The sequence below is a fragment of the Semicossyphus pulcher genome, unplaced genomic scaffold, assembly GCF_022749685.1.
Source record: "Semicossyphus pulcher isolate SPU_LCO1_2020_fin unplaced genomic scaffold, fSemPul1.0.p SCAF_19, whole genome shotgun sequence".
Taxonomy (NCBI): Eukaryota; Metazoa; Chordata; class Actinopteri; order Labriformes; family Labridae; genus Semicossyphus; species Semicossyphus pulcher.
Window position 1 is genome coordinate 6,178,945 of NW_027211692.1, and position 54,041 is coordinate 6,232,985.

General features: G+C 44.0%; 1 protein-coding gene across 1 annotated transcript; it reads right to left on the reverse strand.

The window, feature by feature from the left end:
* Positions 1-10,303: 10,303 nt before the first annotated feature.
* Positions 10,304-52,519, reverse strand: LOC138597235 (LHFPL tetraspan subfamily member 6 protein). Its single transcript, XM_069668809.1, has 4 exons — positions 52,255-52,519; positions 50,874-51,390; positions 15,048-15,146; positions 10,304-11,087 (listed from the first exon to the last, which is right to left on the reverse strand). The coding sequence occupies exons 2-4, from the start codon at positions 51,256-51,258 to the stop codon at positions 10,969-10,971; spliced, it is 603 nt and encodes a 200-aa protein (XP_069524910.1). The 5' UTR covers positions 51,259-51,390; positions 52,255-52,519; the 3' UTR covers positions 10,304-10,968.
* Between the last annotated feature and the right edge of the window lie 1,522 nt (positions 52,520-54,041).

Here is a 54,041-nt window from a genome sequence, read left to right on the forward strand (position 1 = left end):
ACCAGGAGTCAAACAAGGTTTTGCTTTTTGCCCCACCATGCAGATGATAACACAATACAGTACCATAATATTGTGACTATAAAATTACTTAGATGGAAAAGAGACAATAAAAGCTAATATTTTCAATTCATTAGTTCGGAATAATGTCTTATAACTTATACAGTTCTTTGAATTAATGTCAATAAAACTATAAAACAATAAAACTAAAAACTGAGGTGAAATGAAAATCACACTATCACTTTCCTGCACATCATGAATGCATAATAAAATACAGAATGACAAATAGTATTGATTTCACTAAATCTGAATACTAATAAGTGTTTTCTTATGTCATATAACTCATATAACTCATTTAACTTATTTCACTTTTTTAATCTAAACAATCCAAAGCACTTTGGGTGAAATTTGTGTTGATCCAGGCAGGGATTGAACCTGCGACCTTTGGATCCATAATTCCTATTTACAGAAACCACAAATATTCAACATTTGGGTGATTTCTGGAATTATTATAAAAAATTATGAGCTGGAGGGGCTTTTCACATGCAGAAGAGCCATTAAGAGTCCTCATTTTCTCTCCTTTTCTCTCTTTTTCTCTCTTTTTCCTCTCTTTTCCCTCTTTTTCTTCCTTCCCCCTTCTTCCCCTTCTTTCCTCTTTCTTCCCCCCGCCATACAGACTATTGTTCCCCAGCTTTAGCGGAGTCGGTAGAGCATCAGACTTTTAATCTGAGGGTCCAGGGTTCAAGTCCCTGTTCGGGCGGACAAAGTTTTAAAACCCTGAAAGGACATGATTAGAATTCGTAGACATGCACTACAGGTAAACCATCCCTTCACTGTGAAAGGTAAAGGTGGCGTAGTGAAAATGTCTGATCTGACAAAAGATCCTGGGTGTTCACTGTAACGCTGGTGAAGCAGGTTAGTCCCAACCAGTTTACCTCCGTCTTAGCATGCTTCATCCCAGCTCAAAGTTTTGCAGCCATACTGCTTTGTGCTTCCTATTTAGTTTCCAGAGAAAGTTAACTCAAGACATTTTACAACCAATACAAAAAATGTTATGTTTTGTTCGCACATATTCTCATTTTTAAGTAGTCAGCACAAATGTAAAGTGTACTGATAGGAGCTTAAAGTTGAAAACACACTGGTACGGTCCATTTATTTCCAGCAGCATCCCTCTAACATCTTGTGCGGCTTTAACAAAATGCTTTATAGCCAAACGACTGCAAAGTGGGTCCAAATGTCCAATATTTGCCTCATTACCTCCTGTTTTTTGCTCTCTGGCAGCGCTCTGGTTGCCCCTCTCAGCAAATAGTCTCCACAGGAGGAAAATAAAGGCGATAATGAGGTAAATATTGGGCATGGTGAAACAGTTTGTCTACAGCTCCTGGATGTGCTGCACACGCTGTTGGAGGAAATTTGATGGACATTTTATGCTTGTTTTGGAGCTGATTCGGTTAACTTAGTTATGGAAGAAGCCCTTTACAAATCCCAGATAACCTTTTACCGACACATGGATGATGACTGTATTTTCATTGGCTGACCTTTTCATTTGGACAAGACAGTAATGAGACTTTCGCTTTGCAATGTAGAATTTTATACCAGGTAAATAAGAAGGGTAATCAGGAGTTAATCTAAAAGTAGGACAAATAAAACCTCCAGCTCCAATTGCATGAGATTAAATCTTCTTATTTGAAAAAATAATGATTATTAGTTTTTAAATATAGCGACCAATAGGACCAGGCTGTGCAAGTGTGTGATTGTGTGAAAGCTCTGACATATTGGATTGTTTTTCCTTTTTCGAGCTGATATGTAGAAGATGAAGATCGTGTTTGTTGGCCGTCTCTGTGTGTGGTGCTGAGAGATCATTTAAATGCAGGATCATAACATATGGCATCAGTCAGACGCTGTGACACGTCTCCTCTGGTTTGTGCTGCTTCAAAACTGACAGACGACTGACATGAAGCATCTGTGGGGCGATAAATATTCAAGCAGAATGACATTAAGAGCCTCCTGTGTAGAGGGTTCTCAATCCTGGGGCGGGGACCCCATGTGGGCCTAACTGATAAAAAATCTGGGTCGTTAGAGATTTTTCTGACTTGTTTATTGATGTTCATTTGAATTACACCAGTTTAAGAGATACCATCGCTTCTGTATAAAACATTTATGACTTCATTTATTTGAAAGAGATTAAAAGAGTATGCCTCCTTCCCATGGAAGCTTGATAACTGCAGCAATGAGAGGTGTGAGTTTGGGATGTTTTGGCTTCCTGTGGTGGTAAATTATTTTGCCCATGGCCAAAAAATTAGCACCATTTAAATATATGTTGAGGTAAACAAAAGAAATACATATGTATATATGTTCTTCATACACTTATTAATAACAAAAATAATATTAAAGTTGTATCCTCGAAGATCTTAGTTTCGTTCTCTTTGGCGGCACCTATGGCGATAAACTAATTTGGTAATTGCGGGAGCACACTTCCCAGATATCCAGACAGTGTGTGACGTCCACGGTTGGCTCCGCTTGTAACTTTTGATTTTCCTCTTTGATGGTCGCTTTCCTTTTTAGTCTGTTTGTTATTTTTGAAGTTATATCTGTAGTCAATGATCTTTTCTTTGTTTGGTTAGCCATAGTAGATTACTGTTTACTTGCAACAGCCACTTAGCTCCGCCTACCCTCTCTGGCAGACCGACCACTGCTGGCTGATGGAAAACGTGTCACTAACTGGGCTCCACTTGTGATTTTTTCCGTGAAAGTCGCCACAGACACCCAGTCTGTAATACTGCAAATGCAAAGGCTTTCATCAGTGGGCCATAGGCTCAATCACCATTGTGTTACCTCATTCAGAGATAGACAGTGACTGAACAGACATTTATTTAAATGAAAATCTTCGAGATGATCATACATAGTATTTAAATACAAAATAAAGAAAATAAAGTGTAAATCTCTCAGATACTGTTCTAATAAACTTTAACTTCAATATCTTGCAGCTAAGATGACTCATATTAAGTGTATCAAACAAATTAAGATAGCGGTGGTAAAATGTATGCCCTGTGAGAAATTAGATACAAAAAATGATGAGAGAGTTGTGAATACTGAGTTATGAAATTGGTAAAAATGAATCTGCCTTAGGAGGAAACATTCAGGATGAAGCGTGACTGGATCACTGCCAATATCCTGAAAGAGATTAAAATAGAATGAACAAATTGAGTGTAAAGAAACAGTTATTAAAGACGAAGATCAAAGACACAAATCTGTGATGTTTTGTGAAGCCGCTCTGTGTTTGGTGAAGGTCACTTTGTCGATCAAAACTAAACTTTAAAGTCCATCTGAGCATCACAACAGGTTTTATCAGCGTTCTTAACCTCAGATTATTGTTGATCCCCTGATAATTACCTGGGATTCTGTCACCTTGTCCCTCTGTTTCACCTCACTGTCTTCAGTGTGTTTATCTGTTTATCCTTCACAGGCTTTGGGAAAGATCGGGCTGCCCTTTCTTCTTTTTAATGCAGAAAAAAAACGTCAGATTTATCTGTTTCTAACCAAACTATTAACATTGTGTTAGCAAGTGAGAGCCTCTGCGGCAGTTTCACAGAGCTTAACAGAAAACATCAGACCTATAAGAAGTGGGAAAGACCAAACAATATCAGCTACCTAATGATGTTCTAGTCAAACAGCTTCAGTCCCTCCTGGAGTCAAAGTGTTTACCTGCGTGTGGCTGGGTATTAAAGAAAAGCACCTAATTAATTAAAGGAGCTGAAATCTAATGTCAACATTAATTAACTTCTAAAAATAAGACATTCATTTTCAGTGTTTAAAAGAGTTACAACAGCAAAATGACATGCATATACATTAATATTATACTCACACACAGAGGTTGAAGTCAAAAGTACTTTAAAGCTGCAATAACTGATTTCAACCAGTAGAAGGCAGAAGAGTACAAAAACAACTGTACAGACACAAACTTACCATCTGATAAAGATGTGAGGCCTATTATCCTGTTGCGTTAATGTTTCTGGTCACATGATAACAGCACAACATTCACCATTAATTTAGCTCATCCTCTATGAAGTTCCCTTAAAATACCACATGCTTGTTCCCCATGCACCACCATACATATTGTACTATCTGCGTCCATTTGCTATTTTCCTCTGGTATTTCCGTGGTGCTCAGAAACTTGTGGTATTTTGGGACATTCACCACAGGATGGTACCACATTGAGAACATGTGGTAACTTACTGCTGACCCTGTGGTGGATGTCCTGAATTCCATGCGCGTCTGTCTCTCAGTACCAAACGCATACCAGAGGAAATTGTCACAGGAATAGCAAAAGTACCAGCAGAAGTTACCTCGAATCTCAGGGTGGCAGTACCACAGGACATATGGTATTTTACCGTTGGGAACTTATAAGGCTGTTTGCTCTCCACTCTTATACACTGCCCTTTAATCAGCAATTTGCTGGACAGGTAGCAGGCACTGATGTGTGTTATTATGAAACGTGAGGCAGCTTTAAACTCTTCTGAATCGCTGTCTTAGTCTCTAGAATATAGAACCGTTCTGTGTCATTGTTAGTAGTCTCAAACTAATTTGACCAAAACAACAGTTTAAAGCGAGGTCAGTGGTTAGTGCGGATTAAAGGATCAAGGCTACATTCTTTAATAGGAGCTAAACTACTGTTTGCTTGAATCCGGATAAATAGCAGTGGCCTGAGAGCTGTTTGTGACTGATAACATGCTGGGATTAACTTTATCAAAGCCCTCCTGCAAGAGCTCAGCTGGGACAACCTTTCGGGGACAGGTGATGCACTTTGTAACAGTTCTATCTCTTTGAAAACACGACAGGAGCATATTTTAAACAGCATTAAAACAGCAGCAGGTTTGGACTCCTATGCTCACAGGCCTTTGGTGAGGGATAAAAGGACCAGCATGTTTCTCCTCTGAGGTTTCCTGTGCTGCAGAGGGTGGATAGCAGAGTTGATTACACTGAGCAGAAGCTCCCAACTTTCAGATATGGAGCTCAGAGAGTGCTTCTCTTGCATCTTCTCTGCATATATCTCACATTACAGTCAGGCTTGCAGAGGCTCGTGAAATATTTGCATTCTGTTGTGCGCGATCTCTATAGGGGTTTGTGTTCCCTCAGTGAAGAGGAGGCAGCGAAGTTTGATTTCTTTTACTTTAAATAGTGCAACAGAACTCCATTCAGGGGCTTCAGTCAGAGTTGAATGGAAACTGTGTCAACTCTGCGAGCTTTGAGGAGCTCACAGAGTTTTTATTCTTTGAAAATGTGCCCAGAGGTTTGATTTTCAGCTCAGGAAAATTTGAGGTGGTACTTTTGGTCTTTAAACACAATAACGTCGCTGTAGCCAGGTCTCTTTGAAAAAGCTCCTGCCTGAGTTTGAACTTTGCTGAAGTAGTTTGAAAGGTGATGCCAGCCTGCATCTTATAGTCTTCATTGAAGCAAACTGCACGGAGGAAGACATCTGTGGGAGGATACCTAAGCTTTTCCCTCCTGTTTCTTTCATCCGATCCCTCAGTGCCACTTTTCACCAACCAGGAAATAACTTGGAGCAGATGATGGAAATAAGTGGCGAAAAAAAGGAGAGCGGGAATGAAGAGAGCATGTGGGATTTTGATGTTTAATACTTCTCTCTCATGAAAAATTGCCATCCGTTATTGCAGAAGTGGTGCAGACATATTGCCCACAGGTTTATTTCATCACTGATGTCAGAGGAGGCAGGTAGGCAGGAATTTGCATTTCAAAGCATAAAGGAAACACTTGTGAGATCTGATTGGGTGTGGCCTGAGATGCAACATATTTAAAACGTTATAAAACTAGAAGGCAACACAGAAGTTTTCTTCCTGTGTGATTTTATGACCTATTTAGATAAATAAGTTGGAGTTCAGTGAGGAGCTATCATCCTGCATGCACATCACTGATGACCCTGGGTTACATCCTAAATGTGTCTGATGTTTGGTAACAACACAACCATGTTCAAACACACACAGGTGATTTTAATTACTTGTCAGGATGTCTGAGCTGTCCCTTCGTCTCTCTCTGTCTCTCTCTGTCTCTCTCTGGCTGTCTCGTAAGCTTTGCTTCTTGTTTTGTTTTGTTGCACACCTTAGATTGGGAAACCTTTCTTATAGACCATTTCAGCAGAAGACTTGTCGAAGTGGGAAAAGCACAGGTTCGGCTTATTAAAGGAGTAATAGCAGCATTCCATTTAGTTTCAAGGCTCTGGTATTGTGCATCCTGTCTGGCTGTCACACTGTCATGGCTAACTGGGACACCTGAATCAAATTAAGCCATTGTTAATATAATTGCTATCACTTGCTTTACTCAGTAGTCGTCCACTTTCATACTGCCCTCCCTGTTTTGATTAGCACTTCCTACTGTGCTGCAATTGGCTAATTCATACACCACTTTCACCTGAATCACTGCTGTTTCTGTCCTGCGTGAACCCAAATGTTAGTGTTGACTTAGTATTTCCACCAAAACCGTAATCTTTGCCTAAATCTAACCAAGCAGTTTTGTGTGCCTAAACCAATTCTGTGGATAACGTTGTGAAACAGTCGCAGTTTGGTTAGTTTTAAACCCGAACACTCCTTGGCTAGGAACAATGACTGTATATATAGATGGACGACGCGTCTCCATCTGCTCTCGTTGTACGAAATTGATGCCAAAATATGCGCTGTGATAGGCGCTGCTATCTTGCGATCATGACATCATTTGGAGCAAGAATTGCCCAGTAGAGATCGGTGGGAGCAGCCGTAGTCACTCCTTACCAAAACACACACACACTTAAATTATCGGGAAAAACCCAGCAAGGATCCCGCACGTCTGCGTGTTTAACAGCAGAACAGCTTCTTGTGTTGGTCGAGAACAGACGTTCACAGATATGTAAACTTCAGTGACTGTAGTGATTGTTTTAGTTACGTCTCCTCTCGACGTTCCTCCTCCCCTCTGCTCATCCAGAACAGATCGGCTGCAGGAGCCGAATTTGTCAACAGAGCTGTGAATCATCCTTTTTACAGCATCAAATAACTGATTAAAACTAAGCTTGGAAATGAACACTTGGACATAAATCAGCATGATAAGAACTAACTATAATGACAGAAACTATGTTTGAGAAAAATTTATTTGACGTGTATTTTGATTTTTTAGTTTGACTCATGTCCCATCTGTTAACATGGAGGAGGCGGGCATTATGACCTATACTGCAGCCAGTCAGCAGGGGGCGATAGAGAGGGTTTGGCTTCACTTTTAAGGAGCTGTCATGTCGTCCATCTTTTTTATATAGTCTCTGTTTAGGAAAGATCAGTTTGGGCTAAAATAATAAGCCAACATGGACTGACGTATGGGGCGCAAACAGCAGGCTCCTGTTAGTGGCACGAATACTTGGCACGGCGGTGAAAGAGCTACCAAGCTGAAAGCAATTAGGATAAACTTTGAGAGAACTAGAACAAGCCAATCACAGCAGGGGAGGGCGGGATTAGGCAGAGCTCATTTGAAGAAAAAATCAACCCTAAGCAGAGATGTAATCAGCATGAATATCAAACACCTGTGTGGGCGTGCATTGTCATTGAAAAGATAGGTTTTCAGTATCAGAAATACTTTATTAATCCCGGGGGGAAATTCGGGCGTTACAGTTGCTTAGAGCATAGAGGCTTTTAGAGGCATTATTAATATTGAGGCATTGTTGTTCTCAAAAATGCTCTTCCAGTGAGGGGATTCAAACTGCTAATTTAGTCGCTCTGCTAACTGCAGCCTCTGTGTTTCCCTGCAGGTGAATCAGTGAACCTTTGGTAGTAATCCACATAGCCCTGTCTGAGCTTTGAGTAACAGCCTCTGATCCTCTTGGCTGATGCAGTTTGTCTGGTCTGTGTTATCATTAACTCCCTTTGTTTCCCTGTCAACATAAACCCTATGAATGCCAGACCTCTAAAAGCAGACATTCACGGTTAATTTGAAGTTCCTTTAGTGGGAAGCACAGCAGGAAAGAAAGAACAGAAATAGGACTGAGCCTTAACTACTCCGCTTTCCGGGCATGAAGCTCTTTTTCACATATCCTCCACTGCCAGTACATCACCTGTAATAATCCACCACAAATAACCTCTGCTGAGGGGTGATTGGGGTGACGGACCTCTATTTTGGTAAACAGGCTCTACATGATTGCAGTCATGGCTCTCTATCTTGCTATCCTGCGGCCATATCAATTATGCAATATCTTTATGGAGATTGGTATTATGGTAGCACAAAACCCTTTTTTAAGCAGAGTTCTTCTTAAGGGCAGTAATTATCTGGCTAGGGTACTGTCGGGGAAAGAAAATTAATTAGAAGGAATTAATTGATGTGGAAGTATCCAACTAGCAGCCAAGGTTGAACTCTCTGAAGGTGATTCAGTGCTCTGCTCTAAATAATCCCACTCCAATGATATTAAAAAAGACCGGCACGATTTAGCTGTTTTTGAGTTAAGTCATTAGATGGTTAGTTGCTGCCTTAAACTTAAGTAACATTCATTAAGAGGTGTGATTGTTTGTTGATATATATTTACTTCCTCTCATGGCATATCCTCCAAGGATAATGAAAATAACTGAAGGCCATTCTTTGGATGCAACCTAAGCGCTCTTGTTCACTTGTATGAGCCTGATTGGAGCAGACCTCCAGATCAGCTAATCAGAGCTAATTCAGATGATCCTGCTGGTTTTACCAAAACAGAAATGGTATGGCAATGAATGTGATAACAAGGTTGTCCTTTTAATTTTCATATAGAAATGAACTTTGTTGTTAAGAATTAGGATTTTAAGTTTTGGCTATTTTGTATGGGTTTGTTGGCTCCGCCTTTTAAAGCGATACTCCACCTGAAAACATCTTTGTTTTATGCTCAAACCCTGTATTTGTGACTTCATCTGTTAAAGCTGCTGTGAGGTGATTTTGGCGCCCCCTGTGGACAAAGCTGTACCTCTTATCTTTTTGCTGATTTTGTCCTGTACATGCTTAAGTGTTTTTTGTTTTTTTTTAAATCTCATCCTGCTTTCTTTGTCACATGTATCACTCACTTTAAGTTTTTCACCTGGAAAATGTAAACAAAGGCAGCGTGCAGTTAATCGCTTTGTCTGACAACCCCACCCCCCAGCACTTTCAGTCATTAAAAATAACTATATACCATGTTGATAGATTTATCTTTCCAGGAGAGTCTTGCCCCCATACGTGTGTAGCGAGCGTTAAACACTGTGTGCCTCCCATAGTGTTAAAAAGTGCTGACTCAAACAGCAGCTCTGGTCAGCTTGAATCCACATCAGCTACAACAGTTGTATCACCCCCTTTATTCTAATGAGAGCAGCTGTACTTCCTGGTTACCACACATTTTGCATGTTTTGAGACAATCAGCCTCCTACGAGTAACAAGACCTCAGATCACATCGTGCACCCTGTCAGCACGAGGTACGACTGCTGGTATAAAGGAGGGAGCGCTCCGACTTGACCCCAATGTGTCAGCGTGTGCTGATGAGGCATCTGGTTGACACTCTGTAACAATCACTGGTGATATCAATCTGCACACAGATCAGAGAGGGTGCAGCATGCAGAGGAGCTATGCTAACGTATTAAACAGAGCGAGCAGGGAGAGAGATTTCACAACTGAGGATTGAAAGGGGGTTGGGGGGGTTACTATTATCTGGGGGCTGCCGCGCATTGTGAGAAAATGGGCATGCTAATGAGGGCAATACATGAAGAACAGCTGCATTGTAAATGAGCTGACTTTGAACACTTGGGCTTGGATGAACCTCTGAAGTGTTGTTTGTAAATCAAAGGAGGAAAACAGAGAAACCAATGACTAAAAATAGTAACAGAGCTCAGAGCAGCCCGAGCCTCTGTTGACACACATACAGCTGTGCTAATTGCTATGAAGGGTTACCGTTAGTGTAATGTGCACTATGAAGGCAGGTTAAGGAACCATGAGACGCCTCTGGACATTCAGCTGAGGGAAGCACCACTTCTTCACGTCCCAGCGAATGGTTTTGTCTCGGGCTTTGTCTACAACACTCGGACACTTTGAAGTTTAGTCACCTGGTCAAAGGAAATTAATCCGGCTGGAGGTCACAGGATTTATTCCATCAATAAAAGGGAAAAGTTAAATTCACAGCACTGCCCGGCCCTATCCTCTTTATCGATCGGGGGAGAAAGGACTCCCACATGCAGCGAGCACCACCAAGATCAAGAGGTCATGGGAAAAGCTTTTTAGGAATGTGAGCAGAGGCCGGTTGGCTTTACCTCGGGGTGCTTCTGTGACTGAAATAACAAACCAAAGCCAGAATTCAATAAACATTTATTTACAAAATAAAATGACAAAGAATAAAGAGTGAATACAAAACATGTGCTAATATGATAAAATAGCTTATCATACACAACGTATATGTTATGAATGTGTTAAATAAACTCTGCTTAGACTTTTGGAAAGGCTGAGTGGAGGAAGCAGGCAGCCAGTGTGGGATTGCTTTACGTTAGAGGGATTATTGCATTTCAGTTTGTGTTTAAGGCAAAGATGAGACATGAAGAGGAGACAGAAACACTTCACGTTACAATGAAGCAAGATTACTTTTCTCTTCATCACAGGGCACACCATCACAGAAACATCAATGACCGAAGAGGAGGAGACACAAAGAAAAGAGAATATTCGTTTTGTTTAAAGAAATAGTCATGTAACAATTTTTACAAATAGAATTGGTCCATACATTTTTCATTTAAGAACAGCTTTTAAGAGAAGACCCAGTTTTCAAAGCCATGTGTGTGTGCTGCATAATGAAACAGTCCCTGCAGTTGTCTGATGAGAAGAGTCCGTGATGTGCAGAGCACCAGAGTGACTTGCTGTCTTTGGTGCCTGATGTGCTGTACTGGTTCGAGTCCACACAGAGTCCTCTCCCATTTCCTCGTACCGCCGGGGGTCTCCGTCGGTCCCCGTCTCCCTGATGCTCCTTCAGTACGGGTACTGCTTCTGCTTCTTCCCCGCAAAACAGGACAGCCAGGTGCACAGCAGCATGGCCGCCGCCGCCCCGGCCCCTGTGCAGTAATACGCCCAGCCGATCTGACAGGAGCCTGCGGAGGAAAGCAGAGGAAAGATAACTTTTCACTCTTTATTTTTATCTTTATTTTGTTTGTCAGCTGGATATCTCCAAAAGCCACTGAATGGATTTCTATGAAATATGAAGAGATAAGCGTCTGGCTCGGGAACAACTGATCTGATTTAACCGGAATGTCTGAATGTTTGACGAGACCTGAACAGTTTACTCCACATTCAGAGCTTTTTTTAGGAAACAGCTTATAAATCTAACATGGCCTCTGCAATAAAAGGAAAAAACACTTTGACAGAGGGGAGCTGAAGCTTAAAACTATTATGAGATTAAATAAATTAAGTGCAGAAGGATCAGCACTGTTAATATTTACAGGATTAGAGGCGTTTTAGTTTTAATGAGGCTTTTACCCTGTACGGTATCGTAGTGTACACATCCTGTCTGTCCGAAAGAGTTAACTGAACCTTGGTGCATGAATGAATACTGAATTATGCACTAAGTGTGCAGCTTCTACCTCTGTTATACATGTATACATGTGGTCATAGGAAGTGTGTAGAACTAGTCAGTGTTCATGGATGTTTCTGTGAGAATGCATGCACAAGTCAGGGTTAGGATCTATTCATGCTCACTGCATCATAAGAACGCTCCTGCCCCTTTGCTTAGATCCAACATTAACATGTCAGTGTTAGGAGCAGGAAATGTTGTGCTTAACATTCTTACTCAAGACACAACATTTCCCTTCCTCCTGTGAAAAACAGTTAGCATTGTTGAAGCGAATGCTCTGAACATAGTTTCACAGTCTGGTATGTAACAAACACACTCTCACAACAGGCTACAGGCTTTAGGGAGAAGACACCAGAAGCTTAAAAGTGCTGAAACTGAGCAACAGCAGCAAGAAAACACAAATGAAAACATCAAACTCCACCTAAAGAAGCATCTCCTGTAATCCTCAGAGGGGATGGTGTGCATTATTAAACAAGGACGTGACCTAAATCCGATTCTAAATTTGGAAAATGTTCCGATGACCATCAAAGCATCTCTGTCACAGTTTGGGAGACTGTCTGATTAATAAAGTTATTATCTAATTAGCAGCAGGGTGGGGGGAGGAGGAGGAAGAGGAGGAGGCGTCCCATTAACAATTCATATCAAATTGTCTCACTGTGGAAACCGGATTCATTTCTCTTATGCTCATTATCTGCTGCTAATTTCTCTCTGTGTCAAGAGTCGCCCTAATGAAAATGAGCTTAACCCTTCTTGTTTAATGTTGCTGTAGTTCGTATTTATGCGTGTGTGAATATTCAGTCGTCAGGCCAAAGCAATGAGAAGCTTTTTCATGCATTCATCGTGTGGACTGTCGTGTGATCATTTCCCAGCTTCTTAAACACACATGCAACGAAATGCGTCCTGCAGCCGCATTAAAAGTTTTCTTTGAACGACTTCTCTTGACTGCTCTCTTCATGATTAATAAATGATCGTATGAGGGAGACATTCAAAGCTCCCGATGTTGGAGAACATCATTTGTGTGAAACTGGCTCTTCTCCCGGGAGGACATCACAGTCTTGTCAAGGGCGAAAGCAACAAGGAGGTGAATCTGAGAAAGCGATTCAGCTGTCGTCTTCAGCGGGCGAACTTAATATGCCAGAGGCAGAGAACAGCAGCGCGATGCAAACAAACTTGTTAACAACAATTTATATATACTGAGCGCCTGTTCTTTCAGAGGAAACCACAAATATAATTACTTCTGCTGACATTTTCGTAATTAAGAGGATGTTCAGGAATTTAAATCAGTCAGAATTATGTTGGTCTGAATTATTTGGATTGAAACGTTGCTAGAACGGTCACATCTATCTGCTGAGATCGTGGCAGCTGCAGTCTACATGAACCCATAACTCGCATGAAAAGGAATCAATCAAGCGTTAGTGCTGGCTGTTTGTCGGAGATCATTTTGTTCTTTAATGTGAAATAGATTAACAAAGTTCTAACCACACATGGCTGTTAAAGATTTATCAACCCGTGTTTCTAGACTTAATAACAGAATGAATATAATTGTCTCTTTCTGTTTGCTGGTGATGTATTAAAGGCAGTTGGTTATTCTGTCGGTGAGTTTGTTCTTCCAGCTGCCCAGAGTAACTACTGACCAGATTGTCATGAAATATGTCATGAATATTCATTTCATAGACTTTCTCCTGTTACACTGTCGGATCAAAACTCTCCCTGGAGGAACACTGAATTGATTATTGGCAAAAGCTAATGTTTGGATGTGCTGGAAACCTGCCTCTGGATATTCACGGCCTGCATTGAATGATCCGACCTTTCTTATCGTGCCAGGACCAGGCCGAAACGTACAAAACGTACAAAACATAGATCAGTAATATGGTTCATGCACGCCCTCGCCTGAAACCCCTCCATTGCTCTTTGTTCAATATTTTTTCTCAACATGTTTTTTTTTTTTATAGATTTGAGGATCTCTGATACATGAAGGCTCAAGCCTGATCCTTTTCTAAAGCCCCATTTACTGTGTGATGAAATTGTGATGGGTTCAGTGATTGTATGTTGTTCTATATTCTCTGTGTTCAACCCCTTCTTGCCTTTGTTTGTCTGGTTCCCAGTATTCTAAATCTGTACTCAAAACTACAATTAGTTTTTCAGTTCATCAAAACTACAAATCCCAAGAGCTGGAGCTTCAACAGCTACAGTGTGCACAGGTGAATGAAATACTGCCTGTGAATATAATTGGTTACTTTAGCTTTCTGGATCTCTTCTACCAGTTTAGACCATAGCCTGTATAGAAAGATGGACGACATGACCGCTCCCTAAAAGTGAAGCCAAACCCTCTCTATCGCCCCCTGCTGACTGGCTGCAGTATAGCTCATAAAGCCCGCCTCCTCCATGTTAACAGATGGGACATGAGTCAAACTATAAAATCAAAATACACGTCAAATACATTTTTATTATGGTTAGTTCTTATCATGCTGATTTACGTCCACATTTTTCTGACAAGTTTAGTTTTAATTAGTTACTTGATGCTGTAAAAAGGATGATTGACAGCTCTGTTGACATCAACTTTTCATATGAACACTGTGTGGGCTTTCTGCTCGTGCCTGATTCAGGTCAGAGTCTCAACATCTACTCTCAGAAGGATGAACCAGGTGAATCTTAATATGCAGCATCTCCCTTGTGATTTTATCTTCACAGTATTTTAGACCAAGCTCTGGTGAGGCTGCGAGAACTAAAATTAAATACTTTTTATTTTACTCAATACTTTAGTTTCATGGGAGAATCTCCCCCTACAGGGGAATTAAAGTGATTGTTTTGTAAGAAGCCTTTACGCTGAGCAGTTATTCGACTTTAAAGTAACCCAGTTTAATGAACACAGAAGCTTTCTTAATCTGAGAAAATATATCTTATTTTCTAAATAATTACAGGTGGCAGAAGCTTTAGCAGTGAACAGAGTCACGATGATTATATCACTTTCAGTCTCATCTAAACTTTAGCTTTGATATTTAATTCAAATATTACGATCACAGCCCATGAATAGAATGCATTAAGTAAGAAAAATCAAACACTATACGATTAGCGTCAAATAAAAGAGCAGCTGCAGGATGAATAACACCTCCACCTGTCTGATACAGTAACATATTACTGTCTGTGAGATACTCCTGAGCGTGCCGGCTGAATACAGAGCATGAATCAGCTCCTGCTTATTCTCAGCACATATTTAGAGCGATAAAACACTTCAGAAATCCACTGCAGGTTCTGTTTACTGTTGTGTGTGTCTCTAAAGAAGGCAGAATGCCACGGGCCAACATATAAAAGACTGCTCTCATTTGTTTCCATAGGTTTATCTGTAGTGGGACCAGAACATTCAGCTAACACAAGACAAATTGACAGAGTCATGGTTGAAGGATCAGTGTGTGATTTAGGCTCTGTGCTCAGGCTGTAGGTGCGTGTGTGTGCGCGTGTTGGATCTGCCTGCTGAACTCACCTAGCTGAAACTGGTCCGAGCTGTTGTTGCAGGTCTGCTGTACCTCCTCACTGTCCCATCCCAGCGGATAGAGCGCACAGCCGGATCCTATGAGCAGACCTGAGAGCAGGAGAGAGAGAGAGAGTCTGTCAGTGATGAAGGAGTCACAGTAACTGAACACTGAGGGCTTAAAGAACATCACACAACACGGCTGGAGGCTGGCGGGGCACTAAACTGCTTCAAGGACAAACTTTTGTTTCCGTGAAACCTCTGTGGGTTTTCATTATTTAAGAATCCGTTCAATAATGAAGCAGGAAAAGTTCATTGCTTATTTTTGTTGCACCCAGATATCCAGAAAGGTGAAATTATTTGACTCCGTAGCTGCGGTTCTGTTTGGATTTTCCCTCATTCTTTGGTTTGTGTTTTAATTAAAATGATCAAAAAGACAAAGAGCGTCTGCTCTCCGACAGAGTGATATGTGAGACCTCACCTCCGTGCTTTTGTTTTCACCTTATCAACGGTTTCCAGCAGTTTCACCTCGGAACAAGCCTCACATCCCTTTGTAGAATAACACGGGTTGTGATTTTAACACTCCATCACGTTTTTACTGCAACAAAACAAAGTGCTCCTCTGCCAGCAGCTCATAAAATATCTGCAAATGAACAACGAACATATGCAAATAGCTTGGCAATTTCTCACAGAGGCAACAGCGAGAAAAACAAGCATTTTCCGTACGCAATAATTACTGTAAAACTGTGGAAAATCCTTGAGGGACTGCTTTATGTCAGTGATTAGAGAGACTTATGACTGCGCTTAAAGCTGCGCACAGAGACAAGAGTAAAATCTAGTCAAGGCCATTACATTAAGGATTAATATCCACAATATTAGCCTGCAGCCAGGTCTTGACAAGTTATTCCCTGGATGCCAAGCCCTGTCTCTTGAAATTACCCCGTGGGGCCCCCTGGTAGGTGGCTCTGCCATCACATTAGCTTAATCCCCCCCGCCATGTCTGCCCTGCTATCAGTTTTTGGGATGTGAGGATGGCAGCACAGGAAGGGAATGCCAGAAAACTCAGCCTTCCAACTAGGACTGCCTAACCACATCTAGGCCAGATAACAAGCAGAAATTAATCCACATGCTAATGCAGATGAGCAGACAAAGCGGGGAGCAGAGGTGGGTTAGGAAAAGTGAAAAAGACATCTGTGTTTTAAGCGGCAGCAGCCAAAAGGCCGTCGGCTCGGTTCTGGGAGAAAATAGGGCTGATGATGGCACCTGTGGTAGAAAATCAATCCAGTGAAACGCTGGCATGTTGATGAGAATGAAGGGATATAAAAAGGCTCTAACCAGGGCTGTGTCATTACAGCTCAGGATCAGAGGGAATCCAGGGATTGTCATACAGAAAAACTCACCGTTTCTTCTTCAGACCCTTAAGAAAACTTCAGAGGAATTTCTGCTTCAGACCTAAAATTACTACCTTCAGCTGAGCAGTGCAGCAGAGTAACACAGGAGCATTTGATGTGAGTCCCTGTGCAGCTGCCGTGGACCCCGGATGAACAGAAAAACCCACGACTCTCCGAGGTGCAAACGCGCATTTAGGAGCCTGCAGCTTACACACATCCCCAGTTATTTCATGTTATGAAATGTGTTTTGATTCAAATTTGTAACAGTAAAGACTGTAAAGCATATGTGCATGATAATGTATTCATGATTAATATTTAACACAATCAAAAATTCCCTTTCAAGTGTTGTGTAATGCAGAGAGATACAGCAGCATGTAATCAAATCGAATTGGCTGCAGCATAAACGAGGGAGAAAATAAAGCAGGGCAGAAGTGCCTTTGTTTCCCACAGATATTGTTATTCCATCCCACACGACTCTTATATTTCCATTTGCAAAATCAAGATGTACAGCGATCCTCAATCAGTCTTTGATTAACACGTTTGTTAAAATCATCAAAACCATAAAGAGCGTCTCCTCTGTAGCAGAAACATCAGCGGGAGGAGAGGGGGAGAACGACTTGAGTGAATAGTTTCCACATCAGGTCAGATGACGATGTTGAAAGGGAATGCTGTGAAAAAAAGAGAGACTACAGACAGGAGGGAAATTATTGCCACAACAAAGACAACAGCTCAGTTCCATTGTGCAACCACAAAAAAACCTCAAAGGTTTGTGGGTGCAGAGGTAGTTGTTGTTTTTGGGGATAAACTCACTGATCCTGAGACTCTGCAGAGAGAGAAATCAATGTGAGCGCTCACATGTTCCTCCACAGAGACACAACCTGCAAAACCACACAATGTGGGAGCAGTTGAACACGAATAAACCAAAGGTGTAATTGAGTACCAAACGTGGTCGTGCTTTCTCCTTTTCCTTTATATATTTGATTTATTTCTTCCCACTATAGTTCATTCCAGTAAATCCCATCCTCCACACTCACTATGTGGGTTAGTGAGCAGCAGAGGCAGGGGCTGCTGGGATGTGGGAGACAGATTAACAAGAATGCAGAATGTTTCCTCACATGATGTTTATGTTACGCTGGAGAGGAATGTGGACTTTTAAGGCCACTACCTCGGGCTCTGATCGTGCATGCATGCTGCTGCAGATGATACTTCTCAGCCGTCTTATTGCCTAAGCTGACATCGATCCGTCTGATCCGCACACTCTGGGATTTGTGTCATTTAGCGTGTGGACGTCAGATACAGCAGAGCTTCTTAACCCTGTTGGCCTTTGACCTCTTAAACTGAGGCAGTGCTTTCTCGTGACCTCCCGTCACAGACTGCACATAAAGACACTTTTTATAATATGATGGTTTTTTCCCATGAATCATTTTGTGCATTCCCAGAAATTCTTTGCGCTAAATCTGGTCTCCTTGCCCCCGGCTTGAGAGCCACTAAGCTAGCAGACACGCCACAATCACAAGCTCTACCCCACATGCTAGACTTCATGAGATAAGATAAATGTGATGATACCCTGCAGTAAAATTGGTTCGCTGTAACGGAGATTTTACTGCGTGCAAACATGGAGGAAATGTTTATGTTGTGCCACAACGTGCAGGAACCCTCAGGGAATGAGGGGTCACTTTAATTCTAACTGATGCAATTATAGTGTGGAAGAGAATCGGGGGAACACAACAAACAGAGTGCAAAGGTGCATCATATTATGTTATAGTGAGACCACTATCACATCCATTTTATTACTACCTTCTGGCCTGGAGAGGAAAATTGCCCAAATAACCTGCTTCCCAAATGAAAACATCAATTTCAGCGTCAACAAAGATCCTCTTGTAAGTCTCACTGCTTTCCCCCAAACCACAGAGAGCTTTCTCTTCTCTTTCAGAAAACATGATCAACTTCGACAAGCAGCTCATTTTTCTGCGAGCAGATGGTCTCATGATGAAATCATTGCAGAACTGCACGGAGCTGCCGTGAGGAGAGCAGGGAAAGTCACCAGAAGGCTGTTACTGCAGCTACACAGAAACTACATGCCACTGTAAAAAAGAACAGACGGACGGAGAGGATCATAAATGTGAGAAATCTGCCGTCACCAGCTTCAGACATCACCACAGAGGTTATTATCAACCTGGAAAACTAGCCTCCCTTTGGCAGCACCAACAGCTCCCTCAGGTCAGGCTTAAAGATGCCCTCGGCTGCCTCCAAGATGACGAGAGGTTCAAGTGCTGCTTCACCAACTCAGCCTGGGAGCTTTGTTTGTTTACTCCACTGCTTTTTGCCAGAAACCGCTATTTGCAAAGCCTCAGCCCAGTTTGGAGTCCTGTTTCTGTTGCTATGGCAGCCAGCTGATGCCTGATGGAGGAAGAGCAGAGGGTCAGCGAGGGAGCGCACGGTGCTGAATCTAAGAGGCCAGACAACTTATTCACAGATAGAGTTTCAATTGATCTCCATGTACTCCATATCCGAATGACTATCCGACGCCTAATGGCTTCTCTGAAAGCCTCCTCTATGAACTGGGAAAGAGTCGCACTAAACCAAATACAATCAGCTCCACATATCAGTGTTCAATCCATACAATCTGCTCTAATACAGTGAAATTTCCTCCGCATGTCCTTGCCTCAGATTTCATCATCGTAGTGGGGCTCACTTTTGAAATGGCATTTGGGTGCGTTAAAAAGCAGACAGAGAAGTGCTTTATTCCATCAGAGCTGCTCTATTGTTCCCCATCCCTTTTCTGTCAACGCTTTTTTACCTGAAAGAAAGACTGCCCCCTTTTCATATCCCCTCACTCTCTGATTTAGGGAGTGCTGATGCCTTTTGTCAAGCATTCCTGCTCTCTGTCAAGAGCCGAGGAATTTCTTTACCCTCCTTAGTGCCCCGAGACAATACCATTCAAGGTTATCATTCAAAAGGCCAAAGAGGACGGGGAGAAAAGGCTGCCGCTAAGCTGGAGAGAGTTTTGGTGGCCGGGGAATTGAAGCGGGGATGTGCCTGAATGGGCCGACTTAATGTAAGACATTCCCTTTAGGGCCCGGAAGATCATCTGACGGAGGGAGGGAGATGTAAGAGTTACCCCACCTGAGGGGGCAGTGCCAAAATAAAGGTACCTTCACTTGCCCCTCAAAATCGTTTTTATTTCAGAGAGTTGAAAATGTTATTTTTAATCTCTGAAAACATGTTCTAATATCATGAAGAAGAGAAGAGAAGAGTGGAGCAGGCTGGAAGGATTAATGACACGCCTCGATACGTTTATGAAACAAATTGCCAAACGGGCAGTTATCTCACACAGCGCGCAGAGAAACACACTTTTAACACTAAATATGAGGTCTCAAATATAATCCCTACGTTTTTCATACAATCCAAACACGCTGCTGACACTACTCATCACTGGCACGGCCTTTCAATTCATTTACATTCTGTAATTATCTCTCTAGTAATTGTCAGTCCACCATTTTGTGCTGGTTACAAATAGCCTTTGCATGAGGGACTCGCAGGAAGCACGTAATCCAATAGTGCTGTTTTAATTTCATCTCAGCTATTGTGCAGTCCCTTTAACTGTATCAGAGCTGGAATCAAGCTACGGTAGGTCATTTATTTAGGAAGCCATTTTTTATATGTGATCATAATTCTCTTTTTATCCCAACAGCAATCAATAAATTCAAAGGTCCATCAAAAAATAAGGAAAAAAACATCCGGCAGGTCTGTAAGCCCAACAAATCATTCCATGTGAACACACCTGCCTGCCTGCACACAAGTTGTACATCAGCAGAGTTTTGTACAAGCTAGGGTGAGCAACTAGTCACATAAATATGGCAGAGAAAAGTAGTTTGACGCGTTAAACCAGGGGGTTCCCAACCGGGTTCAGAGCCGTCGCATGGGCTGTGTGAAGTGTGCAACCGCAAAGGGCCTCGGGCAACGGCGCAGGGCCTCGGGCAACCGTGCAGGGCCTCGTGCAACCGCGCAGGGCCTCGTGCCTCTAAAGACGATTCAAAAGTCGCCCAATTCAGCTGGAAAAACCGCAGACCTGGCAACCCTGACTTTGCATCCCATGAAACGTTGATCATGAAGCCTGATGCCCCTCTAAAGCTCTGTGTTTATCAGTGAAATATATGAACTACACAGCATACGGGCATCTGACAGCCTGTGGAGACGAAGTTTATACCTTAACTGTTCGCAGAAATACGGACGGATCGCAACGTTCTTGATTCAGGTATGAGCAACAAAACACACACAGGTCTTCGTCATATCCGCTCCTCTCCTAACGTCTGTCTTCACGTGGATCACCTTCGGCTCATCTCAATCACAGCGTGTGAAGACGTATTTTATGCTTTATAAATGGTTTTCACAGAAATACGGGAAGAATACCTAAAACTTGCCTCAACATGTTGACTTGTTGCCAAACAACCCCAAAAATATTAGTGCTACTGTATTTAAAAAGGTTGGGAACCCCTGCGTTAAACGATGCAACAATGTGCTGCGCTCTTTTTAACTCTTGCGTGAACTCCATAAGTGAGGAAGGGCACGATCACGACATTTCGGGGGGTGGCTTTGCCACTTTTCTCAGTTGAATATATTCTGAATTTAACTTCTTCTCACTGGTTTCTCCAAAGCTGCTTCTACAAGCTTTAAGTGACTTAAACTGCAAGCCTAGCGTTTTCTACTCCAGCTGCTTCACAGTAAAAGCCTTTAAATAGTGAAACACTGAGTGGCTTTTACTGAGAAGTTTTTGCTGTAGTAAGAAAACACACTTCCTGATAAACACAGAATTAACCAGGACTGAGATGTTGCCTTTACAGATAAGATAGCTGGTAACATGTAAGCATGTTTGAGCTCCATTTAAAAAATGTTGCATGTTTAAGGGGCTTGTAATGAATCATAAGTTCATTCATCAGTGTAATTAATATTGTTGACATGTTTGTGTCTGACCTTTAGTCAGCTACAGTGAGACGTTCAGAGTCGCACAGTGTCACTTGAGCCTGAACAGTCCCTGAGACTCACCTGCTAACAGAAACGCGTCTGCATGTTCAGACATGTTTTCCCCTTCTTTTAAAACACAAAGCAAACATCAACATGAACCGCCTGCATTCCTGCTTTCTAATAACGTTTGATCCTCTGTCTGTCAGTCAGGCTGGATACACACACGTGTGTTCAGACTCCTGTGTGAGCACTTTTGTGGGCAAAGCCAGTGTTTTCATGTGAGCGAGATCTGCAGATTCTCTTGAAGTGTGAGATTGTGGAGCTGTGAGAGACGGAGGATGAGGGGGATGCAAAGAAACGAGCGATTTGAAGCGAGTGTGTGAGGCACATGTGATGAAAAGGGGAGCGTATATGCTCGCTGCCGTCAGTGACTGGCATTCAAACATTTGCAGCCAAAGGTCTACTCGTCGGTTTCTGCATGTTTACAGAGCTGCAGAAGCCTGTGAAGTAGTAACCTCAAATGATCTTGTTTAGAACAGCGTTAGCTGTGGTTTTTCTGCACAGCAACAGATGGGAAGAGGTGTGTTCATGGAGAAGAGGTTTTTCTGGTTCCTCTAAACTGTTTGTGTTATATTGAGGCACACAATATATCCCACCGTGTGATCTTTCAGTCCACACTCTTCTGTTGGGCCCATTTTATGTTCCTCCATGTTTTGTTGGCTTTACAACTTGAATATCAAACACAGTAAAGAGTCTTACTGTCCAGGGCAGAAAGAACAGAGCTGTGTGACAAACAGGCTCCGACTCTTGGTTCAGAGTGTGACCGTTCTCTCCGTGACATATTTCCCCCTCTGCCCTCTGGTATTTCTACCACCAGCCCGAGAAAAGGTCAAACAGCAACAAAACGCCATCAAATGACTTGACAAGCCTCATTGTTTGCTCGTGTTCATGAGAGGTCTGCATGGTTAGATCTCCACGTCAGCCTGCAAACAGACTGTATGTGTTCTGCTCTCTCTTGCTGTTTGGTCATGTATGGCTTCTTTGCTGGTCTCGTTTTATCTGCTGAACATCTGTTGTCCTCTTGGACTAATCAACAGACATTTTTGTGGGAAGTTTTTCCACAGAAAATAGTACATTAAAGGGGGCTTTCACATTCAGGACCCGGGCCTGGATCCGAGTATGCTTGAGCCCAAAGTCCGGTTCGTTTGATTAGTGTGAACACTGTTTACCATACTCGGGCACGATTTGTTGATCTGTGCCCAGGTCCACTTGAAAAGGTGGTCTCAAGTACAGTTGATGTGTACTCGGGTACGGTACGCATCAGGTGTGAAAGCTATAACCGTACCAAACCACAGAAGTGGACTGCTTTTTATAACGTCTCCTCTGAAATCCTCGAATGCACGCAGCACAGCCGATCTCTGAACTGCACGGCCACGGCTGATACCGTAGGAATGTAGGTGAGAGGGTCGTTCTTGAGATTTTCCCCAAAATATGAATGATAGTAGGCAGAGTGCAAAGGTCGGCTCCATTGTACGGGCTTGGGATCAAGCAATTCACACAAAAGCGTGTGGAACGACAGCATAAACAATGTTACGACGTCAATGAAACTCTTCTTCTTCTCCTAGAATTTGAGGTGCATTACCGCCAACTTCGAGTCCTACCACAAGTGTACTCGGGACCGGAACAAAATTATGAATGTGAAAGCTGACCGGCGGAGGACAGGAGGGTACGAAGCAATCGTACCTAATGTGAAGACGCCCTTAGTGTGCAGCAAAAAACAAAACCCTGCACCGTCGCACTCTGTAAAGCACAATGCAAAGAAGAACCTCACATCAGTCTAACATCACTTACAGTAACAATCACCTAAAAGTTGAGGTTGTAGAAATGGAGAACAGTCAAGTGGAAGCCCCTTTAAATGTTGTCAGTTTTGATACATATTCCTAAAAACCAGGCCAGAAGTAAGCCCAGAGCGCTGTTCACTGTGTGCTTACGTGTTAGCGTGTGGCACCCTCGGTCCCATTTCTCTGATGTCCACCCATCAGTCTCCCTCTCAGGCTCTGGGCACACACACCAGCTTGTGTTATATTGATCTGATTCAGTGTTTTTAGTCTACAGGCGTTCTGTAAAGAGCTGGTCTTATCTCATCACACCACTCATTTGTCACACAGTATCAGCCGACAAACGGTAATTAATAAACGGACCAATTAAGAGAGCAAAATGAACTTCAGCCCCATTAAACAGTGGCTACACATGAAGCAGAAACACACAGCATTAGGTCGACATCTATGGAGCCCGACGCTGTGCATAAAGATGAAACAGAGTGTGCTAAATACGAAGCAAATAACTTTCAAAAAGAGAACATCTTGTGGATGCGTGAGGAGAATGAGCTTTTCACACGAGGGCTCAGATATTCTCTGTATGTCTCACTCTTTCCAGCTACAAACCCACGCCTCCCCGCGACCTCAGCCACGTCTCCTCTGATCTCATATTGCAAATTGGACCTTCTTCCCCCTCCCTTCAGCGGGGAAGTCAAATAAGAGTCAGGCAAAAAACAACAAAGGGAGAATTCTGCGGCATCCGGGAGAAATTCCTCCTCTAGCTTTTCCAAAGTTCTGCACAATCGTAGCTTTCTGCGGTTGATGAATTCACGCCTGTGCCGAGGTATTGTTGGAATTTAAAGCACGAGTTCAGGTAAAACTCCCATTTTAGATTCAATTAACCGCTGCACTGGTCTTAATTTGGTGTTGTGACCAAAGTCAAAGGAAAGATGAGCCTTTGTAATAGCTGGCAATAATTTAATGACTGTCATTGTAAAGCGTGTTGGCAGGGGGGGACGATAAGCTTCTTTACTTGCGCATGACAAAACAAAGTCAAAGCCAAGTTACAGTAAATTATGAGCGACAGTTTTCAAGCCTCATTTATTTAAAATTACAGTCATTTAAATTAGCTAGAAGGAATATGACCATCCTAATAACACTTTGATACAAACGTTCAGCATGCCAGTCGTGAGCTTCAGTCTGAAAAGGGTTGACTTTTTCTTTAAGACTGTGTGAAGAGAACAACAAAGCTACAGGGTGAGGAAATCCTCCTGAGGGTGGGATCCACTTTATAGGGTCCTACAAGTGTAGCTCCCTAACTGGGTCATGTCTGATGTGTTGAGCGGCAGCCTCCTCCCTCTGACAGAGCCTGACAGGGAAAGCATGACATTTGGCCACGTGTCCAAAAGTCAGCGCATACCTACAGCGATGCATTCCTGCCTTCATTTGCCTTTACAATGAGCGGTAAACATGCTAACGCAAGGCCTTCCAGGGCGAGGGAAATCAAAGGCGCTGAACTCTGCGCTTTAATATTCATGTTAATAGCATCCAAATATGCAATGAATGTTTTAGCATCCTCCACACAGACTGTGCCAGACATCAAAATGCCTCTCTGACAGTACTGGGGCTCATCATGCGAGCAGCTCCATACCGCAAACACAAAGAGGCTGCTTTCACAACACAATGCAGCGCTGCGGGGATCGAGCAAAAACGGACTCCCACTGCCAAATGTACAAAGTACTCTGTAGCATGTTTTCTAAAGGCTGGCCCTCTGCTTTCACGCTGTCTTCTGGGATACAAACCCGGCTACCTTATTACCCTCGGGGATAGAGTTCCAGCAGACTTACCTAACTCTCCAAAAACCAGATACTCCCTGTGCTAACAGGTCACTTCTGCTCCCAGCTCTTCATTGTGTGGGTGTAATGTGAAAGCCATTCAGTGAGAGTGGAAAGCTCTGTAGGAAGAGGGACTCATTCCAACTCCGGGACACAGCACGACGCTTTGTAACACATGTGGGTATTACCATTTTTTGGCAGTACATTTTCTTTTACGTTGAAAAAGTACTATTTAATCTGATGACTGAAGTGTCGGTTAGGTACGGCAAGAAGAGTTCATCTGAACACTGAATCCATTCATGTGATATTTATAATGTTCTGGAGGGAACAGTTTGACATTTTGGGCAATTCGCTTTATTGGTTTCTTGCAGAGTGAGCTGAGAAAATCAATAACACTCATTTCTGCACTGTAAATATGAAGCTACCACCCGGAGATGATTAGCTTATGGTAGGACTCCAAAGCAGAAGGTGGCGGTAATGCACCTCAAAAAACGAGGAGAAGAAGAAGAGCATCATCAACTACGGAAAATTGTTTATGTTGTCGTTCAGTGTAGAAAAGTGTGCGAATCACACGATCACAAGCCTGTACAATGGAGCTGACCTTCGCAGGCCCCCCCACGACCATCTCACCTACATTCCTGCGGTATCAACCGTGGCCGTGCAGTTCAGAGGATGAGATCGGCGGTGCTGCTCGCATACGCGGATTTCGGAGGAGACGTTATAAAAAGCAGTCCACTTCTGTGTTTTGGTACGGTTAGCTTTCACCCCTGATGCGTACCGTTCCCGAGTACACATGTACTGTACTCGAGACCACCTTTTCAAGTGGACCCGGGCACGGGTACGGTACACAGTCTTCACACTAATCAAACGAACCGGACTTTGGGCTCAAGTGTACTCAGATCCGGGCCCGGGTCCCGAATATGAAAGCCCCCTAATTAACATGTTACACTTTGTTTAATCTGTAAAAAGTGTAACGACTTGTTGTGGTTTCTGGTAGCCTAGTTTTTTCACCTGTTTCCAGCTGTTATGCTAAGCTAAGCTAAGTGGCTGCTTATGGTAGCTAGGCTATATTTGACGTGGTGTCAAACTTCTCCTTTAAATCTCTGCAAGAAACAGAATAAGACTGTTTCCCAAAGTGTATTTTTATAATTTCTGTCCCTTCTGACTTCATTAGCCGTCTAGTTGCTGATATTTTTTAAAAACGTCAGCGCTCAGGGAAGTTACCTTTTCTAAACTTCTCCTCACTTTCCTGTTAAAGATAGATAAAGGTTACACGACGCCGCTCCTCTTTCATCACTTGCTGTTATCGTGACATTTGAGAGCCCTCGAGAAAACGGAGAACAGCTGAAATGAGAACACATTATGTAACATGTCAAGTAATCTGTGAGCAATACAAAAGGGCAATACAACAAAGAGGCCGAGATCAGGTTGTGCAGAATGTGTGTGCTCTTGACATTTTGTGTGATATTAAATTGGTATTGTAATCCTACATAATCATATAATATCTGCTTTATCCTGTCCGCTCAAGGATGAAAAGCCGTTTCTGCCCCGGTGATTCCACAGATTGAAACCAAACAGATGTCAAGAAAAGGCCACCAATTCCATTTTCTATGAAGATTTAGCATCATTGTGATTTTTTTATGTCGCATGCCATCTCTGACAGCGCAGTAAAGTAGAAGCAAATTGATGCGGATGCTATAACGCAGAGATAAATGTGAGGGCTGAAGCTGCAGCCTCCCGGTGAAGCCCCGTCTTCCTAACAATGCTGTTAGGGACTCATTTGAGCTCATGGGTAATAAAATAACGTGTAGAATGAAGTGAAGCTGCTGACTGCGAGGAAAACAGACATGAACAGTGACTCTTGTTTATTCCACTTTGGTGTAAAAATGTCTGTTTGTCGTAAAACATATGTGGAAGGAGGCAGCGCGCCTGTGGGCTTTCCCCAAACCGCTGATTATTTTTGCAGCTCGGTTCGAGCTCGGGCTAAATGTGATGACTGGTTTCTTGTATTGACGGGCACGTTCATTAAATCTCCGTCTTGATAAACAGTTTGTATTCTGTGAGTTGAGCCCCGAGGCTGAGTTAATCAAAAACATTTAAGGCGATGAAATAAAACCAGCTGGATGAGTATGAACCCACACAAATGAAAACCCAAAGGGTTAGGCGCCAGCAGGTGGGCTGAGAATGAAGCAGTTTATATGGGTAATTACAGAGAATACAGAAAACAGCCATAATTATCTGGACTACATCCACGGCTTTCCTTTATTTACTCCTGTGCCCATTTAGGACGAAGTAACACAACAGGAAGTTGCGCAGAATAACAATGGAGCAGTTATTCAGCGAGAACAGGACAAGTTTCTTCTTCCTTCAGCTAATACAGACTTAACAGCTCTATTACACCGCTGCCTCTCACAAACATATGGCCTCAATCTGGCTGCAGGCCTTCAAGTCATACGAGCCAGTGGATGGCATGAATCCACAGATTATAGCAAGGGAGCAAGGACGAATGAAAATCAATAGTTCCCGGAGTCCTCTGAGATGTTTCAATGAGGAAAAACTCTGAAGGGACACAGAGGCCATACGAGGAGGGAACAACGATCTCTATGCAACGCTGGTTTCCTCCCTCAGTCTGGGTGAAGAAAAGATGGATGACTACAGATACAACTTCAACAATAAGTGAAAATCCAAAGAAAAAGAAACAAACTCGACGCTCAGATGAAGCAAACAGTCTAAAAAGGAAAGCGACCGTCAGCCAGGAAAATCAAGAGTTACAACCGGAGCCAACCGTGGACGTCACACATGTGACACTGTCTGGATATCTGGGAAGAGTGCTCCTGCAATAACCGTTTATTGCCACAGGTGCCGCCAAAGAGAACGAAACATTCAGTGTGTTGGATAGAAGTACAGTTAGTTTCCTCCACTGCCTCCAGCTTTTTAACAAGGAGCAAAATTTCGAAGTCAAAAAGAGGACAAATCCACTTCAGGCCAAAAACAAACGTAATTTTTCACGGGCTTAGTGAGTATTACCGGGGAACCTCTGACTCCACCAAGATGTGGCAGGTAATTTGCACTGAAATTTTACTTAAATTATAACCATGACAGACTCGTATCAGGATTAAAATCATGGACGATCTCCCTCAATTATACGAATCACTTTCCCACCTCAGGATATATTGGTTCCGTGCAAACAGAGCTTTATAAAGTTCCATCAGTATTCATGAACATGAACGCCTCTCTTCACAAGCTTCAAATGAGAGATAAAACTTGGGTCTGCTGCGGCGTCGATGAATCAGAGATCTCCTTTGTGGGATGAAACTGAAATTAACTTGGTGTCATTAAAGGAGAGAAGTTTCTGCGATGTCGTGTGTCCACAAAGATCTCCACAACACGCCTCTCAGCGTGGGGCTGTGGGGCTGTGGCTCGGAGGCGGACCTTTTCCTGCTCGCAGATTACAACAGAGTTATACGAGATCACAGCTCATTGCATGTGTAAACTCCTTTTCCAGGATGTATCTCTTTTTCTTGATGTTGATTACTGTAGCTGTGTTATGGCAGCCTCTCAGTGACTGCACACGCTGCCAGGGGGGCTGCTGAGAATGAACCACCGGACATTTCAGAGCTAGTCAGTCTGATTGATTGAGCCATAAAGAGTTTGTCCGTGGGGCTAACAGGACTCGGATAAAAGATTAGGAGTCTGTTGAGTCTTGATTAATGTTAGAGGATATAACCTCTGGCCAGTGGTGCTGAAAGATTTATACAAACAGGGCCTCGGCTGTGAAATGTACGCACGCTGAATTGGAGCGATTTGGAGTCAGTGAGGGCGAAACAATCACAGGGTATCCCCGGGACACACGCTGAATCAAAACAGAAATGTAACAACTCCATAATGAGACAAACAAGCGTAACAACTGACGGCTGAACCGACCAAAAGGCAACAACCCCAATTTCATTTGGCTGTTTTCTGAATCAGAAGCGATGTGACGACTGTGGGAGAAAACAATCCTCTGCATATTTATATAGGACCTTGTCAGTGTCAGGCCCTGCCCCACCCCCTGGACTTAGGCGGCCTGATTAGTATGCAGTGAATTCATTAAGACACAATCGCTGGTGTCTGGGAACATGGGAACTGGAGATGGAGGAGAGGTTGAGTTCAGCCCACTGGGTGAGTCCCTGCAGGAAAGAAACGCCCCATCCCCCAAAGCTGAAGGTCAGCGCGTCCTTCCCCTGCTACTGATCTGATGATCACAGGCAAACAGCGTTTCAGGGGAGGAAGGGGGGTCAGCGGTACCATGTCTATTTGCACATGCCGTGTTGTCGCCTGCATGCAAAGATGTCTTTGAGAGAAAAATGTGACTCGGACTTTTAGCTTGATTGTCCCCAAAGGCAATCACCCACAATCCATCACCCAGGAGGAGTGTTGTTGTGCCGCGCTATAATATACTGTGTCTCCTTGTAAGCTATAAAAAATATAAATGAGAGCAGACTTTGTCGCCCGCAGACCATCCATCCCTCAAAAGTTGCACCCCAACCCTCACCCCCACCTCCCCGACTATTAAAATCAATGTGGAGATGAATGGACGGAAGAAACCGAGGGGGGACACCAGGTAGAAAAGTCTTCCGGCTGCTCCGATGGTTCATGCGTTAAAGAGGCGAGCTTTGGTTGCATCCCGGCCAACCGGCGATGAATCATTCCTCGGAGAGGCACTTACACACTTCAGCCCGTTTAATGAAAAACACCAAAAAACCTGTCCTGCATGAAAGCTTCACAATAATAAATCACAGGCCAGGAGAAAATATTGCATACGGCCATAGCGCACAAACCCAATGGAGTTTGGTTTCACTCTCCTCTCGCTGCTGGACTGTCTGTGCTTCTTTCATCTCGCTCTCGTCCACACACACACACGTATCTCCTCGCCTTCACCTCCTTCCTCAGAAAAGGATTTCATAATATGAGAGAATTATCAAACAGAGGAGAAAACACTTCCTCAGGGTTTAATATCACAATTTATGCTGCTCCGTCTCGCTTCAAGTGGTCTCCTGATGGCTGAGGAAAGATCTTCTGCGCGCCAATTTTAAAGGTGTTCGCAGTTAAAACTAATTACCATTAAAAAAAAAACTAAACAAAGGAAAACGATATGAAGGGCTGTTCGGAGTGTATCCCAGAGAGAACGCTGTGCCATATCCTCGAGCTCCTTTCTGTTTTCCTCCATCACAATGAGGAAGAAAGACTTTGATCATCCACTATCTCACTCACCAAGAGAAGGGTAAAAACAGAGTCAGGGCGTAAGAGCCGGGTTTCCCACACAGGGGAGCGCAGAGCCGAGGAGAACGGGGGTGAACAGTCATGAAAAGTGAAGCAGAAAAAAACCTCCAGAAGCTGCAACACTTGACAGGAAACTAAGCTGCTGAGGCAAGTGTCAAACTAAACAAATTGCTAAACCTTTTCTGACACGGCGCGGGCTTAGATTGTCAGGAAAGAGTGGAAATTAAGTTGCCAAAGACAGAGGATAAATCACCAACACCTGAAAAACATGCTGACTTCGGAGAGGTGTGTGCGAGAGAATCAGTTCACATCTGAGAATTAATTCATACATCTGAAGTCATCTGTGATTCCTTCGTCCTGTACATAAAGGAATTCCCCTTTTTTTCCAGTGTCTTGTCTCAGAGGATGCTTTATCCTCTCCGAGCCCAGGCGTGGCAGGTGCACACGCTGTGAGTACGAACATGACAGCTCGAGTGAGTCAACAAACACATCCAGGCATCATTTAGGGAGGAGGAGGGAGGACTTCAAAGTTCAGCCGACACGGGGAAGAGAGGAAAGAAAATCTGCATGAGCTTAAGATCGATCATCGAGATGGAGAGAAACTGATGCAGCAGCAACAATAGCTGCTATACATACATCTGTGGTGCATTGAAGCTCAGGTCAAAAGGAGGGACTTGGAAATATCTGTATATGTTTCGTTGCATGTGTTTCTGAGCAGTAAGCATTACAGGATATACAGTTTATTATTTCAGCAAATCTCCTCATTTTGTCCTGACAGAAAAGCCGACTGTAAGCATTAACGATAAATCATACTAGAGAGCGACGACGCTAATTTACCAGGAAGCAGAAAATGCAAAGGGAGATATATGAGGTGTGTTCCAGTGGAGGCACAAAGAAAGAAGCATGTTCCTTATGTGCGAGTGTGACTATGATCAGAGGCATGTTGCAAAGGTTTAAGGTAGCCATTACTGCTGAGTGCAGCAGCAACGGGATTAGAGGTACCCGGAGGGCACAGATGGCACCGAAACCCTCAGAGTCGTTCTGAAAAGGTCACAGAAAATACAGAAGAGACGCCCCCACCCACTCACCCGACTATTCACTGCTGCTAACAGATTCCTCGGGCTGGTTTCTCCTCGGGCTTTTAGTCCCTCATCAATCCTCTGAAAGCTCCACAATCATTCCTTTTTTACAAGAGTGTAACAGAGAGCAGAGCAGAAATGCCTTTAAAATGTCAAACGGCAGCGGACCTGACCGGCGGTGTCATTGATGAGATCGTAGCGCGTAGCAGAATTCAATAAGAAGCTTGTGGCGCTTTAGGGGGAAACTGATTTTTATCAGAGCTCTTTTGTTACGATGTTTAATGGGACAGGAAGCGGGAGGGAAAAGATGCAGAGTGATGTATTAAAAGGCATCAGTCTTTACGGCCGTGCCGGGAACAAATGAGACGCTGTGCGCCTCGTAATTTAGTCTGAAGGTCATGTTTGACCCTTTCCATTCTCATCCTCTCGTTCGTTTGTCTCTGTCATACTGCAAGGACCCTGCTTGGTCCATTGTTTTTGCATTGCAGCATGGAGACTCGCATTCCTCTCCTGTCTTGTTTTGCCACTCTGCTGTGTCTGTGTATTTCCTGCCACCATACGCTGCTTCCTCCCCGGGCGCTGGCTCCATCACCAGCACCATATGGCAGGGCCAACCAGGCAGGCAGCGCTCTGCGAGCCTCTCACAGCGTCTCCCCTCTGTGTTTGCTGTGAGGAAGCCACTAAACCCCTTACACAGGGACCTGTTATTGCATATAGAAGATTCACACCAATTCTGTACAATCTGAGCACAGCAAGGCAGCGAGAGCAATTAGAATGTATAGAGACTCAGTGGATAACAGGTGGTTCATACATCAGCTGCCGGCCTCGACCTCTGACCCTTGAGGACAGACAGTTTTGTCGATCATTGCAGCCGTTTTGAGCAAAGTGAGTCTATTTATACTCCTCACTTTTTCCTATAAAGATACAAGAAAACTATAGAAAGTATGCAAACTGCATCCAAAATAAGTATCTTGTTTACACGAGGGCTTTTGGAACTTTTTAAATATTTGTTTCCCATTGAGGCAAGATATTGGAGAGGGACAAACAAACATAACACAGTTTTCATTCAGAACTGTAAACAGGATATCGGTTATGGAGAGAAATGTCCTAAGAAATGCAGCTGGAGGAAGAAAATTGGTGTTTTTATTTACACCCATTTGTGCATCATCATCAAGTCATTATTAAAAATCTCCTTTCAGGATGTAATAGTTTGGAAGGTGCTTCTCCCTCGTCCTCACTTCGGCATCCAGCTTGGAAATTGAGAAAACATCCGCTGAGGACGGCCTGAGCCTGACAGCTGGTGAACCAATCACTGAACTACGGGGAGCAGTTTAGATGATGACGTGAGTCAAACCTGTCTACGCTCCAAAACCTGCGGAAGAGCTGCAGCCTTAACGAGCTGTTGTGGGTATAAAATGAATTGTAATTCTGTAGCTGCGTGGCTCATTTCTGAGGAAATTGACAAAACAGACAAAAACAGATTTGTTTGTTTTATCCAGTTTGGAGTTAAATTGGAAATAAGAGGAAAAACCAACAAGTGAGCGGAGTGTTTATCCAGTCAGGTGCAGGAGAGGGTTATAATAATGCACGAGCGAAGGAGAGACCTGTCACTCAGCTGTTACTCAAATTCCTGCCAGACCATAATGACTGAGAGTTGTGGCTTGGCTGTGAGAGCCAGCCATTTTATTCCAAAACACAGAAATTACAAGGTGCAGAGCTCAAGTATTTTGGTCCGGACAGACTGGACTACAGCAGTTTTTGCACTTCACCTTGGCAACACAACACGTTAAGTCGCCCATCAGCTCCTGAGCTTGCAAGCGGGGCTGAACGGAGACTATTTGGGAGGAAAACAAACATCCAGCACCTTAGTTAATGTATTTGACCTTCTGTTTGTTCTGACAAATAGCTTTTTTCCCCCCCATTTGGGCACAAGCAGTGTCAGAATGAAACCAAACTGTGTGACGCTGCAAATAGATTTACCCAACCCTGGTGGCAGACAGGCATGTGGAGAATGTGTTATAATGTGAAGATGAAAAATCCTCACAGAACAGATCACACTTCATGTGAGTGTGCAACTGGAAGCTCATTTCATACGCGGAGGTGTTAGCGCACTATCTTTCTCTGCACTGCATCCTGTTAGAGGGATTCTGAACCGAGCTTTGACCCATTTCGAGATGAAAACCTTCCTCCTGTAAATCAATTTGCAATATTATAATTAATCATGTAATGTATTCCATCTATCCACAGGAGACCCTGACATGGAGCCGTGCCGTTTGTGGGAAACACACATGAAATGCATTATGCAGAAACTGACACCGGTCTCAGGACGTGAGGCCTGACGGAGAGTGAGCGCCACCCCTGACATCTGTGACTGATTACAGGTTGTAATGTGCGGTGATAAATGTGCGAACATGAGGCGGCGATGAATTCTACACTGTTCCCCAAGGAGCCGGGACCTTCCATTACACGTCTTATTACTGTCTCTCCCTCCTGATGGCTTAATTGATCCTCGCGGGCCAACAAAGGCAACCCTCCTCCACCCATCCAAAGGCTATGATACCCGATAGGATGGAGGAAGAAAGCGACCACAGCAGCTTTAAGTCCAACGAGCCCCTCGTTCAACATTTAATTACAGAACTATAAGGCACTGGGTCTCTTGTAATATCGAGCAGTCGCTGGACCATAAAGGTGAAATGCAGCGTTTTACCACCTAACTTAATTTTCACTGGATTCTTCTTGTTTTACCCGGAGCAGAGAAAACAGTGAAACGGGGCCACTGGTGTGATTGGCATGTCCTGCTGCCACGGGCTTCCTCTGCTGTGGTGCGTGCTAAACTGAGCGCCTTCATGGATGAATTCAGAGGAGAAATGCAAAGCATGGAGAAACAGCACTCCGTTCTACCCGCAGAGGTTGACCACAGCATATGTTGCTGCTTATTATTCTCTGTGTCTGCCCGTTTTCCATTGTATTTATAGCAGGGGGAACTTGATTTAGATCTGCTCCATCTGGTGATTCGCTGAAGGGATGGGTGCCACATCTTCCGCTCTTGTGTGTAATCTCTCCCACTCTGCTTACTGGCCTTTATTTAAAAAAGATGGTAAGTGAGATAGCAGGGCGTCGCTGCTCTCTCTCCGTCTTCCTCTCTGACACCAGCTGCTGCTGCTGCTGCTACACTTTATGATGTTGGCTGGGAGGCATTGGGAGGGGGGTCTCTGGAGCCTGTGGAGGTGTAAAGAAGAAAAAATCCCTCCCACTTTCTCTGGTGGTATGCAAAGACTTCACAGGCGGCCTCCAGAGCCCCTTTCCTTCTGCAACCCTCCCCCCAGCCTCGGCTCCCATCAACCAAAGGGAGGGGAAATATAGTGGAGGTAAGAGAGTGGAGGTTTGGGGCACAGAGGAGGAAGAGGCTGATTAAAAAACGTCTTTACCCTCTGACTTCCACGTCTGAGTCTCCTCCAAGCTCAAAATAAAGATGTGCAGGATTTTCAAGAAATGTACCTACAAATGGAGCGAGTGTAGGTGGCAATTTCTTTCATTTCATGTAAATGCTCTCCGCAGGGAATGTAGGCCAGGGAAGCTGGCCAAAGATGATTTTCTGATTTAATGAAGCCTCAAAAATACATACAGGCAAAGAATACCAAAATAAAACTCCCTGGATATTCCTGAACATCTCAGCAGCCAATAGTCCATTTCCCCCATAATTACATTTTAGAGGAGATCATAATATCTTAATGGGAAGGAAAGTCATATCAACGGACAACTGGTAATATGATCCTCTCCCCATGACTGACACTCCATTCAAATCTTTCTTTAAATGCTCTTATTTCATTACCCTCTAATGTATTCTTTCCTCAGCGTGCCGGTGCAGAGAGCAGAGGGGAGAGAGGACGGTTAAAGATGAGCTGCTATCTCTAATGCCTCATTTCATAGCTTATTTTATTCTGCTGAATGAAAAAAAAATACATTCAATTGGGTAAATTCTAATCTGATGATTAATCAGCATCTGGCTGCAGCTGAAAAAGGCTGTTTGTCTCCTTCACCGCCGTGTGAAGTCGAAGTTTGCTGAAGCTGTGTTTGACTTCCTCTTGAAGGGAACAAACAAGGAGCTCGGCCTGCAGCAGCTTCGTCAGAGGCAACATGTCACTCACTTTGCCACGATTGCAAGACTTTCTGAGAGTACTTGCCAAAGTAAATAAGTGACCGTAAGCCTGACCGCCGGGCGGCCGCAGGACGGAGGAGTGTTAATGTTGAAACTACAGCGAGTGCAAAACATCAGCTGGATCGTCCTCAGCTTTATTTGTTGAGTTCTCTGTGAAACTGATGCTAATAGAAGGTTTGTAGTCGATATAAAAACAATCAAAATGCAATTTCAAATACAAAACGTCTCTGTTGTCCTCTGGGGTGGAAATTCATTTTTGGCTTCTGTGCAGAATTGCTCATGCAAAGACTTCAAAAGATTCTCACAACGCTGCTAAAACAGGCTGGAAAGCCTCTGAACTGCAGTCAGATGGTTGCATTGTCTGACAAAACACAAGCAAAAAAAAAGCACATGAATGACTTGCAAACAGTCCTTTGTCTTCTTTAAATCTCGGCGTAATGGAGAACAAACACGCAGGCAGGGAGCGTCTTCGGTGTGTGCGTGTGTGTGTGTGTGTGTTTGCATAAGCGTGACTCTGATTGTTTGCTCCATCCTGCAGACGTGACAAGAGAATGACTGAAATTTACAACAGGGAGAAAACAAAAATGTTAAATGTTGTTTCAGCAAACATTTATGATATTCGAGCAGCTTCCAAAACAAAATGGAACCTGCAGTGAAAACAGGAAAGTGCACACACAGCACAGCGAGTCAAACTGACTTCCCTCGCTATTTGCTCGTCGTCACCTCTGAGGGCGAGCGTGGTCACGCCTGCTTGATGCCTCAGAGGAGACTGCAGCACCCCCGCAGGGAAAAGGGTCGCCCTCACTGATTTTTATTTCCACGCTCACCGGCGGAGCACGAGGGAGGAGACAGGCCGCTGCCGGGGCGCGCACCTGGTGACCAGATGACGGCTTCAGGGTGCAGAATCCCATCGTATCTCTGCATATGTAAGCACGAGAGAGGACAGGCTCCAGGCTGGCCCCTGCCTGCAGCCTGTCGTGAAGACGGATGATGCAATGGAGCTGGGCCTGGGGCCCCCGGGCTCCCTGCAGGGAACTCACTATTGGGCTGGTAGATTAGGTCTGGATCACAGTTGACGTGCGACAGCAGAAAGCAATGTGAGGGTGGAGAGAGAGGGAGGAGGGTTTCTCTACTTGTAGAGTGGAGCAGCCACCATGAGATCTTTACTGTGCAGTAATATGGAAATACACGACGTATCATAACTACATAACAACCAGTTTTATTACGATGGTAATACATTTTCTCTGCCAAACATTCAGAGGTTCCAGCTTTAATTATGTGATTACTTTCTCTTTTTATGTCACTGTTGGATATTGGACAAGCAATTTAAAGGTGTCACCTTGGGCTGTGCGAATGACTCGCCTCGTATAAGTATCAATACTGATCATGAGAACTCCTGTACAGCTTCAGGCCTCTCATTTGTATTGTTTAGGCCACAAGAACACAACAATAACACATCCAATTGTTTCATATTATCACTGCACAGAGCACATTAGCAGCCACTCAAGCGACAACAGCCTATTTTCCCCATGTTCACCTCGCCGCCCCCACCTATTACCGCTTGTTGAAGATATATAGCCAGCCATATACATGCCAATGAATCACGGTGCGGCTCTGCACGCGGCACGCTGCCCTTGGTTGGGTGTTACTTCTTAAGCTCAAGGTCTAACACGGGGGTAATTATCACAAAGCGGTGAGATAGAGGCGGATGTTAGCGGGTGATATGTTTAGGCGAGGTGCGAGGGAGGTTTCTTAATTGCTGGACGTGCGGCGTGAGATCAATCATTGGCTGGGTTTTTAAGACGGGAGATAAAAGCAGAAGGTTAATTGCTGAATGTCGGAGAAATAAAACAAAGTGCTCTCTGTGAAGAATGAAGATTTCTAAGAGAGTAGTGTGAGGTGAAAGCACACATGTGACAGTCATCTGTTGGGAGCTCAGGTGAGGACGTATCTCTGTTTTCACAGATCAATAAGTCCTGCAGACGCTTCTGTCAGAGTCTCCAGCACCTCTCTGTCCCCATGACTCCCTCTCGCCTCGTGTAGCTGCCTGCAGGGCTCGCCGAGAGCAACAGAGCACGCTCAGAACAACAAAGTTTACAGCGAGGACACTCCTGGGCTCCCAGCTGACGGATCCGAGCTTTGATCATGATTACAGATCGCTGGTACTCAGGGCAGGTGTCTTCCACACTCAGCAACTCCCTGCTGAGAGCCCGTCAATAAACGGCGGGAAGGGCTACAGCTCGAATACTTTTGGCTTTCTGACAACACATCTTTAAATCTCTGTTACTGCTGCACAAGCCTGCTTTGAATTGTTGTTTTGTTCTGTGGCGTTCCAAGAAATAGGATGTTTGTGAAAACCCAGGGGACCATCTGACTCCGTTTCAAAGAGGAAACTCTTTTTTTCTATAAAGGAAATCAAAAATTATTTCCTAAAGAAGTTTAAGAGAAAAGAACAGTTATGTAATCCCATTCATGTAACTGTGTTTCTTATCACACTGCACAGGTTCCTACTCTGGCTTTATTGAATAGCTGCTCACTCGTTCCGGCAGTGAGAACTATTTCTCAGTGACGACGCTGAGAGCGATTGTACAAGCCGCCTTTTTGTGTGAAGTTTGGAGTGGCGTATATGTGTAGTGTAAGAGCGTCTTTTCAAACTGAATGCCCGCCGCCGGGGAAATCTCCACGCGTCAGTTGCCAGTAGCTGGCCGACAACTGCTCAAGAAAAAGTGCTCAGCTCCTCTCAAGTCTTTCACTGTTGGGCTCTCTGGAGGATCGAGAACAAAGCTGTGGGTTGACCAGTAACCATATATTTGCCATTCTTTCCTTAAGGACGAGCTTTTCTTTGGGTGGAGAGTCTGAAGAAGAAGCAGAGTGTTCTTTCACAAGCGAACGCCCCGACCCTCGAGAATTAAGTCCTTTAAAATAATCAGCTGTCAGTTTTCCTTTGAAACTTCGGACAATTTGTCTCTCCTGTCTGTCCTGTCTAGTGAAACCACATATGGCCAATTGAAGACTATTTATACTAATACTTAACAGTTATAAGACTGCTGGCAGCTTATAAGGGAAACACTGCAGACTGTTTCCAACAGCGTCTGTGTTTGCTGTCTGTATTTTTAATCGTCTCCAGAAACGTCACGCTGAGTTTTACTCAGTGGAGTTATGTTGATAAAAAACAGTTCAGTAATTTTTAACAGGAAACAGTTTTGAGATTTTGGATGATGAAGAGCTTCTATCTGACATTTTGCACCTAGTCCAACAATCACTCCGACTTCATCCATTCTATAAAATACATATGTAAGAGTTCCTCCGGCCGAGCAGCCTGCTGATTTTTATGAAGAGGTGCAGCTCTGGCTTTGCAGTCTGACTTGCTCTAATCATTCAGTGTGCGTCCAAGACACATAATAAAACCCTGCTCGCGTCGTAGAGGACGTTTCCAGCTCAGCCAGCGAGTCCACATGCTCTTCAGCTGTTTCTCTGCCTCTTTGACAGGCAAAGTAATGGATAACTCATCTTCAACTGCAGTGCCTGGGGAAGTGGAATCTAAATGATCTCAGAGCTGCAGACACAGTGGAGGCTGGAGGGGGAGATGCTGAGATAATAATGGACATTTAGTGGTCAGAACCCAGCAGGATATTGCAGGGTCTCTGTGCAGCACACAGCTGTCTCTGCTTTTATTGACATTTGCTGCATGCAGCCTGGCTCGGTTTAACCGGACGGCTCACAGACTCACCTCAATGTCACTGCTGTTCACGGCAGTGCAACTACTGAATGAAGGATGTCAGGCTCACCCCTCTCTATAATAGCCACCTCTGAACCTCACCGCACTGAGCTGATGCATTTATAGACGCGCAAAAACAATATTGTGTAACAGTTGAGTGACCGGGAGAGAAAGACGTCGGTGTAACATGAAATCAAAAATCAGACATCAAGCAGGCAATGAGAAGAGTACAACCCACGCCGTGTCCACTCCGCTGTGTGATTGACAGCCTGCACCGTGTTATCAGCCCGAGTGCCTCTGACTCCTCGGCTTCTATTATCTCCTTCTCTGCACATGACGAGCCGTTGTGCATCCATCATGAGAGAGCCTGAGTGCTCTCTATTGAAAAGAAAAAAAGACAGCCCACTCCGGCCGGCCACTTACTCTGTGGTTATCTTCAAACGTCAGATGGTGAAGCACATCACGCTCAGGCTGAAACATGTTGGGCAGAACAGCTTTGAAGGACTTCACTTCCTGATCCCTCAGCTCTCACAGAGATTCAGCAACGTTAGGAAGAAATAACACCGACTCCTAACCTGCCGTCACTTTGTCAGAAGAGTTTATCCAGACACTGAAACCATGATGTTATGACAGGCAATCAGCTGGATCTCCTTGTATTTGTGTAATTTCCCCCCCTGATGTAATCACATGAAGCGCGTGCCTCGTCAAAGACGCAAATTGAATCTGAAAAGCCGTTCTGACAATTTTCTAATGAAAGTCATATCTTCCTGCGTTTCCGCGCTCGAGCAGAGAGACAGGAGGCAGGAGAGGGAGTCGCCCTGAGGGGGACGCCAACAAAGGAGCGGCGTCAGACTCGCACTATCAGGACAGTCATGATAGCAACACATTCGCTAATGATCACGTCTTAGCTGGCACGGCAGGAGATAAAGAGATGTGAGTGATATCAGAGCAACACGCGTCACCACCTGAGGGTTTGGCTCCACTGTTAATCACTCTGTAATTACAAATCCTCCATTCTGCTACACCTTACCAGGTGACATCCTCGTCTGTAGTTGTGTCTGTTAAAAGCTCCTGGTTGCCTTCCAGTCTGCCCTTTAATGGAGCTACAAACAGGCAGACTGTAACACAGGGTGTGGAGAGTGTAATGAGGTTCATATATTTCATTATAAAAGATCAATACTTTTTCAGATGTTGGATAGCTGCGCAGACGCTGCCAGAAAAAGTCATTTCATTCCACTTTTGCTTTCGAACAGATTTAGATGATTCTGTCCTGCTTATTTAAAGTGAACAACATAAAACAGATAAATGATGGGGGTCACTGCATCATCCGTGAGCTTGACACTAAAGATTGGTGTTTTCATTATGTTGGTGAGTCTGTAAAAGATAACTCATACATCGCTTCACCCGCAGCATCTCCCTCCAGAGACCTCAGCTCAAGCAACAGCAGGAATACCAGATTAAAAAGCCCCGGGTGTCGTCGCAGTGTGACTCTGAATCACTGCCACAAAAACTTCCTGCAATAATCTGGTGGAACTGTAACTACAGCCAGGTCGTTGTTGTCATGGAAACCCCCAGGGGGGGACAATGGGGCAAGAAGTGGTTGCAGTTGGCATGCGAGGCCTGAGAGATCAACACCGGGGGGGCTCGGGCCGGCCCGGGCCCAGAGTTAGAGCGAAGTCACTGTGCCGGATCAAAGGGAACCTTTGTTCCCGAGCTGCCTCAGCTTTCACTTTTCATTCCAGTGTTTTTGTGACATTTTGTTTCTGTTCCAGTAAAAAAGAGCGTACACATGAGTCAAGCAAGCGAGACAGGAAAGAGAATATGTGACTAATGGGAATGAAGTGCATGAAAGCTGCAGAGGAAGAGGCGGAGCGGGCGAGGAGGGCAGATTGTCTCGCTAATGTTCTCTGCTCTTCTAACAGGTGAGGTAGGAGATAAGGTATGACAGCTCATATCATTATACACACCTGTGATTCAGCTTTTACTGAGCTGCATCTGACACAACTTATCAAGGAACGTTCTTCGGATTTGGACTCCGCGCAGCTCTTCCTTCGAGCTAACACTCCTATATATGGCCATCAGCTCCTGCAGATCTTCATAAACACGAACAAATAAGGGCCGAGCTCGTCTTCGGTCCTGTTTATAGCCTCGTCCGGCTCTGTCTGAGATCAAGCTCGCTTTGTGCATTCCACAGACCCTGTGTTATTCTTCCACAGGGCTGCTCAAAATACATCCAGCAGCTCTGTCTCGTGGTGAACTTAACAGGCAATCTCTGGGCATCTTTCACAACCTTTGTCTGCCGGCTGGGCGACGTAAAATGACTTCAAGCTCTTTCTTTTGTTTTTGCCTTTGTGTTGCTGCTAAATTTCTTTGGGTTCACAGGGAGGCCAGTCAACAACGTGCTGTGTTACTGTAGAGGCTTGACAGCAATCTGCTCGTGGAAGGTAAAAATAGACTCGAGCTGAACTGATTATCAGCAAAATGGTGGAGAGTTGTTTCTTCATTCGGAGGGAAAATTGCTGCTTCACTTGTTTATTTTAAGCATCAGAAAAACTCCAGGGATTTCTGCAAATGTTGACCCTCCCTCTCCCTCTCTCTCTCCCTCTCCTTCTCTCCTCTGGGTCTGCACCCCCTGCTGCTGTGGAAACAAGATCTTATAATGGGAGAGCCCACCCAACTGCTGCCGGCCAGCTGGAATGAGAGTCTGGGAAGCAAAGCAGAACTGGAGTCACACTGCGTCGCCGTCCACCCAAACACCGAACCCTCCCCGGTCTCCACGAGTGCAGACGTGGGCCTCAGAATGGAGATTATTGTTCAGCTTGTGTCAGCCTTATGAAAACTGAGGAATGCACACTTTTTTTCTCCCTGAGACATAATTTCATGCGGCACAATTACAGGGTTGTCATTTTATGAAAATGACGGCTGTGACATTTTGCTTATTACGACGCCAAGGTGCCTTTGATGGTGTGCTTGTGCGACGCTTCAAAATAAAACCCACAATGCACATTCCTCTCCTTCAAATGAAGTCTTATTTGTATTGATCAGTAAACAAACACTCACTCTCTCGAGGGTCTCGCCGCCTCTAATTTATATAAGCTGAGCACATAAGGGAAAAATCCGTGACTGTGTTAGCATTCACAATCACACGCTAAATATAGATTTTACCTCGCTGCTGTAAAGACAACAAAAGGAAAGCTGTGAAATATATTCGATTCATACACTTTCTCTTGTGTAACACACGCAGGCACACTCATTAAAAGCCTCTCAAATTAAACTGGTAGTAGTGCTGAGGATGTGGAAGTTGTGCAGGGAGGGTGGGGGTGGAATATATTTACCCTAAATTCCCGGCATTACTTAAGGCAGACAGAAAAGACCGGCGCTGGCCTCAGCACACGAGACATTAGCACAGAGAGCCACACTCAGGCGACACTACAGGCTCTCTCAAAAACACACACAGATACAAGAGGCAACAAATTCACACTGCACAAGAGCACGTCCCTTTCACACACGCAATACTGTCAGCGAGTCATTAACAGACTGCGGGACACTTGTGACAGACAAATGCATGTGCACAGGTGACCTTTGATCTGCTCTTCAGCTGCCTTTTACGCCACCTCCACCTGTCCTCGTGTGTGTGAGCGACCCGCTGAGGGACAAAGCTACTCTCCCAGAGCAGCACGCTGACCCTGATCTAATTCTATCTCTTTTTTTTCCTCCACACATTACCTTCTACGAGAGCTCGGGCTCTTCACGCAGCTCTTGTAGCTCTATTCCTGGCCCTTCAGGGAGGAGATGCAGGAGATACTCAGACTCATCGAGACAAATTAAATGAGACGTTCTCTAGTCAAAAGGAGGAATGACTAATTCTGCAGTGGGTGTTCTCGCCGCCTCTTATGGATATGGAAGTTTACAATATAATGCATGTATGGTTTAAGGCTAAAGAAACTAAAGACAGGCAATTACTGCGGACTCCTTTACCAAAAATAAACTCCTCTCACGGCTATTATATTTGCAGATCCTTCTCTATACATCCAGACGTATTCTATTTCCACGCTGGTCTGCTATTTGACCCATGAGAAGGCAGCACAAAAGACTACTGACCCCACGTTCCCCCTCACTAGGAAGAACAGGGTATAATTAACTGTAGTGTTAAAAGCACGGGGCCTCTGAGACTGTAAAACAGGGTCTGAATACTGAGAGAACTACTTTATCCCACAGGGCTCAGACCAGATCCATGCAATCCATACTTATTCATTTATTCAGCCGACTCATGGCCTCCGGCTCCCTCCGAGATGTCTAAAGGGTCAAATGTAGGCTTTCCATCTTCTTCATCGCTAATTAGACATAACATGTGGTAAAGTTCAGGAAAACTGTTTTGCTTTTCTTCTTTCCTTGTTTGTGTTTGTGATCACACAGCAGGTTTTATCTGCCACAGACACGAGGATAAAGGCGGCTCACGCTGCACGAGAGGGTTTATTCTTATCCCTACCTGTGACTAAAGTATTGCTCACTGTAAATACAGGCCAGGGCACTGACATCCAACATGCCCTCCACAATGCGTGTCAGCGGTGATACAGAGAGGCAGAGCCTCCGCCATCTGTTAAGCATCTGTCTGAGCTGTGATTCATCCCTTCACACATATTCGCTGTTTCAGGTGTCAGCGGGCGAAGACGTGAGATGCGTTAACAATCACTTCTCTGTCTGCTTCACCTTTCGTGTTAAAGCAGGGGAGAACATCCTGGTTAATCATCGCAGGAAACTCTTTAATTAACGAGGATCCAGAGTTGTAACTCGTCTACAGCTAACAATATTAATGAATATGTCAGTTAGAGTTTTAGTCCAGGAGGGTCAGTCGGTCCATCGCTTCGGCTCTGGCTGAAATATCTCAACAGCATCGGATGGTTTGTCATTAAACTCGGTTTAAACATTCACGCCTCCCCTCAGGATAAATATCACCCGCTGACCTTTCATCTATTATTATTATGAGGTCGCATTTTTAATTCTTGCACTGCTGTATCCAGAAAAATAAAGACATTCCCATCAGCCTCGGCCGTACCTTGTGTTCGGAGCTAATAATCGTGCTGACGTTAGCATTTAGCTCAAAGCACTGAGTTTGCTCAGCTCAGCCTCACAGAGCTGCTAGCACAGCCAACTAGACCAATTAGTCTTGTTGATTTATTGATTAGTCGCTCTATAACCTGTCAGAAAGTAGTGAAAAAGAAAGCAAAGGAACAAAAAGCTGTGCCTGATTCGTGTGACCAAAAGCGCCAAATCAAGGAATCAACAGTATCTTTAAAAGTGAGAAGTTCAGCAGCTGGAACGTACAAACGTTTGACATTTGTGCTTGGTTAATTACCTGCTAACTATCCATTAGCACGACCAAATTTAAATCCCAAATGCATTAATTCCCCACAACTGACAGGCTCCCTGGCTCCCTGTTTTCCTGTCGCATTAATGCCAGACACGAACGCACAGCAGACACAAATTTTGGAACAGTTGTGTTTGAGAGACAAAAACAAGCCGATATGCAGCACGCCTGCTTCCATGGCAGTGAAAACAATGACTTAACAGAGGAACAGACTGAAATAACCCTTCTGTCTGTCCTTTGGTTTCCCAGACTTCCTGTTTGACAAAACTAAATCCCTGTTGATGCTGGGCTTTCCGCCCTGTTTCTCTCCGTTTCTGTCTCACTCTTTTCTTTCATCCGCGCTCTCGTTCTGTCTTTCTGGCTGAGCCCAGGTCCACTCCTCGGGTCACTGGGTACTGGCCCAATCTATTTTTTTTCTGCAGCAATGTGCGCTGCATTAAGGAGGAGGAGAGCGAGGGACGGAGCTGGAGAAGGATAGAGGAAGGACACGGAGGAGTGGACAGAAAGCAGAATTAGGGGAAAGGTGAAAGGAGCCTGAAATAGAGAGTTAAAGACTGACACCACGGGAAGGCATACTCTAGTAAGCAGAAAGGTTAGAAAAGGGGCGTGTGCGAGTTCATCCGGAGAAAGAGTGAAGGGTGAAGGAGGCAGACGGACCAGAAATAAAGTGAAAATAAAGTGCCGATGGTGCACAGGCTACGTTTCACTGCTCTCTGGCTCCTCGTGGCGACGTTGGGGAGTTTGAGGGAACAGTATGTTGAGCAGAAAGAGCTGCCTGGTTGAACGAGCACATTACAGTGTTGCAAGCGTGGTCTGCACTTTAGGTCATCAATCAGCCCTGAGGAAGAGACGTCCACTTTATAACCATCAGTGGCCGGAAACGTAAGCAATGAAGAGCGAGATAGCATTTTAAAAACCATTACACAGAGTCGAGTCAGTATTTAAAAGGCCTGGCTCTCTCCTCGCAAACATATGGGCCGGTGCTATCTCGTTAGCTTTATGCAATGCCTACATGGCAGATGAGACAGTGCAGTCCATCATCGTCGCAGCGAACTGGCAGGCCTGCAAGGAGCAAGGAATACTGATCAGTGTTTGGAAGTACAGAATACCACGGCACGTCAGGGAATATTTACCCATCACCTCGGAAATGTCTCGTGATTTGACACCATTAAACAATGACTGTCAAGAGACGCTAATACAGACAGAATATTCCCCTGGAAAAAATGAGCTCTTCATCCCACAGCCGTCCTCATATGGATGCAATTTCAGTTTGTTGTACCTCTTGAAAATGAGTGCTGGTGGCGAGAGGGGAGTGGAAGCACACATTCTGGGACTGGGCGAGATCCAGCTGGCAGGAACTCACAAAGCCGACACAAGGACAAAGCTCCTGGCTGTGCTGGTATGGCTCTCAAACAGGACAACACACTCCGCTGCCAAATAGCCCTCAGCGACATTATGGAAGCCACAATGGCAGCCCATCTGTAATTTATTTACATGTCTTTAAATGTATTGCTCCGGCTCGTGCCCTTGACTTGCAATACGAGCTGCAGAGGTGGTGCAGACAGATGTGGTGAAGTTATTTTCATCTGGCCTCTACACATGACCAGAAAACTGTGCTACATGCTGTGTGAGTTACAGGTCCCCTCTGGGAGAGCGGCACAGCTACAACTGGAGGCAAACCTCACTGAAAAAGGCTCCGAGTTAAAGGTATTTCATGTCGTCTCCGCGGCTCCATATTGTTCATTTACTGACACTGCACACCAGTGTGGGCAGACGAGATGCTGTCACAGAGGTGTAAACACAGCCAATCAGCCAGAAAACAAAATGGAGAAGCTTTCCCAGAAGGCAGCACAGCCAATTATTTGATAGTTCAGATCAACTGCAGCTTCAGCAGAGGCTGGTGGGAAGTGTTCAACCAGAGCGGCCAACCAGCCTGCACAAAGAGGAGTCTGAAGCCAGAGTGTCGCATTGTTTCCAGCACAAATACGTCCTTTAGTTCTGACAGACGCGCCTCGTATGGTTTCATCTGCTTTGACTTTATTCTGTTTCTACCCCCGCTGGCTTTCAAGTTTGAGCCATTACTTTAATTCTGCTTTGAAGGAATAAAAACTTAGCGCTCTGCAGCTGGTCAAAAGATTCTTGTATGTCAAATGATTGACAAGTTTGTCATCTCACTCTGAAGACCTCACATGGGAGCCTCAGAAAAGCAGCAAAGCGTGTGAAAACCCACAATTTCTGCTCTCAATTCATCAAAGGCCTGTCAGAGCTCAGGGGTAATGTTTAATGGGATAGACGTTTAATGTCTCCGATCAATAATAAATGCTTTTGGCCAATTCCACAGAGATAACACTGAATATTCCTACAAATACTCCGAAGAGTTTTCTTTACTCCAAACAATGACGGAGAAAATTAGCCTCTATAGATTCCCTGCTGCCCACAACCTTCCCTTATGGCTCTGAAATATGCTGCGATGAGCTTTTTCACACCGTTTTCTTTCATCCCTCGAGGACTCATGTGTCCACACCTCCTCTGAATCAGCAGCAGCCCGTATGAAGTCTCAGCTTGTACCCTACATTATGTTCCCACAAACTCCCTGCAAAAGGACAGGAAGCGTCCTTCATGCATCACATCGTGTGTCTTGCCTTCAAGGACGCAGCGGTTCAACACCATCTCAGTAAAGCACAGCCTATATCCTCCAGCCTGGAGACGTTATGTCCTGACATTTTTATCAAGAGGTAAAATGATTTCCATCCAGCTGACATTCTCTGCAGGTCAAGGCAATATTTTTGAGGGATTTCCTGCATGTTATGGAGCTGCGCTTCTTCACTGCCGCTCCTAATGTTACTGGTGTTGTTATTTCTGCTTCAAATGCTGAGAAATCAATCTCTTGGCATCTTTTATTTGATGTATTGTCTTGAAGGAAAACAGGGGATTGTTGTCTGGGACATAAACTGGGTTTATCTGCAACCCATGTTGAAAAGGCCCAATCTTAATTCTGCCCCTTTGGCCCTGCCGCTGCCCCGGACTTTGTAGGGGCGCTTTAAAATGATGCTACAAAGGAAAGGGGTTGAAATCTTAAAGATATGGAGCACCAACGACTAGGCTATGTCCTATTTCTAAGCTTCATCCACAGGGCATGAACAGAACCGTCCCTCACTAAGCTTTGTTAACACAGCGTTTTATTTAAGATATTCTAACAGTTCTTCAACATCTTATACGGGTTTCTTTTCATGCTGTAGCTATTATACTGCCTCATGTTGCACAGCATTGTGGGAATTTTCTTTTACTAATCAATCAGGAGTCAGCAACTGAAAATTCTGCCTTTTGGGGGGACATTTGGAGGGCTGGATGACCGCTACACCTCGACCCCTGAAACAAACAGGACACCCTAACCTCTGCAACAGCACCCAAAACAGGGCGTACGGCCAAGAGGGGGAATTGGGATGCGGCCTGAATGCACATCACCAAACGTTTGCAGTCTGCAATTAGAAGCAAAGCCAATGAGGTCGGGCAAGAAAATCAAGCAAAGAAGGCAGGAAAAAAAAAAGTCAAATACCATGACCTTTCACAATAAAATCTCTGTAAAAGGAACATCAGACAAAAGGTGGCTGTTGCGCATACAGACATTTTAACCTGCTCGCTCATCATGAAAAAGGCAAAGAGGTCCATGTCTCCCATCACTAATACTTAATATCAATTGGAACAGTTCATCCAATCAGAGCGGCCTGTCACACTGTCACTCAAATAACAAAAACAAAAGTCAGTGCAAAGACAGGAGATAAAATTCAACAAAAGCATAAATTAAAGGCTGGTGGTGCTGAGGGGAAACCTGTGGTCCCATAGGTCTTACACCTGGCTGATGTAAACAGACGTTAAACAGCTCTCCTCCTGCTAAGCGCAGCTCGGCTTGGGGCACCCAGAAGACAAGGCGAGGCTCTGCAGGGGGGAAATCAAAACCCCTAACAACTAAATCCAAGTGAAGAATCTTTTAAACCTCCCGTCTGTGCCACAGACATATTGAGTCTGCACGGCTGCATAACTAAAACAAGAAACTACAGTGAAGGCAGTTGTTTAATGTAAGCAGAGAGTTCTGGGGCCTTTGATTTACGAGCCAGAACAGCCTCATAGTCTCACACTCAGACTCCAGCTCTCTGGGCCGCTGCCATTTCCAATTAAGCAGCTCAGGACATGAAAACAGCATTACAGGAGGTAAACAACAACACTAGCAACAGTAATAGTTGTTAAATTCAGTTATTCTTTTAGTCCAGGCTGCAGCTAATGAGATAAGGCACTGATAAATCCTTGAAGCTCTGATCTGTTTCATGGGATTGAGATAAATTACAGGAAGATATAAAGTGGATGTTTCTCTTGTGGCAGCCGGGGGCCCCGTCCTCTCTGAGACACTCTTCATTAGTGTCCTACAAAAGGAGCAGAGGAAACACAAAAGGAGGAAGACACAGGACTCAGACGGTGAACCATGAGGCTCCTTTGCTCCTGCTGAATTCTCAGCAACTGTTTCGCCTCATTTACTCCCTCTCCCTGCTCCTGCTAATCGCTGAGATTTGATCATATCTCCCGGCACACATTCCCCTTCTCTCCCTGTGGGTCTGTATTTCTGAGCGAGGTTCTCGGTTAATGAGAGGCGAATGCCGAATGTTTCAATCAGCAGGTATTTTTTCTTCTCCTCTCTCTAAACTTACCCTGCGTATCTCGACATCTCCACACTCCGTGTAAGGCGAAAGAAGACAAAACACGGAGCAGCCCACTGAGCTTCCCAATTGTGTCACTTCCAATTAGGCCTTCTGAGACGTCTCTGCCCTTTTGGCTCACACACATTCATAAAAAGAAACGGAGCAGTGCCCTCTGCATTGAACCCCACCTTCCTTTGCTCTTCCTCCATCTAAATTCATGCGAGTCTGGATTCGTGAGTCTACGAAGGAGAGAAATCTCAGAAAGACAGACGTGGATTTTTTAATCCTATCACCAGAAATAGCAGCCTGCTGTAATTCTGTATGTGTGGGGTTGCTGTGAGCTTAAAAGGAGCTCTCCTTACATGAAAGTGCACATTTCTGAATAAACTAGCCAGCCTTCACCTTAATCATCCTCCATATTATACATCATTAATACTGATGTTCCTAAGTAGCTAAGCCTTTTAGAAGTAGGACATGGAGCGATGCGGTGGTCCTCTGCAGATTTATCCTTCTGAAAAACCTGCCAGCTCTGTCAAATCTGCCTGCAACCTGCTTCTCTGTCACATCACTCCTTTAAAGCCGAGCTGAAGTGATGCGGATTGTAAATAGCAGGCTGGTGAGCCACAGTATGCCGGAGAACATTTTGGAGTTAATGAGAGGGCTGGAGCGCCGCAGCTTCTCAAACTAGGGCAGAGAAACTTGCAGCTTCAGTGGAAGCCTTCCCTCAGACCTCACGTCCCGGGAGAACACGTGAAAAACCAACCGTGCACACAAACACACAAACAAAGCTGGTGTCGTGTGGAGCTGTGTCCACTTACCGTAATCAAACAAACAAACAAAGAGTCTTTCTATTGACTGAGCTGCATTGTGGGAAGAACTCTATTTTTGAAAAGAGAAAGGGCTAAAGTTTTCTTTTCAACTTCAAGAGGCGCGCTCTCCATCAGGCCCAGCGCACAAAATCACTCTGCCATATTCTGGGAATGTTTGTAGCTCATATGAAGCTCTATTTTCTATCATTTCATCAGTCAGACTAAACGCAAGAGACGTGAATGAAAGCCAAAAGTCTGCTGCTCATAACAGAAGGATTAAATAACATACAGGAAGGTGCCGTGAAACACATGTTTTTCAACTCATTATATACTTTACTTATAAACGATGGACGTCATCATTGTGTGGCGCATGCAAAAGCAACTGAAATCTGATGTAGAAATCTGATTGGGATCACATTTCAAATCAACTCAGAATGTGGCTTAGTTTTTTTTGTCTGTCCAGACTTTAAAAACAATCTGGATCAAAAACATGGATTTGGGACATCAGTTGGAACAAAGTCTTACAGATACTTGTTAAGCTTCTTCCAAAGCAAAACCAACCGTTCAAAAATCTGTCGTGTGAGTTAAAAACTTGACATCCCCAGATCTCTTCATGACTGTAATCAGAGCCTCCTCACTGCACATCCTCAGTCAGAGCAGAGCTACACACTGACCACACTGTAACGCTGGAGTCTGGGTCGTTTACACCTCTAAAACAAACTAAACAGACAAGTGTTAACTCACCTCCAACAAACTGGATGCCTCCGGCCACGCGCCCGATTGTGCGTGAGATGAGGTCAGAGATGCAGCAGCCCATGAGAGCTGTGAGCGCCACCAGCAGGAGGAGGCCGCACCCCACGCCCGTCACCACCGTGCAGATCCTCCACTCCAGACTGGGGATGCCGTGGAAGGAGGCGTAGCGCCCACACTGCTCCAGCATCACTGTAGCCTGCCTCTCCTCATCTCTAACTGGATAGGAGCAGCGCCTAAAGGTTCCAAAGGACACAGGCTTGTCCATCTGCGTCCCCAGCAGCCAGTAGGGCATGAAGAAGCCAACGCAGGAGGCAGCAGCACACAGCAGGGACAGCAGGGCCCAGATAACACCCGTACATGTCAGACTGGACGCCATGGTAAACAGTCTGCAAACGGTTCACACAGTCACTGAACTAACAGCAGTTTTATGAGCAGTCGCTGTGTGCAGGAAGCCTCGCAGTGAGCATTTAACACCAGCAGTCTTCACCTCCTCAGCGACTCCGGGTCCCTGTCAGGAGAGAGAGACACATCCAGACTGAGTACTGACAGGAAATTATCTGTGGGAACAAGTTGGTGGCTTTGGCATTAAAAAAAATCACAACTTGATAAGCTGAACCCAGAAACTTCTTCCCCAGTCACCATAGATTCAGCTTTCATCAAAGATACGAAAGAATCAAAGTCAGTAAATGCAATTCATTAGTAAGATCTTTCTCTCTGTTGTACTTTAAGACTTTTACTAAATGATGAAGCAGCAGATAAGACAAACCAACACAGGAATAGCTCAATATGCAGAGTTATTTAATATAGATTCAATAGCAAAAATGAACTATCTGATTATTATTATTCTTCATCAAACTTTTGTCTTTAAGGCTTTTTGGCTTTATCACCATATACATTATTAAAGAAATTACATCTAATTAAAAACGAAAACTTGTAACAAATATAACAACTAGAACATCCCAACAGGTAACCTTACAATGGAAGAACTTAGTATTATGAGGTATAGCTAGTGAGGGTGTAGTTTTATTTTGAAAACAGTGATAACGCTACCATCAAACAGCAATAGCCTTCCTATAACTTATTAACTTTTAAGTGATATACTAAACTCATTACAGCTAGCTACCAACAATCCAGCCTAAATGGGACTATAATATCAAATGAAATGCTCATTAAGTTGGACAACACCAAAAGAAACTGGACGCACACTTCAAGAAACACGTTAATTCCCTGAAGGAGCCACAACAGCAACATAACGTTGTAGTGATTTTGCGTTAGGGGTGACCTCACGCTGTGTTATCGCAGTGCTCACACTGTCGGAATGTGAATAATGAAAACAAGACCGAGATACAGGGAAATGAAAAAGAAAGCTTACATGTTGGGAGACCTCCGGAAAAAGGTGTGCTCGGTGAACACTCGGAGCTTATTTCCATCTGCTGACTCCAGCTGTGTTTGGTCTCAAAGCAAACTTTTCTTCAGCCGAGCAGGAAAAAAGAAAGAAAATCCTTCGACCAAAGAATATAAATCCCAAAAGTGACCTTAGGATTCCGTTTACAAATCACATCCTCCTCATCAATATATTTAGCCGAGGCAAAGATCAATTATTCACTCCTGTGCGGTGCAGAAACGTGCTGCGCTGACTGACTGGACTCCTGAATGCTTCCACATTCCTGCTCAGAGAGAGAGCGAGAGTGAGCAAGAGAGAGAGAGAGAGAGAGAGAGAGAGAGAGAGGGGCGGGGAGGGGGCGAGTCCATGAAACACTCTCGGGAGGTGACCATCAATCACACAAATCCCCACCCAGGGGCTGGACTCACCGCTACTATCATTCCCTAGCTTCTGATGCGTTCACGGGCACTTTGTAAAACACTATATTATTCGGAAAAACGAATCTTGAATCATATAGCCTATACGTCATTCATTTATTTGTCATATGCAAAACAATTAACTCTTATGTAAATAAATTTTTGCATCATAAATTTTATTTTGCATTTAACTTTATTCTGGAAATTATATTTAAATCACCATAGATCCACTTGTCAACATTTAATCTTTATTTCTTATTTATTGTATATATACTGGCCATATTTGAGATTTTTCTTACTTCTATTTATGCCATATATTTCTCCATGCTTCTCTCTGTGTCAGAGCAACTGTAATGCTTGAATTCCCCCCGGGGATAAATGAAGTATTCCTGATTCTGATTGTGAATCACAATGAACAGCCATCATCTTAGAGGAATATAAGAATATAGTCTGATATTTATATATATAATAAAATACAAAATATAATACTTACTTATGGTACTCTTCAGGGGTACAGTATCACTATTGTTGTTTGTTTGCTTTGTCTTGGTATTTAACACTTTGAGACAGAGTTGAAATATACATTATAACATTAATATATCACCATTTAGAGTCACTGAGGTCTGTTTATCATAGATAAAACTGATATTGTATGTGGAAGTTTCAGTTAGACTTTTTAACATAATGAATTAGATCTCTTCTTATTTAGCCCCCTTTTGTGGATTTGCAGTCAGATAGGATTTCAGGGATCCTTGACTGCAGGTAATTTACAGTCCCACTACAGTCCAGCCAAAGGCAGAAATCACCTCACTTACATGGAGGTCATCTTGTGATCACACTACTGTAATCTTATGGACCTAAAGATCCATAATAACAGTTTTGTTATTCCCTAAATTATGCAGAGAAGCGCACTGAACTATTCAAGATTTGGATGGTAACAAAAAATTTATCAACCAGTTTTACAGGATATAACAAATTTGACCAATTAATGAATTTGCAGGATAGGCTATAACGAACTTTAATCATTTCTACGATGAACAATTCCAACAGCAATTAAACGCAGCATTTTTTCTCCCACTATGAATGTCAAATTTGCTCGTGTGTGTGTGTGTGTGTGTGTGTGTGTGTGTGTGTGTGTGTGTGTGTGTGTGTGTGTGTGTGTGTGTGTGTGTGTGATAGAGAGAGAGAGAGAGAGAGAGAGAGAGAGAGAGTTATGGTCATGCTTTGATTTATTTAAATTACAGTCTTGTCTCTCTTATCTAGAGTTAATCAGACTTACATACCGATCCACTAGACTGGCTTAACGAGCCACTAGACCCAACCACTCTACCTTGTTAAACATATGACTTGGAAACTATT

Coding starts and splice junctions, on each gene's coding strand:
- LOC138597235 (XM_069668809.1), bottom strand. CDS start 51,258: ATGGCGTCCAGTCTGACATGTACGGGTGTTATCTGGGCCCTGCTGTCC. Junction 15,147..50,873: donor AGGCATCCAGTTTGTTGGAG/GTGAGTTAACAC, acceptor TCCTGCTCTCAG/GTCTGCTCATAGGATCCGGC. Junction 11,088..15,047: donor CTCGGACCAGTTTCAGCTAG/GTGAGTTCAGCA, acceptor TTTCCTCCGCAG/GCTCCTGTCAGATCGGCTGG.